Source organism: Octopus sinensis, linkage group LG19 (genome assembly GCF_006345805.1).
Source record: "Octopus sinensis linkage group LG19, ASM634580v1, whole genome shotgun sequence".
In the NCBI taxonomy this organism is placed as follows: domain Eukaryota; kingdom Metazoa; phylum Mollusca; class Cephalopoda; order Octopoda; family Octopodidae; genus Octopus; species Octopus sinensis.
In genome coordinates, this window is record NC_043015.1 from 30,597,261 (window position 1) to 30,662,513 (window position 65,253).

At 38.8% G+C, this 65,253-nt stretch overlaps 3 protein-coding genes and 2 long non-coding RNA genes across 9 annotated transcripts in view; 3 read left to right on the forward strand and 2 right to left on the reverse strand.

Moving 5' to 3' along the window:
- Nucleotides 1-20,455, forward strand: part of LOC115222255 (sodium leak channel non-selective protein-like) — a 114,726-nt gene extending 94,271 nt beyond the window's left edge. For all 3 annotated transcript variants that reach the window (XM_036511248.1, XM_036511246.1, XM_036511247.1), the window contains 14 exons: nt 1,353-1,446; nt 2,469-2,575; nt 2,676-2,750; nt 4,231-4,350; nt 5,446-5,514; nt 6,213-6,361; nt 8,083-8,176; nt 8,532-8,661; nt 9,888-10,003; nt 11,993-12,150; nt 13,658-13,808; nt 14,832-15,035; nt 16,214-16,316; nt 17,782-20,455. In XM_036511248.1, coding sequence (XP_036367141.1) covers nt 1,353-1,446; nt 2,469-2,575; nt 2,676-2,750; nt 4,231-4,350; nt 5,446-5,514; nt 6,213-6,361; nt 8,083-8,176; nt 8,532-8,661; nt 9,888-10,003; nt 11,993-12,150; nt 13,658-13,808; nt 14,832-15,035; nt 16,214-16,316; nt 17,782-17,945 — 1,734 coding nt within the window. In that variant the 3' untranslated portion in view covers nt 17,946-20,455. The remainder of the gene's footprint in view (nt 1-1,352; nt 1,447-2,468; nt 2,576-2,675; nt 2,751-4,230; nt 4,351-5,445; nt 5,515-6,212; nt 6,362-8,082; nt 8,177-8,531; nt 8,662-9,887; nt 10,004-11,992; nt 12,151-13,657; nt 13,809-14,831; nt 15,036-16,213; nt 16,317-17,781) is intronic.
- On the reverse strand, nt 218-16,067 carry LOC118767150. The gene is made up of 3 exons (XR_005003050.1): nt 15,852-16,067; nt 14,752-14,761; nt 218-229 (listed from the first exon to the last, which is right to left on the reverse strand). It is a non-coding gene; the product is annotated as an uncharacterized LOC118767150 (long non-coding RNA).
- Nucleotides 20,456-33,757: 13,302 nt separating the features above from the next.
- On the forward strand, nt 33,758-36,982 carry LOC118767149. Its single transcript, XR_005003049.1, has 2 exons — nt 33,758-34,465; nt 35,222-36,982. It is a non-coding gene; the product is annotated as an uncharacterized LOC118767149 (long non-coding RNA).
- A 6,572-nt stretch (nt 36,983-43,554) lies between these two features.
- On the reverse strand, nt 43,555-45,778 carry LOC115222276 (malignant T-cell-amplified sequence 1). Its single transcript, XM_029792445.2, has one exon. The coding sequence runs from the start codon at nt 45,679-45,681 to the stop codon at nt 45,133-45,135; it is 549 nt and encodes a 182-aa protein (XP_029648305.1). The 5' UTR covers nt 45,682-45,778; the 3' UTR covers nt 43,555-45,132.
- A 19,271-nt stretch (nt 45,779-65,049) lies between these two features.
- Nucleotides 65,050-65,253, forward strand: part of LOC115222174 (tyrosine-protein kinase HTK16) — a 94,543-nt gene continuing 94,339 nt past the window's right edge. For all 3 annotated transcript variants that reach the window (XR_005002971.1, XR_005002972.1, XM_029792320.2), the window contains exon 1: nt 65,050-65,253. This exon is cut by the window's right edge and continues 554 nt beyond it. The gene's annotated coding sequence lies outside the window, so the exon portion shown is untranslated.

The following is a 65,253-nucleotide window of genomic DNA, read 5'->3' on the forward strand; positions in this document are numbered from 1 at the left end:
TCGTTTATTGTTCAACTAGCAGTATCACCCGGCGTTGCTCGGGTTTGTAAGGGAAATAACTATAAAGCATTTTTAGAGAGTTATAGCCAAAAAATAGCAAAAAAAATGGGAAAAAAATGATGGTAAATTTTTTTTGAGAGTTAAAAGGTCGAGTTGCGTCCCCTAGACAGTCTGTGGTTTGTGTTTCTGATTCTCGACCCCATGTCAAAATTATCGATTTTTTTCAGAACTGGGGGAACTTTTCAAAATTTTCGCTGCGTTAGTTTTGAATTATAACATTGGGCTATGTGTGTGTCAAATTTCATCAGAATCGGTTGAAAGCCGTGGTCAGGGTGAGGGTACAACCTAACAGACACACAGACAAACTGCCGTTTATATAGAGAGAGATGATTTCCACAGAAATCATTTAGCAATAAGCAGAGTGATAACTTTAAATGTTTGTGTATGGGTATACATGAATGTTAATGATGATTATACATCCACTTCACTCACAGATAGGTTGGCGTTAGGAGGGCATCCAGCTATAGAAACACTGCCAGATCAGACTGTTGCCTGGTGCAGCCTCCTGGCTTCCCAAACCCCATTCGAACCGTCCAACCCATGCTTGCATGGAAAATGGACGTTAAATGATGATATAAGAGCTTATGCATCCATATATGCCATCTGTAGGCTGTGAATTAGCAGATAGAATGACTAGGACACCAGGGGGTGATATTGCTTAGTGATATTTGTTTGGGGTTTTCCACATTCTGAGTCAAATCCCATCCAGGTCAATTTTGCCTTTCATTTTTCCAGGGTTGATAAAGTACCGCTGTAGAGTAGTGGATTGCCAAAAATAGAGCTTTATACAGGGTTTCCTTCCAGTATCTGTACTAACTTTATGTATTCTCAGAGTAACACAGGCACCAAGGAGTGTCAGATGGATGTAAAAAAACATCTTTTGAGTGTCGTCGTTGCCAGAACCACCTGACTGGCCCTCATGCCGGTGGCATGTAAAAGCACCCACTATACTCTTGGAGTGGTTGGCGTTAAGAAGGGCATCCAGCTGTAGAAACTTTGCCAGGTCAGACTGGAGCCTGGTGTAGTCTTCTGGCTCACCAGTCCTCAGTCAAACCGTCCAACCCATGCGAGCACGGAAAGCAGACGTTAAACTATGATGATGATAATGATATATAATTAGTTTTTGCTTATTGTAGTTAGATTAACTCATACATGTTGATTGAAGTAGATTATATTTGCTGTATCACAGACATATCCCTCCTCCAATGCCAGCATGGAAAAATTGACGTTTTAACACCAGTGTTGTTTTACTGACATGTTATTTTCTCAAGCTGTTCTTGCTATTTATCTAGGGAACTGCACTGCTAACTGTGGATCAGAGGCGTTGGTTGGATTTGAAGGGCAGAATCAAGCTTGCTCACCCACTACATATTCCTCCGAGACCAGGTAAGTCGAGGTCTTTTTTATAATTTTTTGATTTAAAACATAGATGGCAAATGAAAATCGAAATCGATCAACATCAATGGAAATTGTAGTTGTGATACCAGTGCCAATGGCACGTAAGAGAACCGTCCGAACGTGGACATTGCCAGCACCGCCCCGACTGGCCTCCGTGCCGGTGGCACGTAAAATGCACTGTCCGATTGTGGCCGTTGCCAGCCTCGTCTGGCCCCCGTGCCGGTGGCACGTAAAAAGCACCATCCGATCGTGGCTGTTTGCCAGCCTCGTCTGGCACCTGTGCAGGTGGCACGTAAAAAGCACCCACTACACTCATGGAGTGGTTGGCGTGAGGAAAGGCATCCAGCCATAGAAACACTGCCAGATCAGACTGGGCCTGGTGCAGCCTTCTGGCTTCCCAGACCCCAGTTAAACCATCCAACCCATGCTAGCATGGAAAGCGGACGTTAAATGATGATGATGATGATGATGATGGCAGTAGTTGAGCTTCCTTCCCCAAAATTTCAGGCCTTGTACCCAAAGTAAAAAGGATTATTATTATTATTAAGGCAGAATCGTTAGCACACTGTGAAAGATGCTTAGCAGTATTTTGTCTGTCTTTATGTTCTGTGTTCAAATTCTGCCTAAGTCGACTTTATCTTTCATCCTTTTGGGACCAATAAAATAAGTACCAATTGAATATTGGGGTCAATGTAATTGGCTATCCCCTTCCTCCAAATTTCAGGACTTGTGCCTACAGTAGTTAGGATTATTATTATTATCATTATTATTATTGTTATTATTTGTGTGGGTATGTATGTCTGTATGTGGGCGTGCATGTTAATTTTTGTAAGATAAACAGTACTTTTAGGGTATATAATTTCTGTTTATCTTACATAAATTAGCGTGTTTGTGTTAATTTATGTGAGATAAACCCCACTACATACACACACACACACCAAAGAACTTAGATTTTGTTTTTCATTCTGAGACATTTCCTCATTCCTTTAACATTTCTCTTCTATTCTCAGATGGCAATGGTTTCCGTGCTTTAATGTACGATATCACCCAACACATATTTTTCAAAAGGGCTGTGGCAATTTTAGTTTTGGCTAATTGTAGTTTACTATCTGTTCCAGTGAGTACCTTTTATCTCAATTGCATCCTTTACATGTTCTTGTCGTTCAATTGAACTCCTTTTCATGAATTCATCTTTCAATCGTTTTTTTCCATTGCAGTGGTTGAAAAATGACCACAAAACATTTGTACTTGCAAGCATCTCGACTGTGTTCACACTTCTCTTTTTATGTGAGGTAAGTTGTCCACGTTTTGTCAGTTTAATCGTTTGTTTGGGGAAATTGAACAACAACAACTAGATGACAACAGTCATGCTAATCCTCGTCATCTTCGTTTTACTTTCACTTTCCATAACCGCATCCACCACAAAGTCCGGTCCGGTCCTTGTTGCAGCGTGATGGCTTGTGTGCTTCAGTGATCCTAAGAGCTGTGCAACAAAGTGCAAGTTCTTGGTGGGGTCTCCTGTACCAGACAGGTCGAAGGCCTTAATTGGTCCTCTGTCTGTTACAACGATGTGGGTTCCAGTCGATCCAATCAGTGGAACAGCCTACTTGTGCAATTAACATGCAAGTGGCAGAGCAATCCGCAGACACACATACCTATTTCTTTACTACCAACAAGGGGCTAAACACAGAGGGGACAAACAAGGACAGACAAACGGATTAAGTCGATTATATCGACCCCAGTGCGTAACTGGTACTTAATTTATCGACCCCGAAAGGATGAAAGGCAAAGTCGACCTCGGTGGAATTTGAACTCAGAATGTAGCGGTAGATAAAATACCGCTTAGCATTTCGCCCAGTGTGCTAACGTTTCTGCCAGCTCACTGCCTTCCACAGACACACATACCTTTAATGTAGATCACAGGAAAGATTCAGGGTGACATAGAATGTAACAAAGCTGGCCCTTTGAAATACTGGTACTACTCATTTTTACCTGACATGTGAATTTTGGTATAAGGCTGCTATTTTAGTCGGGGTGAAAGAGCGAGTTATATAGATTGACCACCACCCCCAGTGCTCAGCTGGTACTTACTTCATTGACTCTGAAAGAATGAAAACAAAATCCATCTCAGGAGAATTTGAATGCAAAGAGCCAGAAGAAATGCTGCTAATTATTTTATGACATTCTGCTGGTCAAGGTTAACGTTGGATGTTTCTGTCATTTTCCCTTTGATAAAGGTAGCTTTTGCACATTTATCGAGGCCAAATTGCATTCTGATGTCATCACTGAATTGTTTAACAATCGCTAGTAAGCCCTTGAGTTGTTGGTCATTTTTGCAAAGAGCTTTAAATCATCCATGTAAATGTGATGATTTATATTTTTATCAAACATTTTATACCCATACTGTGCATCATTGAGCAATTTTGAGAGAGGTATTAAGGCTAGACAAAAGCAGAGTAGTGATAGTAAATTATTATTATTAATAATAATAATAAGGTGGTGGATTGGTAGAATTATTAGAATGTCAGGAAAATGCTATGTGGCATGTTTTGACTTCACCCTTTAACACTTTTTTTTTGTCGGGGTCAATAAAAGTAAAGTACCAGTCACGTACTGGAGTTGATTTAAATGACCGACCCTCTCTCCCAAGCTTTCTGGCTTTGTACCTATTTTAGAGACTATTATTATTAGGTTGATGGATTGGTATAATAGAGTGTATTTTGTGCCAGTGTTAGAAATTACTATGTTGTTTATTGTTGTTTCTCTTATTAGGTTATTATGAAGATGATTGCTCTAACCCCCAATGGCTACTGGACAAGTCATCGGAATCGGTTTGACATGTTGGTCACTTTCCTTGGAGTTATATGGATTGTCTTACACTTCACTGTTCGGGTAAGTCCATATTAGTGTTACAATTCTATCATCAATCTCTCCTCTTATGCTATTCCAACAGCTGTTGGCAATCACGACCCTCCATGCTAAAATCTGAAGATTCATGATGTTTCAGTGGGAAAGAGACAGTGTTGGTTTCCTATAGCTTTTTGGTGGTTTATTTACAGTTTACTCTGCCAGTGTCCTGTTTAATTCTACACAGGCCAGTGGGTTTCTATGACACCTGTCTTCCGAGTCCTGTATGCCTTAGCATCTTCTGCTATTTGTCCCTTTCCATGCTAGCATGGGTTGGACGGTTCAACAGGGGTCTGGCAAGCCAGAAGGCTGCACCAGACCCAGTCTGATCTGGCAATGTTTCTACAGCTGGATGCCCTTCCTAATGCCAACCACTCCGTGAGTGTAGTGGGTGCTTTTCACGTGCCACCAGCACAGGTGCCAAACGAGGCTGGCAAACTATTATTATTATCATTATTATGTAACATCTGTTCTCCATGCAGGCATTGCTTGGTCAGTTTGACAGGAGCTGGCCAGCTGTAGAGCTATATTTCTTTAAATTTTTTCTACTTCATTCTTATCTTGGCTACTGTCCCTTTGGAATTCTCTCAGCCCTGCTCTTTAGGGTACCTAGGTAACAGAAGCTATCAACTACATTTAAGGAACCCTCTGAATATTATCATGCCATGTCATATCCTATAATCTTATTTTATATGGTAAAACTAGAATTAAAAATTAACTTTTCATTTGTTTGACTTGAAACATTGTCAGTCAGATATTAAATCAACTGTATCCTGGTATTGTTGTTTTAACTTCAGGTCAACCCTCATTCAACAGAACCATAATCAAACACATTTCAACCATAACTGCCCAGTCATTTTCTCTACTTTATTATATTTAAGACTTCACTGTCATCCAATATGTTCTTACTTTCCTTTGTCAAAAACAGTAGTGTATGTTATAAGGGATAGTTGGTGCCAATCTTTCTCAGGTTGAGTAACCAGTTTCTGAAATATGCTCAACATATAGTGTTGAGAGAACCAACTCTCAATAAAATTACCATAAGATGTAATGTTTGATTATTTTTCTTGTATATTTCAGAATGTTGGCAGTAATACATATGGTTATGTCATCATTGTTTTACGGTTTTTCACAATCACAGGGAAACACGTAAGTTGTTCCATGCATGGAATGTTTCCTTATTTTTACTTTGTGATAAAGGACGTTTATATGGCCAGATACACTATATATATAAGTATGTTTACCTTAAAATATATATAAAAATTGCTGAGAGGTGGGGGCATGACTTTTTGATGAATCAAGTCTATTACCAGTCTTGGTTTAAATTCACACTCAGAATCACATCCGTTTTATCGTTCATGCTCTTACAAGAAAATCTGAAGTCTAAAGTTTCTTTTTAACTTTGAAAACAATCTCAAACCATAGTTTTATTGCTGTTGTTGTTAAAAACGTTTAACTGGTTTTACAAAATCTTAAATGTTAGTTTATATTTCGTTTTTGGATTTGGTTTGCAAGATTCTTTATATGAGTTTGTGTGTTGAAGCATATTCTGTTGTGTCTGGGGAAAGTCATTTTCTTTTGGTGCTTTTTATTTAACACACTCATCGGTAAAATTTCCATTTATTTCTTGTTTTTATTTTCCTAAAATTTTCAAGTCAAGACTATTGCAAAGGTTGCAAGACGCAACGAAAATTTTAGGAAAATAAAAATAAGAAAAAAGTGGAAATTTTACTGGTGAGTGCGTTAAATTGTAAGGCACAAAAAGAAAATGACTCTCCCCAGGCACAACAGATTATAGCTTATAGTTTCCTTAATGACTTAATCTAAATGTGATGATTTGCTTTCAGGCAACACTCACCATGCTAATGCAGACAGTTGTTATGTCCGTTTTAAAGAGCTTTTTCATCATCACTGGAATGTTTTTGTTAATGCTGTTCTATGCCTATGCTGGTGTCATCTTGTTTGGCAATGTTAAATATGGGTACAATTTGGGAAGGTAGGTACAACGGAACACATTTTTTTATTTTACTTTTTGGTTTATTATTGCTATTGTTGTTATTATTATATCCTAAAACCAAAGTGCCACATAAAAAGCATTGGTGTGGGTGCTGGTGGAGCATAAAAAGCACCCAGTACACTCTGTAAAGTGGTTGGCTTTCGGAAGGGCATCCAGCTGTAGAAACCATGCTAAAATGGACTATGGAACTTGGTGCAGCCCCTAGCCTTGCCAGTTCCTGCCGAGCCATCCAACCCATGCCAGCATGGAAAACGTGTTAAACGATGATGATGACAATGGTTATTATTAAGACAGTGATCCGACAGAATTGTTAAAACATTGGACAAAATGCCTAGGGGTACTTCTTCTGACTCATTGCGTTCTGTGTTCAAATTTTGCCAAGGTTGACTTTACCTTTAACCTTAACCTTAACCCTTTCAACTTTTCAGGGTCAATAAAATAAGTATCAGTTGAATGTTACAGTTGAACATTACAGATTAACCTGCTCCCATTAAAATTGCTGGCCTTGTGCCAAAATTTGAAACCACTCTTGTTGTCATTACTACTACTACTACTACTACTATTATTTAGGTGGTGACTGGCAGAATGTCTTGCAAACAACTTGCACATGCAAGTGCTACCAGTTAAAAGCTTCGTATACCGGAAGCTAGCAAGTGTATGGGGTCATCAGGAGAGAATGCGTGCCGTTTCAGGGCCTACCTCTCGACGGCATCAATGCGCACCGGCCCCACTCACTGATATGAGGCCCCGCTTGCAAGATCAGCTGGTTATGAAGAACTCAATATACTTCTAACCATCGCTCATCGTCTCTTTTTAACCAAATCCAGTGGCTAGCCTTCTCCACTGTAGATTGGATATCAGTCATGGTTGTATTGACATTTCCTTTGCCTTTATGTTCTGAGTTCAAATGTCACCAAGGTCAACTTTGTTATCATCCTTTCAGAGTTGATAAAATAAGTACCAGTTGAGCACTGGGGTTGATGCAATTGACTAGCCCTTCCCCCACCAAAATCTCAAGCCTTATGCCTATAGTAGAAAGGGTTATTATTAATGCAGTAAGTTGGCAAAATCTTTAGCATATCAGACAAAATGCTTAACATTTCTTCTAGGGAGTTCAAAATCCTCCGAGGTTGACTTTGGTACTTTATTAGCCTCAAAAGAATGAAAAGCAGTCAAGCACTGGAGTTGATATAATTGACTAGCCCCCTCCCTCAAAATTTCAGGCACAGTAAACATATAACATGTTAGTTTTTGTTGTTTGTTTTCTTTCAAGTTAACTGTTGGTTCTTAACAAAAGGCCTTGAACAAGTCATAGTCATGTGTCCAGGGGCCAGGCCATGCCAATGTGGATCTGAATGAACATAAAGATAACAACACTAACAATGCCTATGCATAACAATGAGTACATAAAACAACACCTGTCATGTGTGGCTTTAACCCTTTAGTATTTAAACCGACCAAATTCGGCCAAAATAGTTAATCTGTTTTATGTTCAAACTGACCAGATCCAGGCTCTCACACCTACCCTACAATGTTATTCTACATTAGGTAATTACACTATCAAGATCTTGAAGATATGAGATAATGCATGATTAATTCAAATCAATGGGAATCAATAGGCATTATGTTTGATAGAATAATCAGAACACTAAAGGGTTAAAGATTTCAATGTCAGCTTCTTTTCATTATTCTCTCTTCAGACATGCAAATTTCAAGACAGCTCCAAATGCCATTGCTTTGTTGTTCCGTATTGTTACTGGCGAAGACTGGAACAAGATTATGCATGATTGTATGGTAAGTCCACCTGTATTTTTTGTCTAATTAGAATTCAAGCATCCGAGTTTATATTTAGATAGATTAGATAAAACTTTATATTTAGTAGATTAGATAAAATCTACTAAAATGCAGTCTTGCATATCAAACACATTTTTACCTCTGATGTTGTTTTCCCTCTACACAAATGACATTCTATATAAGAAGTATGTGGACATGTGTAATACTGAATATTAAGAACTAGCACTATGACCCGGCAACGCCAGGTCATAGTGCTAGTTTATTTGTTGAATAATTTTTCTTTCAAATTTCAATGAAATATATTTCGCTATTAATTCATGTCAATTTTTTTTGGTTCCTTTTATTTCCTGAACAGATCAGCCCTCCATTTTGTTCCATTAAGCAGGATGGCTGGAAGACCGACTGTGGAAATTTCACTGCTTCCCTCATGTACTTTTGCTCTTTCTACATCATCATTACATACATTGTGTTAAATTTATTGGTTGGTAAGTAAAAAAAGAATATATTCAGAATTATATGTAACCTAGCTTTTTTTCTTACTTTTATATAGTTACTACACTAGTTTTTGCTCTCTCTCCCATTATTACTGCTAAAATCTCATTTCAAAGTAAGAGATGAACATGAAACTATGGCAAACCTGTAGCAGCTTTAGACTTTATAATATTTGAACTTCAAAGAGTTCAGGTGTGTTAATTCTGAAATATTAGTTACAGTTTTGTTCTAGATACTCAACAAACCAATATTATTATAACTTTATCCATATCACTCTCTAGATCAGTGCTTTTCAAACTTTTTGCTGGAGCGGAACCCCAAGGAAACATTCCACTGGCTCGAGGAACCCCTGTGCAATAATTTAATAGTCTTATGCACACATATCTGCACAGGAGAATTAAAAATTACTGCCGATTTTAGCAGTTTTGTAACTTCTTGTGGCAGCCCTGGTTGAAAACCACTGCTCTAGATCATCATCATCATGTAACATCCATGTTCCATGCTGGCATGGATCTGATGGGTCCATCATGTTCCAGTGTTAGCTTTGGCCTGGTTTCTATGGCCAAACGCTCTTCCTAATGTCAAGTACTTTACAGTATGTATTGGGTTCTTTTTTCATGCCACCAGTACTAGTGAAGTTGTCATGTAGTTGGCAAGACTATGATTGGCGGGATAACTTTGTGTTAGGAGATGAGGGGCAAAAGATGGGTAAATAAGGAGCTAGAGCAGAACAAATTTCTCACTGTAGAGGAGCTGTGTGACTACTGACATTGTAGAGGGGGGGGGGAATGATTTCAAGTGAAGCAAGAAATTAATGGGTCAGAGAGTAAAAGATGACTGACAGTGTTAAGCAGCAGAATGGTAATGATGAAACAGTGGAGAAGAGAAGGAGGAGAGAGGGATAGTATTAGATAAGTTGCAGGAGTGGGTGAGAGGCAAGCATCATGCATGAGGAGGAGCGTGAGAGATGTAGTGTAAAGGGAGACTAGTTGTTGATTCAGTATTCTGGGTTGAGCATATTAAAAACAATATATGAGAGAAAAAGAAACCAGTCATGTTTTAAAATATATTTCAGTTTTTACACTCATTTTCGTCTATCTTTAACAGGGCACATTTTCCATTTATCTATTTTAGATTTTTTTTTTTGAAAATTGCACACTATCCATCTATGTTTCCTGGGAAACATATTTATTTCAGTTTAACATTTCTTTTTTCACAGCTATTATTATGGAGAATTTTTCATTATTTTATTCGAATGAAGAAGATGCTTTACTCAGTTATAACGACATCCGACAGTTTCAGAACACCTGGAATTTAGTAGATATCAACCGAAAGGTAAGTCATTAGATTATTCTTTTACCTGCTGGTTTTTGGTCCTTTGAGCCTTTCGATACCAATCCAACAGAGACCACCCATACTAAGATGTTTGTATTCAAATTTAACCTTTTAGTATTCAGATTGCTCTACCAAATGTAATGCTTATGTATTCGCATTCATCATCATCATCATCATCGTTTAACGTCCGCTTTCCATGCTAGCATGGGTTGGACGATTTTGACTGAGGACTGGCGAACCAGATGGCTGCACCAGGCTCCAATCTTGATTTGGCGGAGTTTCTACAGCTGGATGCCCTTCCTAACGCCAACCATTCCGAGAGTGTAGTGGGTGCTTTTTACATGCCACCAGCATGGGTGCCAGTCAGGCGGTACTGGCAACGACCTCGCTCGAATCTTTTTACACATGTCACTAGCATAGGTGCCAGTAAGGCGACGTTGGTAACGATCATGCTTGAATGGTGCCCTTTTATGTGCCACTGGCATCGAAGCCAGTTGGCTGCTCTGGCAACGATTATGCTCGGATGGTGCTCTTGGCACCCTACTAGCACGGGCACAAGTGCCAGTAAGGCGACGCTGGTAACGATCACACAGCACATTGTTTTGAATTATTCCTTCATTATCTTGTAGCTTGGAGACTTTGATGATGTGACATTGCAGGGAAGGTGTGAGGGGCCAGATCTGGTCAGTTTGAACATAAAACAAATAAAATATTTGAGCCAGATACGACTGGTTTAAATGCTAAAGGGTTAAATCACAGTATAAGAAGAATAATTTGAGCCAGATACGACTGGTTTAAATGCTAAAGGGTTAAATCACAGTATAAGAAGAATAATATTATGAAATTTCAGTTCATCAATACTAACAGAACAATAACATAGGCGTAGGAGTGGCTGTGTGGTAAGTAGCTTTCTAACCAACCACATGGTTCCGGGTTCAGTCCCACTGCGTGGCATTTTGGGCAAGTGTCTTCTGCTATAGCCCCGGGCCGACCAATGCCTTGTGAGTGGATTTGGTAGACGGAAACTGAAAGAAGCCTGTCGTATATATGTATATATATATATATATATATACGTATGTGTGTGCATATGTTTGTGTGTCTGTGTTTGTCCCCCTAGCATTGCTTGACAACTGATGCTGGTGTGTTTACGTCCCCGTCACTTAGCAGTTCAGCAAAAAGAGACCGATAGAATAAGTACTGGGCTTACAAAGAATAAGTCCCGGGGTCGATTTGCTCGACGAAAGGCGGTGCTCCAGCATGGCCGCAGTCAAATGACTGAAACAAGTAAAAGAGTATATAAAAAGTTACTAACCTCTTCCTTATTCTTAATTATACAGGTACAACATTGATTTCTGGAACCTGTAGTCCCAAAGCTTTTCCAGGTTACTGATATTTCTGGACCAAGGGTGATCACCTCTAAATTAAGCAAATATTAAACTTCTTAAATAATTAAATGAAATACAGGTACTTGTTCATTAAAACAAGTGATACAAGTTTATTAATTCTGTACTGTGTAAGATACTGTGAAACAGGACTACCCAGTCAGGTAGTCTTGCAACTGTGGGAGTTTGAAATTCCTGCTCATAAAATAGTGCAGATTATTAGAGGTTCTGGACCATCAGTGCCTGGAAAGTTGGTGTTGTACCTGTATTGAAAAAAATATTGGTATCAAATTTTGGCACGAGGTCAGAAATTATGAGGGAGGGGTAAGTCAACTGATACTTATTTTATCAACCCCAAAAGAATGAAAGGCAAAGTCAACCAGCGTCAATGATGATGATGATTCTACTTCTTCTTCTCCTCTTCTGTCTTCTCCTCCTTCGTCTTCTCCTCCTCCTCCTCCTTCGTCTTCTCCTCCTCCTCCGTCTTATAATAATAACAACAACAACAACATTTAAATGTTGATAAATTTCCCAAAGTAATGAACCCATATATTTTTCTCTCTTTGATGTCTGTATATTTATTCCATCTGATATCTTTGCACTTCAGGGTGTCATACCTGCCAGAAGAGTGAAGTTCTTGTTACGTCTTTTACGAGGTCGACTTGAGGTAGATTTAGAAAAAGACCGTCTACTGTTTAAACATATGTGCTACGAGATTGAAAAACTTTACAATGGAGGCGATGTTACATTCCACGATGTACTCAGGTATGTTAGATGCTAAGGCTGTTGATTTTTTTTTAATGAATCTTCATTATTCCACAATGTGAATTTTGAGAATTTTTTTTATTCCACCCTTCAATTGGAAATTTTAGTCAACAGATCAAATAATGTTGGTGGCCCCTGAGATGTAAGTTTGTGCTATGAGATGTAAGTCTGTGTTCATGTATATGTATGCATGTGTGCACACACAAATGTATACACACACACACTCATTGCAAACCTGCCTACCCAACCAGCCACCCTCAATTCTCTGCGTCTAATCTTTATCCACCTTCTACCTCGAGGATATTCCTTGATACTTCATTTTTACCATCTTTTCTCTTTTTCATGATGGGGTAACCATGTATCTCCTGAACCTAGGCGGATCAGCAATAGAAAACATAAACAAACAGAATGTCTAGAAATAGTCCCCAAGCGAAAGCAGTATCTAAACTTCTGAGGAAATTAAAATCTCTAAAAAGTGGGAGGTGATGATGGGGGGGGGTTAAAATTAAATACATAAGTTGCACTTTCTACAGAAGTCAAATCTCAAAAGGGAAGAGGATGTGGCGAGAATCATGACAGCCCCTGTGTGAGAATGGACTGGCCAAACTCATATAAGTAGCAGCATGTTTGACTGAGAGCGAGAGATGAGAAATTGCAGGGAGTCAAAAGGTGTCGTTTGTGAGTTTGTGGAGAAGCAGGAAATTGTGAGAAGTTATTATAGTTCATTGAAAGTCGTTTTGGCTACAGTTGTTGGCAGAATATTTGGGAACACAGCAAGGGGAGACAGTTGGGGCCTTATCCCATTCCATTATTAGTGCACAACACTAAGGTGACATACTGACATACAGGCGCAGGAGTGGCTGTGTGGTAAGTAGCTTGCTAACCAACCACATGGTTCCGGGTTCAGTCCCACTGCGTGGCACCTTGGGCAAGTGTCTTCTACTATAGCTTCAAGTCAACCAAAGCCTTGTGAGTGGATTTGGTAGACGAAAACTGAAAGAAGCCTGTCGTATATATGTATATATATATATATATATATATGTGCGTGTCTGTTTTTGTCCCCCTAGCATTGCTTGACAACCGATGCTGGTATGTTTATATCCCCGTCACTTAGCAGTTCGGCAAAAGAGACCGATAGAATAAGTCTCAGGGTCGAGTTGCTTGATTAAAGGTGGTGCTCCAGCATGGCCGCAGTCAAATGAGTAAAAGAGTAAATTACGTTATGAAAAGGGTTTACGTATAAATTTATGTATACTGCATTTCAAATCTAATCTGGAGTGAATATATATAAACACACACACACATCACACATACAAAGTCCTTAACCACACTTTCACTATACAATAGCCATTTCGTGATGTGATTATATCATCATCTGTAGTTGCTGCCTTCATATTACTATTTGGTACAAACCCTGTTGATTAACCCCTACTTATCTTTAACCCCAGACAAGAGACCTAATATATCTGTTGGTACAATTCTGTGTGTTTTTGTGTATTTTGAACAGCATGTTGTCATATCGTTCAATGGACATCCGGAAAAGTCTACAGCTTGAAGAATTACTTAACCGAGAAGAACTGGAATATACCATAGAAGAAGAAGTTGCTAAGTTAACCATCCGTAATTGGTTAGATAAATGTTTAAAAAGAATACGAGCAGTAAGTTAATGCATTCGGTTTTTTTATTTTTTACATGTTTGTGTTTATTGAAAGTTTGGAATGTGTTTGTACTGGGGTTTTAAATACTTACCAGAATTTCTACCTGTTTACTCAGGTGTTTTGTACCTGTTTACATAATGTTGTCATGTTTGAAATGAATCTGCAAGGTATTTTCTTACGTTTCCTCAAAATTTTGAAATCATCATCATTGTTTAACATCTGTTTTTCCATGCTAGCATGGGTTGGACGGTTTGGCAGGAGCTGTGACCTGTCTCTAATTGTCTGTTTTGGAATGATTTCTACAGCCAGATGCCCTTCCTAGTGCCAACCACTTTGCAGTGTGTGCTGGGTGCTTTTTTATGTAAAACTGGCACAGATGCATTTATGTAGTACCAACACAAGTGCATTTTACACGGCACCAACACAAGTGCATTTTCATGCAGCATTAGCATGAGTACATTTTATGTAGCACCAGTATTTGTGCATATTATGTAGAACCAGCACAAGTACATTTTGCATGGTACCGGCATTCCATCTGCCATATTCACTTACATTGGTTAACACAGGGCTCTAGTAGAAGACATCTATCTGCTCAAGGTGCCATGCAGTGGGACTGAACTCAAACCCCAAACCATTTGTTTGCAAAAGAAATTTCTTATCCACACAGCCATGCCTATTCCTATCACAGTGTGTGTGTGTGTCCACACGCACACATGCATGTGTTTATGTATGTATGTGTGTTTGTAACCACATATGAATGACACCTTGCTATTAAAGCCGATGAGTGTCCACTCATGTTGGCTTTAATGGTGGTCATTCATATTTTGAATTATAGTTGAAAATCGTTGATCTCTGTTGTCAGGGAAAAACTCTGATGCAAAAGGCAAAATTTCTTTGTAAAAGTACGATATCTCTGCTGCTTTCTTTTAATCAATGAATATACACAAATAGAACTATTTGTACAATTTTAATTTTAGTTTTTTTATTCACTTCTTTCATAAACTCTATTATTATCCATTCCAGAAAGAACATTCGAACATCATCCCCAAATTACGTGCTATGAACGACCCCCTCTTCCCTGTGGCTGAGTTGGTATCAAGTGCAGTGGAAAGCAGTGAAGAGAGCAAAGAAGAAAATGTCCCAGCAGTGACACGGTGTCGAAAGAAAGGTCAAGTTGAACTTCGTAATCCAATTTTGACAACCCAGGGATCTATAACTCAGAGTAAGGTAGGTAACTGTATCAGTTTCAGCCACAATTCCAATATACAGAACACTTTATAGAACTTGCATAATATGAGTTCTCTTGTTGTGCAAAAGTGTGTTATTACCAAAAATTCCTAAGGGTGTCTTCTGCATGAAAAAATATAAATAAGTGCAGGCTACCATATTTATCCAGAGTGGGGGTGGATAAATCTTAATTACATAAAAATGTAATTGTAATGAGAAGAATAAATAGTGTTAATGAAAATGACTTTTATGAGGTACAAGGGAGAGAACTCTTGAAATTTCAATTGATCAAAAATGAAATATAAAGATAAAATAGTGGGGGAGAGTGATGTTTTGTAGCTATGGTAACAAATGCAGTTATAGTTTTGTCTTATTAAAGTCTTTGGTGAAGCTTAGTTCACTCAAAACTGCCAATGTCGTTATTTTAATTAGTTTAATCCTTTGCCAATCCAAAGTATTTTCTACATAGAAAAATACAGAGATTACAAATCTGGGAAATACATATATTTTTTATGGTTTAATTTTCCTTAAAGAAACAATCGATGCCCTCCTACCCCTCGCTCACCCATCACCTACTCGCTTTCACTTTAGTCTGATGTTTCCCTCATCATTCTACTGAAATAGCAAACTTAAAAAATACCAGACCACCACCAGAAAACCTAACATGCTAGAAACAACAGGTAAACGACATTATTTCAGAACTTTCCCCGCTTTCCAAAATGCTAAAAGTGAAACATTGGAAGTGTGTAGCTTTTTGAAAGTGGTGAGGTGATGGGTAAAATTCTTGAAGATTCACACACACACACACACACACACAGAGTTTATAAGATAAAGCACAAAATCCATGCTACTTTGATGCAGCTTGAGAGATTGCAAAGTTGGTGGAGAAACAAAGAAAGAACTGAAGATGTCTGCAAATAGGGAAGGAGGCTTGTACCACTTGGAACAAGCAGAATATTTGTGGGTGAAATTTTGGTACAGGAAAGAGAGCAAGAAACATAGGCAAGTTCACCCTGCATCACACAAGTTTTGCAGACACACACACACTCTTTTATAGTTATAGATGTATATTTACTAATGAAGAATAAGTGTATATATATATTTATGTATATTATATAAGTGTACTGTTTTGTTGTTACAACTGCGAAATAAATAATTCTGTTCTTGTTATTGTTCAGGGCCCTCCTAGTCGAAAGCTTTTGGTTCCTGCCCTCAGTGATAGTGCAGTCATCCATTCAGAGAAGGAAAGAGGTGGTTCAAAAAAGAGGAGTATGGCAGCAGGTAACTAAACAAATTAACAATTCCTTTCATATATTAATTAATATTTCCCATGTTAAGGCAGTGACCTTGCAGAATCATTGCTTAGTGGCATTTCTTTCGACTTCATATTCTGAGTCCAAATGTTACTGGGGCTGACTTTGCCTTTCATCCTGTCAGGGTCGCTAAAATAAAGTACTAGTTGAACACTGGGGTTGATGTAATCAACTTACCCTCTCCCCTAAAATTTGCTGCCCTTGTGCCAAAATCTGATGCCAATATTTCACATACCCCTCTGTGCGTTGGTATGCTTCCATTTCAAACCTATGACACTACATTGTTTTACTGGGAACAGTACACTTGTTGCCTTCTCCCAGTAAGGTCTGACATCAATGGCTTTTAATACAAGGGTTAAGTAGCAGTTATGAAGTGTAATGATATTAATATAGGGAACTGTGTCCATGAAACTGTCCACCTGGACCACATTTCCTACTTCATGACTATTTACTACACACGCAGAAACAAACATGTATGCATGCAGGATATGTATGTATCTAAGACCTGTTTATCCAACATGTTCTTTCTTTTTAAAGGAAATAGGGTGTGATTTGAGAGATATTTGTCTTCTGTTTCCAGCAAGTCAAGTAACCATGCAGAGCAAGTGGTTCTTGGCCCTTTCTATACTCTTGAACTCCTTGGAAATGCTAGATTAATTTGATTACCTCCACCTTTTGAAAGTTATATTGTATTTAAAGACGAGGAAGTCAGTTTTCTAATAACTAATTTTATTTTTCTTTCAATTGCTGGCATAGCTCTCGGGGCTGTAGCTGCATACAAGCCACCACACCACAACAATACTGTTGTGGACAACATTAATGAAGGAAATATACTTTCCTCTCTTTGCCAAACACCCTAGAATGCCACCCTGCACCCCGTTTCATGTTGGGAATCCTCTGACAGAGACGGGCTCCCTTGTTGGCTCAATATATTTGTTGTAGGGCGGCAAGCTGGCAGAACCATTAGCACGCCGGGCGAAATACGTTGCCGTATTTCGTCTGCCATTACGTTCCGAGTTCAAATTCCGCTGAGGTCGACTTTGCCTTTCATCCTTCTGGGGTCGATAAATTAAGTACCAGTTACACACTGGGGTCGATGTAATCGACTTAATCCCTTTGTCTGTCCTTGTTTGTCTCCTCTGTGTTTAGCCCCTTGTGGGTAGTAAAGAAATAGGTATTTCGTTTGCTGTTACGTTCCGAGTTCAAATTCCGCCGAGGTCGACTTTGCCTTTCATCCTTCCGGGGTCGATAAATTGAGTACCAGTTACGCACTGGGGTCGATGTAATCGACTTAATCCCTTTGTCTGTCCTTGTTTGTCTCCTCTGTGTTTAGCCCCTTGTGGGTAGTAAAGAAATATATATTTGTTGTGTTGTTTAAAAATCCTTTAATGTGTTGTCACGTAGTCTTACTTTTATCTCTTTCTAATTTGCAGGTGTCAAAAGCCTTCCTAACGTAGCAGAGGGTGAAAGTATAACTATCAAAACTGCTCAGGAAAGAGTGCCTGAATACATTTTACGCGGTCGAAGTGTAGACTCCAGTGTTAGCGGTTGGTGGAAAGAACAGTGTAATGTCTCCAGTGATTCAGACCTAGACTAAAAAACACACGAATACACACATACGCATACACACGCACACATACACACAGAGGATTAATTGACAATATCTTTGTGCGGTTGGTTGTTTTTTTGTTTTTTTTTTTCGTTTCTTTTTTTTTTTTATTACCAAAGTATGGCTTGAACCGACGACCAGGAATTCACTCTGTCACTTGTGTGTTTCTGAATTGCATGAAAGGAAAGACTATTTATATGATTGGCAGGTGTGACAGGCAGCAGCAGATTACTGTTGAGTCTTTTTTTTTTCTTTTTTTGTTGGTTTTTTTTTCTTTTTTGCTGCTGTCTCTATTAGTAACTGGCTGTCCAGTGCACGACTTAAAGAACATCTATAGCACAGCCCAAAGCTGGTTACTAGAGGGACCTGAAAATTTTCAATTCAAAATGGAGTGAATCCTGGTTAAAATTTTTTTATTCCCTGACAAAAAAAAGACCAATATTTTTATAACTTTTTTAAGGAAACTTGTGCAAAAGAAACCAAAAAAAAAATATTAAATAGAAAGCAAGAGAGAGAGAAAGAGAGAGAGTGTGTGGTGTGTGTGAGAGAGAGAGAGAAAGAGGAAGAGAAAAAGAGAGGGAGGGAGGGAAAAATCTCAAGAAAAAGAACAACAAAGGACCCACCCCACTTTCTGTTCCACCCCCTCCTGCTTCTCCAGCCCCCACCGTCTTCCCCCCTTCCCCACCCCCTAACAGAATGCTTCCTTGATTATTTAATGTGTTTGGAGGTTGTTTCATTTTTTTCCTTTCCTTTTATGCCCTCCACCCCCACCCTGGTGTGCTTAGCTGTGATTAGGACTGTTCATACAATATTCATGCTGTTGTTGTTATTGTTGTTGTTACTGAATGAGGGCAGTGGATTGGCAGATTTAGCGGAGCATCTATGTTGCAGTATTCGTTCCTGCTCCTTTATGTTCCGAGTTCAAATCCCCACCAAGTCCAACCTTATTTTCCATCCTTTCAGGGTCAATAAATAAAGTACCAGTCAAGTACTGGGGGTAAGTTTAATTGACTATAGCCCCTTCCCCCCAAAATATCAGGCTTTGTGCCTCGTTAGCATGCTAGGCAAAATGCTTAGCAGCATCTCATCCATCTGAGTTCAAATTCCACAGAGGTTGACTTTGACTTTCATCCTTTTGGGATTCATGAAATAAGTTGCAATTAAGCACTGGGGACAATGTAATCAACTAACTCCCTCCCTTGTGCCTATAGAAGAATGGATTATTATTATTAATGAGTTAGCAGAAATGTTAACGAACTAAAATGAACTCTTTGTGGTACTTTTAATTGTTTAGCATTCAGATTACTCTTTAGCAAATACGTTTGTTTATTCATTTTGTTTTGAATTAATCATACATTAATTATCCCATAGCTTTGATATTTTGATGATGTGATTGATTATTTTTAGAAAGACATCAGGTAAATATGAGAGACCAGATCTGTCCGGTTTGGACATAAAACAGGTAGAATATTCCGGCCGGATATGGCCAGTTTTCATACTGAAGGGTTAAGTAAGTCCTTCTATATTCTGAATTGAATCCTGCCAAGGTTGAATTTACCTTTCTGTGTCCCTTGGGGAGGGGCAAAAAAATGGGTACCTGGTTCAACCTTACTTTTCATCCTTTCAGGGTCAATAAATAAGTATCGGTCAAGTACTGGGATCAGTTTAATCAACTAGCCCCTTCCCCCAAAATTTCAGGCTTTGGGCCTCATTAGCATGCCAGAGAGAATGCTTAGCAGCATTTCTCCAAAAATGACCCTCCCTCCCATCTTTATCTACAAAATGTGCAGCTTCGTGCCAATGTAAGAAGTCAGCAGCATCATTGTTAATATTATTATTACAACAACCATTATTGTTATTGTTGCTGTTATCATCATCATCATGATCATTATTATTATTATCATCATCATTGCCATGGCCAAGTGGTCATCAGAACCTCAGAATCCATCATCTAAATCTGTGTTACTTCTGTTCTTCACCCACAGAGTTCTTACACTGAGGGATAGCTGTGAACGTTTGACGCTTCACTCTGTAACCATTGAGATGTAACTGTAAATTGAACCACTCTTGTATACCACGTTACCATCAGGATGGTAGCAATGGTTTTTTACTTTCACCACTAGGTAACATTTCAGTTCTGTTCTTTGTACTTAATCAAGTGAACCCTTTTCAGTGGATCTTTCATGATCATACTGTGATATACTAGTGTACACTAAACACAAATAACTACCTACCTACACACGTGCATTCACACACACACACACACACTTAGCATAAGTTTCATAACAGTTTGTTCATACACAAACACACACACATGTATGTTTATTTATTTCCCATCTAACACTAACATAAGATGGCAACACATGTCCTTATGTGTTCTTCTTACTGTTGTTAACAACTCCTGTCTTTAGTAATTTATGTTAAATAATACACCAAAATATTTTCTGATACATACACCACGAAAAAAAACAAAAGACGAAGACAGGTGGTGTACAAAATAAACAGATGTATTAGTATAACGCTCAGGAATAGAAAAAGTCTTTTACGTTTCGAGCCTATGCTCTTCTACAGAAAGGGACACAGAAAAAAAACAAGGAGAGAGAAAAATGTGTGTAGTGGCTAACGATCTATCATGGCGACTGGATATATATATATATATGCACGCATACACACACACTCTCACTCCCATGTTTAAGTCTATATTCCTCTCTGAATATGCCCACACAAGAGAAACTCAGAATTACGATGGGGTGTATTACAATAGTAACGCACTCCATTTCTATTCTATAGTAAATCTTACATTATAAACTAGTAAATGTTGCATTTATAATAGGAGCAAATGATAGAAATCTTACATCTTTCTAGGTATTTTATTTGTTACAATTTTCCAAGTCAGCTCTGAATCAGCAGATTTATAATCAGAGTTGAGTTATTCCTACTGTGACCATCCCTTTTTTTTTGTTGTTGTTGTCCAAGAGAAAGATACATTATCCCAAGTATACTGCCATTTTTTTTTTTAGATGGTAGGGTGTGATTTGATTTGCGTGACTATATAAGTTCCCCTCGTTAGCTCATTCTTCCATTGGTAAGGAATCATGGGATCAGTTGAACTCAAACTTTTTTCATTCTATGGCTATACATAACATCATCATCATTATCATCATCCATCATTTTACGCGTCCACTTTCCATGCTGGCATGGGTTGGACAGTTTGACAGAATCCAACGGGTCGGCACCCACTCTCTTGCTCCGTTGTCTCAGTTCTGGCATGGTCTCTACGGCTGAAAGCCCTTCCAAATGCCAACTACTTTACAGATTCAATTGGGCCCTTTTGTGTGTGTGTATGTGTGCGTGCATGTCTGTGTGTGCATGCATGTGTGTGTGTGGCTCTGGCATTAATGAGGTCACCTGGTAACTCGCAATCTCCCATGACAGACCAGGAGAAAAGGTGCTGAGATGTTAAAGTATGATGGAAGGAACAGGTTTGTTTTTGTTTTGTCAACGGTTGCTAGTAGAGAAACTAACAGAGGCAGTGTCAAGGAAGGGAATAAGAGAAAAGGAAAGGGAAAGAATAATTATATATACACACATATATATATATACATATATATACACATACATATATATACACATATACACATACATACACATATATACACATACATATATATATATATATATATATATATATATATACATATATATATACATACATATATACACATTATATATATATATATATTTATTATCAGTCTCTATTTCATGTTGACTGCCATTTTTATGTCCTGCTAGTTTTCCGCTGTTCATTTACCATCTCAGTCACGCAGCTTATGGGGGAAGATATATATGTGTTATTTGATTAATCAGAAATATTGTTTTAACATTTTAAAAATAATGTAAATAACATGTTGTTCTCTGCAGTATTCAGTTTGATATCCTACCTTTGTTTTGATACGTCAGACCATTCTTGCCTGAAGAAAGCATTTATCATATATAAGTATATGTTTAGTGCATTTAACTACCAATATTTACCCAACACATATTTATATAATATATACATATAAACCTGCACTAAAACGTTACATACAGATGCATACCTTTATATGTATACATACACACACACACACACATATATATATATGTATAGGCACTGACATAGCAGTGTGATTAAGAAGTTTGCTTCTCAACCATGTGACATACATTGCGTTCATTCTGATGGCAGAGCATTTTGGGCAAGTGTCGTCCTCTTCTGTAACCGTAGGGTAATCAATGTTGTGTGAGGGAATTTGGTACACAGAAACTGAGGGAAATCCATCGTGTATATTTGTTTTAACGTCTGAGTTTGTTTCATGTGTGTGTCTGTGGGAATGTTCACAATCTACACTGAACCACAACTACAGACCATGTTTACATTGGTGCCCCAGCATGGCTACAGTCTAATGCTTGAAACAAGTAAAAGGTAAAAGATACATGAATGATTTAATGATAATTTAGTTGGTCAAAACCAACATTACACACACACATACATACACACACACATATATATGTATGATAATAACAGAATTTTTTAGAAATTTCTGTCGGCTTGCTTCGAGACGCATGCTTATAGTGATGAATTATATGGTTATTGATGATTTGTCTATTTTCGGCATATTTGGCATTAGAATTTTTTTTTCTTTTGCCCTTTTTTATAAGTTGTATATATATATATATTATATATATATATATATATATATATATATATATATATATATATATGCATACATACTTATATCTATCAGCATTGGTAAACAGAAACTATGGGAGTTTTTTTTATGCGTGTATGGATGTGAGCATGTACACAAATGTTGACATTCTGTGTCTTTACTTGTGTGTCACTGTCTAAGAGAAATAGTGATGTGGTGTTTATATTCTTTGTTACTCTGCACTTTTGAAGACAAGTGGAATAAAAAGAAAACACTCCCTAATTTGAAAAACAGGTAAGGGTTAGCAATGGGAAGAGTGTCTGCCCATAAAATGCTGCTTCAAATAAAGTTATAGGTTTTGGCTAAATCCTTCCCAAATGTTAATTATATTGAAAGTTAATTGGAACACAGACAGCTTGCAATCATTAGAAATATAAGAGAAGATTACATAGAACAGAGGTGATGAATCTTCTTAACTCAAAGCATCAGAATGATATCCACAGAACATGAAAACAAGATACACTAGGTTTTTTTTACTGTTATATCAGACATTTTAAAAAATCTACTTCTAAGTTAATATATATGTACAGAATAAGATTAATTAATGTAATTTGATGGTAGTATTTTGTTTAAATTGTGATGTAAAGGGAAAAAAATTTTGACTAAATTGCACACTAATTGTAAACAAATGTCATTACCATAAAAATAGGGTCATTCTTATACAACCTTCCATGAAAATATATCTGGTTGTTATGCTGTTAGCATTTATCTTGATTGAAAAAAAAAAAAAAAAGCAAGGGTTGGTGACAGGAAGAGTGTCCAGCTGTAGAAACCTCACTGAATTTCATTTGACCCAAAGACAGACACATGGGAAACTGAACATTAAAATAATGATGATGATGAAATCATTCCTGGATGCTATTATACATTGATTGGTGCATGCAGTTTGTGAAGCTGCACAGTTCTTGTATGCTGTGTGTGCATTGAGTGCAGAAGAGATATTGAAGATTAGGTATGTGCTTGTCATCATCATTCATCATTGTTCGACCATGGTCGAGACAATGGAATTTACCATGCTACACCAGACTTCATGGTCCATCATGGCATTACGGAGGTCCTGTTTCTGTAATAGTTGGTCAGTTGGAGAGTCTTGTGTTTGTTCATATGGTTGACACAGAGATGGTGGGGCCAGTGTAGTTTGTAGGCGTAAAGGATGGAATAACATGCACACACACACACACACACACACACACATAGAGGTTCTTACTGCTGTTAACAATCACAATTGCCACCATCATTATATATATGTATATATTGTTTGTTTTATGTGAAGATAAATGTAAAACCAATTTAATATTAAACTGAAGGATTACTCACTACTTTTTAGTAGAGTACATCTTTACTATTCAACTTTTACAAGAATATGGGTTCAGAGTTTCGTCTGGCTGGCCCTCATCGGACACTCTGATGAAAACTATCAGGGCAAAACTCAGAAGTTATTATTATCCCCCTTTTTTGTAAAAGTTTATATATATGCGTGTGTGTGTGTATATGTATACATGTATATGTACATATATATATATGTATACATGTATATATATATATGTACATATATATGTATATATATATGTGTGTGTGTGTATTTATATGTATTTATTTCATTTTTATTTCATCTAGTTTCAGCTCACGAGCTGTGGCCATGCTGGGGCATATATATATATGTATGTGTGTATATATATATGTGTGTATGTGTATATATATGTGTGTGTATATATATTTATGTATATATGTGTGTATATATATATATATATCACCGTGGCCAACCAGGTTATCAGATGTTACACATCGCTGGTCACAATGCGCTTCGCATTGTTTTAGCCTTCAAATAGCGCCACCCCGCTGGCTAAGCAAGCTGGCCAATATATATATATAGGGAGAGTAAGAGAGAGAGAGAGAGAAAGACAACAGATATTAAAGGAATGAACATATATCTATCACTTGTTTCAGTGATTTGACTGTGGCCATACTGGCACCGCCTTTAATAGAACAATAGTGCTTATTCTATCGGTCACTTTCCCAAACCACTAAGTCACAGGCATGTAAACACACCAACATCGGTTGTCAAACAATGGTGCAATGACAAACAGACACACACTCACATACATGTATATATGAAGGGCTTCTTTCTGTTTCCATCTACCAAGTCCAGTCATGGAGGCTTTGGTCGGCCCAATGCTATAATAGAAGACATGTGGTTAGAAAGCAAGCTTCTTACCACACAGCCACTCTAGAAAACTCATATTCTCTCTCATTCACACAATTTATTTCAGAAACATCTATTTGGTATTGTTTTGGTTTTTTTTGCTCTTCTTTGAAAACTCACCTACTACCACTACCACCACCACCACCACCACCACACTTATTTATTTTGTTATTTGATGTTTACAGAGTTTATAAACCTCTCAGCTCCTCTTCCTGACACACCTTCATTCTCCTGGTCTCTTGTTTAGCTGATGTGTTTATTCTCCTCCGCTTCCTCTCACTTCAATTCCCTTCCCTTCTTCTTTCAAGATAATGTATATTTATAGACTTCTCCCATTCTTTAACTCCAGCTCTTGTTTAATAATGTGTATTTATAGAACCCCCCTAGCCACCCCCACCCCCTGACACAAAGACATCTAACTACTCTTGCTTAACAGTTCACAAAACACCCTCACCAAAACAACAGCTGCCGGCATTTCTCTGTCTTCCCCTTGTCTCACTTGCACTCTTCTTCACATCACATCACCTCCATCATCTTTTACACATTATACACAATCGTACTATGTCTCCAACCTTGTTGTCATAGAAATACAATTTAGAAAGCAGATTCTTCCATTGAGTTCAAATCCCACGAAAGTCTAGTTTACTTTGTTCCTCCAAAGTCAATAAATCAAGGACTAATCAAATACTGCTGTTAATCTAATCCACCACATTTTTCCCCCTATAGCAAAATTTGAAATTATTTGGATGATGTAGTGATTAAATCAGTAACCTCCCACTAAGATGGGATGGGGGCATTTTAATTATATTTATTTTTCTTGTGGGCATGGGTTAGACAAGTCATCATGGGCCAGGTTACCGTGCACTTACAGCAACAGATAACTGGTCAACAGTTGTTTACATCCTGCAGTGCAGAATCAATGCATTTTATCATGCTTACTGACCACTGAGAGATTGCTCCGTCTGGAGAGAACTAAAGTTTCCTGTCAAACCTGAGTTCTTATTTGCTGTTTCTTCCCTCCTAGATAGCTGCCAATGTAGCTTTCTCTAGCCATATGCCAGTCATACATTACATTTTTGGCATGTTGTTTACAGTTAGATGCCCTTCCTTTCTTTTTATGTTAGAAATCATTATTATCATCATCATCGTCGCTGATAATTATTAACCCTTTCGTTACTGTATTTATTTTGAGATGCTCTGTGTTTCTTTCAATTACTTTAAATATAACAAAGAATTTAGTAAAATAACTTAGTTATATCATTACGCTAGTGTTAGGAACATAAATTGTGACTGAGGTTTGGTGGAAGATTTTAATTCAAAACTTATGAAAGCAAAGACATTTGTACTCAGAGCCAGAGCCGGTTTCAGCCGGTTTGGTATCGAAAGGGTTAAGGTGATGTGTCAGCAGAATTTCAACTGTATCAAAAAAATGTTGTGCATTATGTTTTCCAGCTCTCTATGTCCTGAGTTTACAGCTTGCCATGAAAAACTTAACCTTTTATTCCTCTGGGGTTGATAAAGTACTGAGACCAATGCAATCAGCTATTCCTTCCCCCAAAAAATTTCAGGCCTTGTACCTGTGTTAGAAATAATTATTATTAGTAATAGTATTATGGTTTTGTGTGCATGTGCGTAATCAGGGGAGCGCTGGACAAAATGCCCAGCTGAACGTAATTAAACCCCCTTTATGTTCCAAGTACTAATTTGACTGGATGCTGCTTAGCCTTTCATCCTTCTGGGCTGAACAAAAGTAAATACTAATCTAGCACTGAACCTCCCCAACCAAAAATATATTATTTTTCTTCCTATATTAGAAATCATTGTTATTATAAAGTACCAGTTAAGTACTGGGGTTGATCTAATTGACTATAACCTTCCCTAAAATTTCTGCCCTTGTACTAATGTTACAAGCAATTATTGTTGCTTCTGCTATTGTGGTGAACTGACAGACAAAACGCTTTGCAGTGTCCTTCCAGGATTGATAAAATAAAGTACCAACAGAGTCTGAATCAACTGTACCCCATCCCAAGCAAAAAAATTCCTGGCCCTTGTATCTATGTAAAAAAGAATTATTATTATTGTTTTTGTTGCTCACTGGAGTCACCTATTGATTTCATCTTTCCTCGGTCAATGAAGTAAACACTTGGTATATACTAGCGTTGATTCAATTGACCAGTACTCCCTAAAATTGAAGTTTTGTGCCAAAGTTAAATGATCATTGTTACTATTTGAAGTCTATCACAGTGGTGCCTTTTCTAAATATGAAGCATGTAGTTGTATTGTTGTTAATGTTTAGCCTCTGGCCAGCCCTGATTGAGCACACTTATAATTACCATGGCTTTCCAGCCATGACCATACTGTCTTTTTAGGGGTATCTTTTTTAAGAGATGTGATTTGGCTGCTGTTTCTAGCAGTTTGAGTGACTGGGTAGGGGCTTTGTAATTGGTTCAAAACATTAAATGATTCTTGTTGCTTGATTTACATTTGATTTAAAAGAATATAACACTTTGATTGAGATACAGTTCCCATCTTGGGTCAGCCATGTTCTCTGGCTTAACAGGCTCTTAGAGGTTCTGGCATTTGGCTGTTCCCGCCCTAACTGTTGCTCCAAATTTTCACACTCTCTCTCTGACTCCTTATATAAGTAATTAGGTCATCTTCATTTATTGACATACGTATCATTATTGTTAAAAAAAAAAACTTTACATATGTTGTTGCCCCAGAGTTCTCTACAAATAGTTTGTCTACCACCAAATCTAAAGTTGTCCTGGACACACTTTTGAAAATCTCTTTAATTCATTTCACAACTTTATGCTCAGGAGATCAATTTTCCTAGTAAGAACTTCTTTCTCTTTAGCTTCAATGTCTTGCAAGATTGAATTGGATTCAGTTCTTGTTAGCCATAAAAAAAGGAGAATTGGATATGAATGATACATCTTTCAGATTAGTATTCCATCCTTCCATCTTCTCTGCCCACTATTTCCAGAAGGATTATGGGGTAGAATCCTCAAACATTTCTTCCATAGGGTCCTATCAGAAGCAACCATCATTAGATTTCCTGGCTGGATTCCTCAGCACAACCAACTATGGCAATGGATATTATCCAACCTTCTCATCATTCTTGGTCTACCTCTAGGCCTCCTGCTCATTAGCTTGGCTTAAAGAATCCTTCCTTTTCAAGGTTGCTGTAGTTAAAACCAAGTCATTTCTCTTACAAGGAGTTTTCAATGCAAATGGAGAGGCCTTTACTAGACTTCTGTGCTTGATATGGACTCTCCATTATGAACATATTCTTCTAGCACAGGGATATTCCTAGATATATCTGGTATAGAGATACTTTGGGACAGAGTTCACTGGTAGGTTTTGTTATTGTCTCTGGCCTCTTTGATTCTTTGCTGGATGGTCATGTAAAGAGAGGAGTAGAGCTGACAACGGGTCACCACCTAAGACTGTCTGCAACAGTCGGGAGAATCCACAAAACTGGTTAAGTCCAGTGCAGCCTACAGGAATGATGAGATCAGAAACAAATATGCAGTCACTATTGCATCCATATTCAGAGACCTTCCTGAACAAACTGAAGATGTTGAAACAGTGGAGATTGTTTTGTTTGGCAGTTTCTTCTGTGACTGTAAAATGCTGTAGATGACAGCAGCTTGGTGTGGTGCCAAGTGGCAAGGGAACCCCTTGGTTTAAACCGGAAGGTAAAAATGCCATCTGAGCAAAGAAGGAGGCCTGGAAACAAGTCCCCCCCTTTTGCACAGATGGTACTCTGAGGCATGAAAAGTTGCAGAGATAATAAATAACATCCAAAGCTAAACCATAGGAGGACCCTAAGGGTCAAACTGGACTATCACTTTAGATTGACCAATAAAGTATTCTGACAGACCATTAATTGACTTCGTAACAAAAGACCCTCTTCCACACCTGCCATTAAGAACTCGGCCGGGGTTCCCTCTTCATAGAGAGGAACATCCTTAAGAAGTGGAGAGAATTCTTTACTGAACTCTTAAAGCTGATCGTGATAAAATCTGGTAAACAGAAGGTGCATCTTGGGATGAAGACTAACCTCACAGCCTTGGTTCCTTCAAATGTGCACATGGTATTTAGATTAAGCAAATTGGTCCTTCTTTCAGAAAGGATTGGGCGTTTTATAAACACATCCTTTACTTCCCATAATGACTTCAAGAATAGGTGACAAGACATATTTGTTGCTCTTGATCCGGTCCCTGAAATGACCATCATTTGTTCATTTACTTCCTTAGGTCTGTTGAAATTGCTGTTTTGAGTATTTCCTTAAAAGCCTTCCAGTATGGAATAAAAACATTGTTTTGTTGTGTTTGTTTAGGGTTTTCTTTCTATAATTTTTATCATTTAAAGTAGTCATGGGTAAACTGTGGCCTGCGGGACTTTCCGAATGGTGTGCCAACCAAAAGTCACATTGAATTTTTTTAACAGTGTGACCCACCAGATGACATATTGTGTGGCCTATTTCTTGAAAAAGATTGTCCAGGCCTAGTTGAACTGTTGTTCCACTACTATTTGACAATGACCTCCTCACTCGTACATCATATCCTGTTCCTTACAGAGGTAAACAAAGCTATTCGGGATGCAAAAATCAGTCGATGGAATCTTATTTGGTATCTTTTTCCCAGTCTTAATTTCTTTGTTGAGTAACTTAAGCCGCTCTGCAAGATTGTCGTGTCTGGTAGTTCTTGCCCCTTAACTGTTGCTCAGTTTTCCTCTTCATTTTATTTAGCAAAACAAAAGGTTTCCCTTTCCGACTCCTTCTACAAACAGTTGTGTCATCTCCATTTATTGACATACTACCATCAGTGTTTACTATTCACTTTACAATGTTTCTCTGTTTTTATTGTGTAATTGCTGTGCGACAGGAGTGGCTGCTAAGTGACTGCTGTACATCTCTTTTTCACACACGAATATGTCTGTGTGTCCATAGGTACTCAATACAGAGTGTAGATTCTGTGCTGGCATCTGTACTTTGGGCCCAAAGTTATTTCTTTTTGGAACTGCTTCTTGAATGGTGCATGGGCGTAACTGTGTCTGACCATATATGTTTACACACCTTCTACTTACACACACACACACACAAACAAACTATTATTTTGTTTTTAGAATCGTTGAATGTCATTATCATTATCGTTTAACGTCCGCTTTCCATACTAGCATGGGTTGGACGATTTTGACTGAGGGCTGGCAAACCAGATGGCTGCACCAGGCTCCAATCTTGATTTCGTAGAGTTACTACAGCGGGATGCCCTTCCTAACGCCAACCACTCCGAGACAGACAGGAACGTAATATTTTGAAAGCAGAAGGATCAAGTATTATTGCCCTTATAAGACAGGAAAAAGTTGTCAATAGTGACACCTTTTTTTCTGTTTTATAAGGGTAATAATATCCAATCCTTCTGCTGTTTTCATGGCTATAGTGCATTCAAGATATTACCATTTTGTCTGTATAACATATATATATATAACATCATCGTCATTTGCATCCGTTCTCTCTTTACTGCTACAATACACTGATGCTCATTTGTGTCATTTCACTTGGTTTCTACAGTTGGGTGATTTGCCTATCACCAACCACTTTACTGAGTGTAGTGGGTGCTTTATCTCATGATAAAGAGATCTCACAACCCTAAACATTCTCTTCTCATTTGCCAAACACTCACTGTACAAGTAACAGTCATTCTAAAACAGGCCCCACTATAACATTCAAGAAAAATGTATGCTCTTCTGGTGGTTGGAAAAAAAGTATAGGTGTAGTATATAAGGGCAGGGTGGAATTTTGGATCCCATGCATCACCACAATTTTCTTAGGGCCTTCACATTGAGAATCCCTGCTCTAGAAAGAACATGATTTATCACTTTTTATTGTAAGCACCAGTACAAAAGTGGGATGCCCCTGCACATAGGAAAATGTTGAGCATACCCAAGTGAACTTAGACAACCAAGGAGAAGACATAAAGCTAGAAGTGGGTGAGGGAACCAAGTGTCCAAGTGAAGAGAGTACTCAATAACTTAGTGCATGTACATTTTTCAAGTAACTAATTTGAGACAATTAGAAGAGAGGCTGATTATGTAAGGAGGGTCAGGCTGATCGGGTCAAACAATGGAGCCATATAATAATGTAAATAGATTATTTGGGGTGGAATCAGTAAGTGATTGGCAGCAGCAGAGGTGGACAAAGGTAAAAGGGATTTAAGGGATAAGATAAAAAGTGGGTGATGGGTGGCAAAAGAAAGGATCCTGAGGTGGGAGGGAAGGAGTAAAAGGTAAAGTTACTTTCTTGAGTCATACTGACTCATAAGGGCCAGTTTCATAGCATGTATATTCCCCATTTAGATGGGACACCAGTCCATCACAGGGTCACTTATTTTTGCCATCTGACTGAACTGGACCAATGTGAAATAAAGTGTTTTGCTCAAGAACACAACACATTGCCCAGTCTAGGAATTGAAACCACAATCTTACAATCATGAGTCCCACACCCTGACCACTAAGCCATGCACCTCCACAGGGAAGGAATAATGGCTGGTAATACACAAGGGTGAAGTTAGAGAGTATTATAAAGGGAAGAGGGTGGTCCTATAGTTTTTTATGGGTTTAGTGAAGGGGTGAGAATGGGTGGTGGAAATGGAGAGAGAGAGCTATAAATGGGAGAGAAACTGGTTTTAAAATGAGCTGGGAGTAGGCAATTGAGTGGTGAGAGGTTTCAAAGGATATGACACCGGAAGAAGAGAAGGGCAACAAGATTTGTGTTTAGCAGAGTACAAAATGTCTCAGCCTTCAAACACTTCATCTCAAAGTGTGTTTGTTTTGTCGTGAGTTATTTGATCTTCTGCAGCACTGTATAATATCACCAGTTGGAGCAGTCCTTTGTCATCTCTTCAGTGTGCCTATACATGTGTGTGTGTGTGTTTATGCATCTATGTGTGTGTGCATGCATTTTAATAAATATCTCCGTGATGATGGTATCCACCTACATTCAGCTTGTAAGTCTGCTAAATGACCTATATTAATATCATCAACCCACACACTGATACACACACACACACACACACATATATATATATATATATATCCCATGCTGATTTGTCAGTGTGTATAGTCACCTGTAATTCTCTGAACTAAATAACATGTTTCTTATATATATATATATATATATATATATATGTATGCCTGTCAAAGTAAGCAACAGGATAATACCGGACTGATCTGGTGCTTCAACTTAAGTACCTAGTTCAACCGAATCTTACCTACATTTTCTATATATATATATATATATAGGCGCAGGAGTGGCTGTGTGGTAAGTAGCTTGCTAACCAACCACATGGTTCCGGGTTCAGTCCCGCTGCGTGGCATCTTGGGCAAGTGTCTTCTGCTATAGCCCCGGGCCAACCAATGCCTTGTGAGTGGATTTGGTAGACGGAAACTGAAAGAAGCCTGTCGTATATATATATATGTGTGTCTGTGTTTGTCCCTCCAACATCGCTTGACAACCGATGCTGGTGTGTTTACGTCCCCGTCACTTAGCAGTTCGGCAAAAGAGACCGATAGAATAAGTACTGGGCTTACAAGAATAAGTCCCGGGGTCGATTTGCTCGACTAAAGGCGGTGCTCCAGCACGGCCGCAGTCAAATGACTGAAACAAGTAAAAAGAGTAAAGAGAAAAAGAGTAATATATATATATGTGTGTGTGTGTGTGTATAAACACACACCTAGCATTGCTGTTGCACCATATTTTGCGTGGAATATATTTATTTATAAATTACTTCACACATTTGATTATGCGACCTGCAACCTGTATTTTATATGGGAAACAAATTATATTCATACTAAAGGACCGTCCCCTTTTAGTTTCTAACAACCCAATGGACTTTAAAGTTCGCCACCATATATTTATAAATGAATTTAATTGTTAATCTGTTTAAATATTCAGTCCCACTGCATGGTCTCTTGGACAAGTACCTCAGCCTGTGTCATATGATATTCCATGAAGGTGGTCACCACTTTAATAAGTAAACTAATTAGAGTTTATTAAATTATCATCTTTTTTTTCCCCAGTTTCCTTAAATCATACATACACACTACCACACAATATATAACAACATATACTACATACATACAACACACATTAGCCATTTACTCACGTTATACATTGAACCCCAAGCATTTAATTATCATTTCCATAACGAACTGGAAATTATTTACTTGTTATCTTTAATAATAATTTCATATATGAAGCGGTGATCTTGCAGAATTGCCCACACGTCAGAGACATAATACTTAGTGTCATTTCTTATGACTCTTTACATTTCAAGTTCAAATTCTGCCACAGTCAACTTTGCCTTTCAGGGTTGATTAAATAAAGTACCAGTCATGTACTGAGGCTGATGTCATTGACTTTCCTCTCTCATCAAAATTTCTGGCCCTGTGCCAGGATTTGAAACAATTATTTCATGTATAGAAATAATGTTTAATAGGATTGTGTATAGGCGTAGGAGTGGATGTGTGGTAAGTAGCTTGCTTACGAACCACATGGTTCCAGGTTCAGTCCCACTGCGTGGCACCTTGGGCAAGTGTTTTCTACTATAGCCTCAGGCCGACCAAAGCCTTGTGAGTAGATCTGGTAGACAGAAACTGAAAGAAGCCCATAATATATATGTATATATATATATGTGTTTGTCCCCCCCCCCCCAACATCGCCTGACAACCGATGCTGGTGTGCTTACGTCCCCGTAACCTAGAGGTTCGGCAAAAGAGACCGATAGAATAAGTCCCGGGGTCGAGTTGCTCGATTAAAGGCAGTGCTCCAGCATGGCCACAGTCAAATGACTGAAAGAAGTAAAAGAGTAGAGGGAGGCGGGGGAATAAACTGCATAAAAATACAAATATATCTATCTATATGTTTATTTACATAGATAAAACACAGCGGTTGGGGGGGGGGTATTCCTATAGACATATATCATCATTATAATAATTTTGTGTTTATTTCTTTTTCTTGTTTTTCCATGCTGGCATGGGTTGGACGGGTCATTCATGGTCTGCTTCGTCTTACATGCTCACATACAGAGCACTGCATAAAACCCACTGTCTTCGATGTTATGTATGTCTTAAGTGCATCCTTTCATGACCCTCCCTTCTCGCCACCAGAGAGGTTGTCCCATGCAAAGAGGAAATCAAGAGTCTCTCTCTCTGTACTCTGCATCAGTTCTTATTCGCATGGGTGGCTTGCAAGTGTGGTCTGCAGAGTACATGCCTTTGCCTTGCCTACAATAGTATGGTTCATAATGTGGCAAGCAGAACCTCTCTGGCTAAGTTCATCTATCAGATGTTGACACACCTTCATTAGAGCTTTAGATTGCTCCAGCATGTGTATTCTCCAGCTCCTGTTATCATTTGATAAAGGGATAGATATAATTATAATTTTGTTATACAAGGTGCAGTTTTATTAGAAATGCTTTAATTGTTATCTGTAATGTATGTGTGCATAGACTTGTGCTAGCTTTAGCCATGCTGAGACACTACCATTCTTATATGTGTGTGCATATATATATACACATATATATGTAGGTGCAGGAGTGGCTGTGTGGTAAGTAGCTTGTTTACCAACCACATGGTTCTGGGTTCAGTCCCACTGTGTGGCACCTTGGGCAAGTGTCTTCTACTATAGCCTCGGGCTGACCAAAGCCTTGTGAGTGGATTTGGTAGACGGAAACTGAAAAGAAGCCCGTCGTATATATGTATGTGTGCGTGTATGCTTGTATGTCTGTGTTTGTCCCCCTAGCATTGCTTGACAACCGATGCTGGTGTGTTTATGTCCCCGTTACTTAGCGGTTCGGCAAAAGTGACCGATAGAATAAGTACTGGGCTTACAAAAGAATAAGTCCCGGGGTCGAGTTGCTCGATTAAAGGCAGTGCTCCAGCATGGCCGCAGTCAAATGACTGAAATAAGTAAAAGAATATAGTTGGGGGTGGTCATATTTTGCCAATTAAACACATGCACTATACATTCAGTCTTCATTTCAGCTTTATTATATTATATCAGTTCTGAGGTCGACTTTGCCTTTCATCCTTTCGGGGTCGATAAATTAAGTACCAGTTGCATACTGGGGTCGATCTAATTGACTGCCCCACCTTCCCGAAAATTTCAGGCCTTGTGCCTAGAGTAGAAAAGATTATATTATATCAGTTTCTTTGTCAAAGTTCTTTCATCACACACTCTGTGACCTCTTCAGCAACTCTCTATCCCATGCGTCTCATCTTGTTCTGCTTATTCCATTTTTTGTGTGGAGACATATATATATATATATATATACAGACACATTTTTACACCTTATCTCATAGTTGTAATAGTTTTTGGCAGTTAACTTTATTAACACCTACTGCCTGCTCTGAGTATGTATAGCATGTGCCTGATTCAGACATTCACACACACACAGCCGTTTTAGACAAACTATAATTCCAGCTTCTAATTTCATCCTTCTAATCATTGCACCCCTTTTTTTTTTTACTTTAAACCTTGCTTAAAACCATCCTAAAATGGTAATGCATTGATTCCAAACATGGACAAATATATATGGACAAAGGGAAAAAGGTGAGAAAGATAAGTGTGGTTTAATAGTCCATGCTGGAGCAGACTTGTTAAATATCTAGGTTTAAAGGGTTGTATGTACCATGGTGTCTGTGTCTGGTTTGACAATCACAGTTTAATTAGGTAGATTGTTAATTAAAGAATTAGGGATTCAAATCTTGTAATCTGTGGTGCAGTGTCTGTGGGCCCAGTTCAGCTGGTTGTAAATATGTTGGCAGAGAGTGGGTGCTACTCCCTATCATGAGGACATACATAGTGCACACACATATATTTATACTAAACACTCACCAACATACACAACACACATCTACTGATAACACAGTGGGAGCACTAAAAATTGACGAGTATTTCTCTTTAGTTTGCAACTCTAAATTTGCTTCTCTGGTTTGGGCAGGGATGCAGTCTTCGGTGATTTGTCTATTATAAACTCACTACCACTGTTATAACCCCACCACTGAAAACTCCCCGGCCTTGTGGAGCAATGTGTTAATTATACATATTGCCCCTGTTCCCGTGTAAGGCTTTGCTGGTGACCCAAATGGAGTTAGACAGCAACTCTACCCCAGGGAAAGTACACGACGGTGTTTTTAAGTTTTATAGTTTAAGCTGCGGAATACGAGTGAATAATGGGCAACTGACAGAGAAATGTTTACAAAGCTGGGCTACAAACTTCCTAATGACAGTTCAAATCTTGTTAGGGTCGACTTTTATCTTTTGCCCTTTTATGAACAAGATCAGGGGATGGAAATATGTCTCATAAAACACTTTATTTTATATATATAAAATCATCCACCAGGAGAGAGAGGTACCTTATGTCAAGTTTAATCTTTGTGTCATTAATGAAGATCTTGCTGTATAGTACCTTTACTACTCCATGGCTTTTTTTTTTTTTGGAGGGGTTGTTTTTTTAACTGAGTCATCACACCATCATCATCATCATCATAACCATTTCAGTCTTCACTCAGTGACTTGCTTCTCCTCACCCCACCCCCACCTTATTTATACTCAGTCAGCTTGCCTTCCTATATAAATTATGGTTGATTTTTTTTGTAGTTTTTTTTTCTTATACAAAAAAAAAAAAAGGAAAAATTGTTTTTAAAAACGACTGGCAAAATTTTTTTTAACGCTTTTTTTTTTCTGTGTGTGTATAAAACTCCTAGAAATATAAAACCCTTCCATCCTAAACCCCTGACCTCTTCCCCCACCCACCCCCACCCCTTCCCGACTCAAGTTTGTTCTTTAATAACTTCATTGAGATGCAGGTTACTCAAACAGTCAAGGACATCTTCAGAGTCAATCTGAAACTCATATCAAGACTGTTCCATCTATTTGTAATATTATTATTAATATTATTATTATTATTATAATAAAAATTAGGATTATCAATTTATCTACCATACAAGGAAATCCAAATGTATTTGAACATGGAAATATTACATCTTCCAAGGGTTTATGATTAAAATGAGAAAAGAAGAAAAAAAAAAATCAGCATTAATTGTTAATAAATCTGTGTAGAAAAAAAAAAAACCAACTTATTTTGTGTTAATTTGTTTGGCTTGGTTTGATAGGTTTGCAACACCACACATCTTTGACTGTCTTGTTTGTGAGGCTGAACAACCTCAGACCTATTGTCCATTTGTCCAATGTTCATTTTTCCCCATTCTAGCATGGATTTGGCTGGAGTATTATTTAAAGCGTGGAGGCACATGGCCTAGTGGTTAGAGCAGCGGACTTGTGGTCGAGGGATTGCAGGTTCAAATCTCAGACTGGGCGATGTGTGTGTTTATGAGCGAAACACCTAAGCTCATGCGACTCCAGCAGAAGGTAATGGCAAACTTCTGCTGACTCTTTCCTCCTGCATCTTGCAGCTCACCTGTGACGGACCGGCATCCCATCCATGTGGGGAAACCAGCCCTTATGAGCAAGGAATGGCATGAGAAGGAACAAACAACAATTATTTGAAGCAAGATTTTACATCTGGATTCTCTTCTAGATGCCAACTTGGCCTCTACCTGGGATGTAGCCAGCCCACTTATGCATACCTTTCCTTCTTGGGACACAAAACTCTGCTTGCGAAGACCTGTTGAGGAAATCGAAATCGCTCAAAAATCAATGGAATTTGTAGTTGTGGTTACCATTGCCGGTGGCACGTAAAAGAACCATCCGAACATGGCCATTGCCAGTGCCGCTCCAACTGGCCTCCATGCCGGTGGCACATAAAAAACACCAACCGATCATGGCCGTTGCCAGCCTCGCCTGGCACCTGTGATGGTGGCACGTAAAAAGCACCCACTAGTCTCGGAGTGGTTAGCATTAGGAAGGGCATCCAGCTGTAGAAACACTGCCAGATCAGACTGGAGCCTGGTGCAGCCTCCTGGCTTCCCAGACCCCGGGTTGAACCGTCCAATCCATGCTAGCATGGAAAACGGACGTTAAACGATGATGATGCCAACATTTATCTGTTTTTCAAAGGTCATCAAAAGCACAGAGAGATTGGTCATAATGTTAGCAAAGAATGTCAACATTAACACCACTCAACTGTTGACAAGGTGGAACATCAATATCCATGTTTATTTGCATAAGCACGCAGGTGTGCATACATATGTTTATACAAACGAAGGGGCCCTGAAAAGTTCTTGGCTTTAAGGGTATCATGAAAGGCCTGGTTGGAGGCCCAACCTCCTAAGTTCTTTTACAGGGCTTAGAAAAACTGAAGAACCACTGCAATCATCATCATCATCTTTTAACATCAGCTTTCCATGCTAGCATGGGTTGGACGATTTTGACTGAGGGCTGGCGAACCAGATGGCTGCACCAGGCTTCAATCTTGATCTGACAGAGTTTCTACAGCTGGATGCCCTTCCTAACGCCAACCACTCCAAGAGTGTAGTGGGTGCTTTTACGTGCCACCGGCATGGGGCCAGTCAGGTGGCACTGGCAACGACCTCGCTCAAATCTTTTACAGCGAGGTCATTGCAATAAGTGTGTGAATCTGAGAGAGGAATATGTAGAATAAAATCATAATAGGGAAAGTTCCAAATTTGGTGTAAAATAAACAAAAATCACAACCTATTTGTGTTCTTAGACACACACATATAATTTTGTGTGTAATCCAGTTGCCTTTGGAACCTCCCCTGCAGAGCACAAAAATAACCACAATATCACTATTATACATAGGGAATACATGATATAAATTTATAATTTCTCATACATATACAAACCTATGACAATCTTCCTGCAGTTTCCATCTACCAAATTTGCTCACACAGCACTGGTCAGACAAGGGACATGGTAAAAGACATTCCCCTAAGGTACCATATTCAAAACCTCATGGCTGTCAAGCAAACTTAGTGACCACACAGCCATGCCTGCATCAATATCATCCACTTAACGGTTCTTACCTATTTACACTGCATCTAGAGCAGTGTAGCAACCTACCCAGGTACATACATACACATATTTCATACTTGGGTACTTTCCAATTCACTCAGCCACTCAACCGTAAATTAACATTGCACAACAAATGGAATGGAACAGAGACCTCAAAGACATCCTCCAAGAAGGTCGTGCCAGTTTTGTTCCCTTCAATAATAAAGTCACAACTACTGTTACACATTCATATCTATGTGTATACGTAGGTATACGCGTGTAGAATATATCCCCACTTTTGGCACTATTTTATTAGTAAACAGTACGAACTGTGTCTAAAGTATATAAGTATTACTACGCTGAATGTCGACAGTCCGTGCAACAAGTGAAGTAAATAAAACACGTATAACAATGTCTTCATTTGAGTTGTCAACACCCATCAAGAATGAAACTACACATAACTACTATGCCTACTAAGTAAATGATATTAAACTCTTTCTTGTAATCCTTTAGTATTTAAACAGGCTTATATCAGGCCCCAAATATTCTACATATTTTATGTTCAAACTGACCAAATTCAGCTTCTCGTGCTTACCATAAAATAGTCTAAAAATCTATCATTGAAATCTAGAAGCAGTGAGATAATGCATGATTAATTCAAACTAATTTGAATAAATAAGCATTATGCTTCGTAGGATATGATTGATAAAGAGTTAAACATGAACAGTATACAACAAAACCCTTCAAGGTGTTGCCCCAGAATGGCTGTGGTCCAATATTGAAATAAGTAAAAGATAAGACTGCTCAATCAAGGTTGACCTAGGGCTAAACAACAGGTTTACTTCGTTAACCGTTTCTGTACAAAACTACCTGAAATTATGATGAGGATCTCTCCAGTAAAGTGATGATGCTTATTTACAACCACTCAAATACTAAATATGATGGTGCCACGTAAAAAGCACCCAGTACACTCTGTGGAGTGGTTGGCATTAGGAACAGCATTCAGCCATAGAAACCATGCCAAAAGGCACAGAAGCCTGGTGTAGGCTCCTGTCAAACCATCCAACCCATGTCAGCACGGAAGGTAGACATTAAACTATGATGATGATGATGTAGGTACTACTCACAATACCAGAGGGCGCACACTCTCCTACCCTGATGTAATCTCCAGGGATACAGGCATCCAGCAACAGGACCTCCGTAATGCCATAATGGACCGTGAAGTCTGGCGTAGCATGGTAAATTCCATTGTCTCGACCACGGTCGAACAATGATGATGATGTAGGTAGGAATTCTGTGTACTTAATGTAAAACTATGAGTGCACAAGAGACATAGCAAGCTCACAGTCAAGCTAATAAAAAAGAAGCAGTAGTGTAGCTGTGGGGAGGAAACAGTCTGCCCCCGAGTGATGCTTTTATGAGAGTGGTACTTTGGGGTCTACTGTTATACAGCCAATATAGGCTTGTGGACTACCACAAACTCAATGCCTGCCCCAAACTCTAGCTATACTATTAAAAAGAAGAAAGACCTTATAGACCAGATGCCCAGAAATAGTTAACAGTAAGAGCACCAATGGCATAAGCTGCTTCCAGAAGTCTCCTTTGAACTGATAGCTTTTGTTACCTAGGTAACCTGATTAGCAGTGAAGGTGGGCATTTTTAAATGATACTAAACAGAGTATGAACAGGGTGGAAAAAATTGAAGCAGGTATTACTACTAGCATCGAAGGAATTCTTTTTCTGAGTGATGGGCGATATTTCATACTTGAGAAGACCCCTGAAGCCAAGTGAAATCGTAGTCGTGGCCAAAGCCAGTGTCGCCTAACTGGCATCCATGCCAGTGACATGTAAAAAGTGCCCTTGAAACGTTGGGCAATATGCCGTTCTTGAAAAGACCTGTCAAGCCAAGCACCCTTTGAATGTTGGGCCTCACAGAGATTTAGTGACAGGTGACCCAAGCCCTTTGGTGATATACCATACTTGAGAAGCTCTGTCAAGCCAAGAGAGATAATAGTGTTACATAACTGGCACCCATGCTGGTAGAACATAGAAAGCACCCACTACACTCTTGGAGTGGTTGGCGTTAGGAAGGGCACCCAGCCGTAGAAACATTGCCAAATCAGACTGGAATCTAGTGCAGCTCCCCAGTTTACTAGTTTTCAGTTAAGCTGTCAAACCCATGCCAGCATGGAAAACAGATATTAAATGATGATGATTCTTGTGTGAAGTATACTGATGGGCAGCAAAACAGACAGAGAAGACTGAAGGTAGGCATGTTTAGCTGAATGTTATTGTGCATAAACAAAGAAATATGACCATTGGCCACGACCATGATTTCACTTGGCTTTAGGAGTCTTCTCAAGCATGACATATCGCCCTTCACTCAGAAAAAGAATTCCTTTGATGCTAGTAGTAATACCTGCTTCAATTTTGAAATATGACAAAATTGAGTGTAAGAGAAATCAGATGTAAAGTGTAAAAAAGAAAAAAATTGCCCTGGTATCGACATATGTGTATGGAGGATGACAAAAGATTAAAAACAAAGATGACAATCAAAGTGAAAGGAATCTGTGGAAGGGAAAGAAGTGGCAAAACAGATCTCGGGATACTCAAACACAAAGGAGATGACAAGGAAGCGGCAAGATGCTGTACTGAAGAAAACCCGTCCAACAATAGGAAGATAAATGTAAAATGAGCTTTCATAGATGTTTTACATCAAGGAGAAAACTGATAAACTGGTGCTTTTGAACAGAAATACTTGTCACTTTGATCATCATATTTACAGTGAACCAGTGATTGGAAACCTATTTCTTTACTACCCACAACGGGCTAAACAAGGACACAGACACGGACTAAGTCGATTACATCGACCCCAGTGCGTAACTGGTACTTATTTAATCAACCCCAAAAGGATGAAAGGCAAAGTCGACCTCGACGGAATTTGAACTCATAACGTAGCGGCAGGTGAAATACCGCTAAGCATTTCGCCCGGCATGCTAACGATTCTACCAGCTCGCCACCTTAACTAAGAATGCTGTTGTTTACAAGATATGATATAAAGTAAATAAATCTAGCAGGGCGTTGACTGTGCAATAACCAACTTACCTATTCTACCAAGAGGCCCATCACGGACACTTGGCTACTTCTTTCACAAGCTTATGTATAATGAGCTACTTTCACTTCATCTTCACACATGGACTACAATACCTGCCAATATTTTTACAGTTGCTGTCTACAGGATATGGGCTGGTCAATTGTTTTAAGTTACCTGTGAGTTGGACAGTTCTGTAAATTTACATATTATCATAGGTTAGTACTACCATTTCAACAGCTGGACATGTACATATCTTAACATTAGTCAGTATATGAGGGTGGGCTGAAAAGTTCATAGGATGACTATGAAGGAATTGCAATTGAGAGGCAGTTGGATGGAACTTACACTCACCTCCTTATGAGAGCTCAAAATCTCTCGTGGAAGCGCATCCAACCAAAATGCAAATATATGGGAAACTACCACCTGTATCATCTCTTGTGAAAGGTAGAAGAGTCCAGTTTGCTGGACATTGTTGTAGAGCCGAAAACAAGGTAATTTCTACTCTTCTCCTCTGGAAGCCATCTGCTCGCGATACCAGAGGGCGCACACTCTCCTACCCTGATGTAATCTCCAGGGATACAGGCATCCAGCAACAGGACCTCCGTAATGCTATGATGGACCGTGAAGTCTGGTGTAACATAGTAAATTCCATTGTCTTGACCACGGTCGAACAATGATGAATGATGATGATGAAGCAATGATGTTAGAGCTGTGAAATCTTGCATGCATTAATGGAATGGGTGTGTGGACTGCAGGGGGGGGGGGCAATGTTGAAAAGAATACAGCATTTGGTTACAATTCATGAGAGTATCTTGGTCAGCCTATGAACTTTTCAGCTGACCCTTGTGGTCAGGAATGAAGCTAGCAATGACAGAAAGGGAGCAGAATGACAAAGTCAGTCATGTTCTGAGTTCAAATCTATCTAGAGGTATTTTTCCATAATCAATCAGTATTAATCACATACAGGATTGATCTATTCTGCAATACACACCCACACACACTCATTTCTCTACACATCTGTGACTTTGTAGCATTGGTACAAGTACAGCTAGCAGTCACGCATGAGTAAATATAATTTGGTATAGTATGCACGGTCTTTCACTAATTGTTTTAGGTACCCAATCTCCTACCCTGATGTAATCTCCAGGGATACAGGCATCCAGCAACAGGACCTCCGTAATGCTATGATGGACCATGAAGTCTGGCGTAACATGGTAAATTCCATTGTCTTGACCACGGTCGAACAATGATGATGATGATTAGGTACCCAGGTAGACATGAGAAGACAGACACTTTCTTGGATCCCTCACCCATTACCCAGCAGCTGGGGTAGGGAGAGAAAGAGAGAGAGCAGCACTCGCCACTCAGCTGACGAGACTGAAGCAATGTAAAATTAAGCGCCTTGTTCAAGGATGCAATTCCTGGTCTAGGAATTGAACCCATGACGTTATGGTCACGAGCTGAAACAGCCTAACCACTAGGCCACAGTCAACTGTAGCAATACGTTGTCATTAAAAACAAAAGTTTATGAAAAATAAACAACAAAGACAAACATGAGGCAAGAATATAGTTTTTGTTTGCAGTCAAAAGATGCTGTTTTATTAAGCAGTCAGCTTTAAACTGTGGGGTGTTTTCTGGAAATCCACAGAATTACAGACAACTTGGCTTAATATCATCAGTATAGTATCACTTCACCAGTTTCTACCTCAGATCCACTTTGAAGAATCTTGGCGGTAGAGACATCACAACGCCAGTGTAGATGCCATAGCAGAAAACAGAATGTGTGTGGGCAAGGAATAGAGCTTGATGATAATAATAATAATAATACAGTGTTTTTAATTAGGCATGAAGCCTTTGACAGATAGAGGAAAAAGAGGAAGAATTTCGGAATAGCTGTACCTTGAAGTCCCTATAAGTGGTGGCAATGAAAAAGGGTTGGGGTGTTTTTTGTTTTGTTTTCCCGTATTCCTGTTTCGTAAAGCAGAAATTACGATTCTGTAAAAAAAAAAAAAAATTCCTCTCAAAATTTTCTTTTTTTTTTTTTCCTTTTTTTTCTTAAATTATAAATTCCACCCCTCCCACACACGTTTCTGTACTCTTCTCATTCCCTGCCGAGATTATGGGACTTCGAGGGTCAGCTGTTCCGAAACTACATCGAAAGAGAGTAACGTTCTGGATCCTGGAGTATTCGATTTACACAATCAATATAGCTACCGAAATTCGACACCCACCACAAAATTTCAAAACTTTTTTGACAATAAAAACATACGACAGTATTTTTTTTCAAATCTTTTGAAATTACTAAGTTTTTTTTTCTTTTTTTTTTACTTCAACCAAGTAATAATTAAACAAGAGTCATTAATGACCATTTTGGTTTTTATAGGTGTTCTTTTTTTCTTTTTTTGGTGGTAGGGTGGCCAGTTTCCTAAATGGTACTTTTGTCAGCAAAAATATTATTATGAAGAACCTCTAAATTTTTTTACTAACTGAAAAATTATAGCTTCTTACTGTCACACACTTGCGTGCACATATATATATATATATATATATATATATATATATATCCACACACACACACACACAAAAGTTTAATTTTTCGTGGTGAGTGGCAAATTAGAACAATGAACAAGTTTAAACTGCCAAAAACAGCTGTAATTTCTGTTAAAAACAAATATAAAGGTGGGTAGGAGTGGAGAACATTTTTTTTGTTTTCAGGACCATTCCAGCAGAAATTTCAGAAATACAAACAGAATCCAAACTCTAGACAACTAAATTCAAAAAAAGTCAACAAGAATACACATGAATCATTTATAAAATATAGAGATTTGACGAACAATTCTTGTGGACTGTCAAGGTTAGACAAAGATTCCCATTAAAAATCTCTGTCTAGACGTGACTGGGTGGTTTGTTAAAGAGGGAACATTTTAGGCTGCATGTAGTTGTCTAAATTTGGAGACTATCCAAAGTAAATTCAAATTAAAATAGAGAAATCCAGAATAGACAGACATTCTGTTAGCGACTAAGGCAATTGGAGGGGGGGAGAGGAAGGAAATTACCAAGAGATCCAACTTTGGAATAAAGGTCTCCGTGGCATTACAAAAAAAAAAAGGGAGGAAAGTTTTCAAAATCTGTCTCTGATGCATCTCGTCTTATTTAACCGGTTTCATATTCCATAATCCATCATTTAGATAATGTAAATTCTCAAGACCAATACCTTTGTTTTTCTGAAGAATCTCCTCGGTCGACATTTTAGTGAGTCCGATGGCCAGGGCATTCTGCTTGCCCTCGGCCATAACCACCACGATCGAACTGTTACCAACTTTGGTCATCTTGGCACCCGGCGAGGTTAACCCAGGACACATGATGTTGGCACCGCTCAGCACGAAGCGAATGGCACCCTTGTCCACCTGCATGGGGGGTAGAATAAACGGGTATTTGTGGATGAGCTTCAGCGTCGGAATGTAGGGTCCTTCGCGCTGTTTGAAGAAGAGGATTTCACCGTTTTGTGCTGCCAACAACTCAATATGTTCGTGACACTTGACAACTTTCAGGGCATCTTTTTTGGGAAGAATTTGGTTGAGCACAGATTCAATGTAAGGATATTGTTCCTGGACACTCTGCCGGATCGTCCTCTGCACGGACGATTTGGCATTGTTCACGCTGGACACCATTTCCTTGTCGGAGAACTTTTTAAACATCTTTTTTTTTCTCTAATAATCCAAAAACTGTTTCACTTCGAGTCGGCACGCTGCTGGTCCACTTCCGGAAGCGGATGTCGCTTTCCTCCCGTATACAGGTCCGCAGCAAATACCAAACAACAACGTACATGTGCGTGTGTAGTATTATATATATATATATATATGTGTGTGTAGTAATATATATATATATATATATATATATACACACACATACAAAATAAGCAACAAGGTTATCCTTGTTGCTTATTTTGATTATAATCACCCCATTTGATTTATATGGATAATACCATACCAAATTCTGGTGCCTTTAACTTAAGTACCATATTCATCTAAATCTATATATATATATATAATATATATATATATATATATATATATATATATATATATATGTGTGTGTGTGTGTGTGTGTGCGCGCTACTACACACATAAACACACATACAGTCTCGCAGCAACCGGCATTTATCGTCGAATTTTAAAAGATGTCCCCGATATTTTAAAAATATCGCCAATATTTTTAAAATGTCTTAAATTATTTTGTTTTTACACATAAACCTTAAGACTTGAGGTTTATTAAGTGCAAGGAAGTTGCTTAGCAACGTGATGTTGATTGGGTTCAACCGACATTTAACACCCGATCTTTGACTGAAAGTTTGGCCTAAACTGAACGATTCGGTCTTTCGGGGTCTAATTTCTTCCCTGGACTGAATACATATGAATGAGAGTCCGTGTATTCATCTGAACACACTTTTTGCGATGAGCAAACAAGACAGCCTCTACGTGATCACGCAAACTGCTAAAAATAGCAGCAGAATCTCTCATATCACACCCTCCTATCTTAAAATTGGAATAACATATTAGATATTGTAGTCCTGTATGTACGCACGACAGTATTTGACTTTAAGTACCATTAGTACGAGACAAAGGGGTTTTTTTCTACAGTGACTAGTTTTGGAAGTTTTTACTGTCTTGTTTCAAAATTTAACTCAGATTAACTTGTATGTGTTAAATTGATAGAAAAGGCGGCGAGCTGGCAGAATCGTTGGCACGCCGGGCGAAATGCTTAGCGGTATTTCGTCCGCCGCTGCGTTCTGAGTTCAAATTCCGCCGAGGTCGACTCTGCCTTTCATCCTTTCGAGGTCGATAAATTAAGTACCAGTTACGCACTGGGGTCGATGTAATCTACTTAATACCTATGTCTGTCCTTGTTTTTCCCCTCTATGTTCAGCCCCTTGTGGGTAATAAAGAAATAGGTATTTCGTCCGCCGCTGCATTCTGAGTGCAAATTCCGCCGAGGTCGACTTCGCCTTTCATCCTTTCGGGGTCGATAAATTAAGGACCAGTTACGCATTGTTATCTATGTAATCAACTTAATCCGTTCGTCAGTCCTTGTTTGTCCCCTCTGTTTTTTAGCCCCTTGTGGGTAGTAAAAAATAGGCATTTTTAATTTGACAATTTCTTCGTCTTGTTTTGTTAGGACATTTCTTTAAGCAAATATACGCAAGTAAATAATTTATTAGTTACAAAACTTCCAAAAAATGCAATCTCCCCGCCCCCCAAAAAATTACTATAGGGCGCAGGTATGGCTGTGTGGTAAGAAGCTTGCTTCCCAACCACATGGTTCCAGGTTGAATCCCACTGCATGACACCTTGGGCAAGTGTCTTCTACTATAGCCTTGTGAGTGGATTTGGTAGATGGAAACTGAAAGAAACCCATCGTATATGTGTCTGTGTCTTTCCTCCACCACCACTTGACAACCAATGTTAGTGTATCGATAGAGTAAGTACCAGCTTAAAACGAAAAAAAAAAAGGACTGAAATCGATTTATTCTTCAAGGCAGTGCCCCAGCGTGACCGCAGTCTATTGACTGGAACAGGTAAAAGATAAAAGAAAGAATAAAAATATTTTTTTCGAAAAAATGAGATTAGTAAAAAAAAAAGTATGCACATACCTTCAATTATACACTGTGCCAAGGAATACGGGTGTTCTCCTCTAAAAACTTTTGAGCCAACCCAAAATACATGCAGCAAGACTGAGGTGTGCTGGGAAAGAAAGGTAGGCACCACAAGAACTTTAGTGAGACGGGATGCCAGCGACAAAAGAATTCCGTTGTCAAAATCTGCCTTCCCTACGAACGTCTTGAATGTCAGTGGTTGAAAATGTCATTTATTGACAAATTATTCATCGACGAACCCTTTCGTTACTAACCCGGCCAAAACCGGTTCTGGCTCTGTAGTACAAATGTCTTCTTTTCATAAGTTTTGCATCAAAATATACCACCAAACCTTAGTTGCAATTTATATTACTAACACTAGCTTAATGATAGCTAAGTTATTTTACTAAATTCTTTGTTATATTTAAAATAATTGAAAGCAACACAGAGCATCTCAAAATAAATACGGTTACCAGTATCTTATTCTGCTCAGCTACGAATACACTAACCTACCAACTCTGGTGCAGCATTTAGAATGTACAGTGGACATAAGCGACTTGCCACATGAGGCATGTTACCTCTAAGCCCAAATATAAAGAGTAAGCCCCCATACGACGTCTTTCCCCACCCCCATCGTCCTGAGACGATCTTCAATTGAAATTTCGTTTGTGATATTCCGTCTGTCTTTACGTTCTGCATTCAAATTCCGCCAAGGTCGACTTTGCTTTTCAGCCTTTCGGGATTGATAAAATAAATACAGGTTAAGCATTGTAATCGATTTACCCACTCCCTCGAAATTGCTGCTCTTATGCCAAAATATGAAACCAATTTCTTAGATTATCTTTTACTTGTTTCCCTCATTTGACAGTGGCCATGCTAGGGCAGCACTTTGAAAGATTTAGTCGAACAAATCAACCCCAGTACTTTCATATATACAAACATTATATATATATATATATATATATATATATATATATATATATATATATATCATCATCATCGTTTAACGTCCGCTTATTTATATATATAACACCAAGTAAGGGGTTGTGGGTCCAACCCACTAAGGGATAATACTTATCCAATATACTGTTGGTATAATACCCAAATTATTAAAACACAAGTGTTTTTAATTGCAATGCAATTGGCGTTAGGAAGAGTATCCAGCTGTAGAAACACTGCCAGATAAGACTGGAGCCTGGTGCAGCCTTCTGGCTTCCCAGATCCCCGGTCGAACCGTCCAACCCATGCTAGCATGGAGAACGGACGTTAAACGATGATGATTGTATGTTTGTATGTATTATTTAAAAGCAGAAATATAACAAGTTTTTATTATATTTTAGTTAACAAAACTGTCCGAAGAACGGGAACATGAAACTCTGAGTAACAGCTTTTGTTATATTTCTGCTGCTTTTAAATAAAGCATTACTCTACTTCTGGTATTAGGGTACTCTTTTTCCCACCTTGTTTCACATTTATGTGCTTACTCTGGTATATATATATATATATATATATATATATATCATATCATCATCATCGTTTAACGTCCATTTACCATGCTAGCATGGTTTGGACAGTTCAACTGGGGTCTGGAAAGCCAGGAGGCTGCACCAGGCTGAGTCTGATCTGGCAGTGTTTCTACAGCTGGATGCCCTTCCTAACGCCAACCACTCCATGAGTGTAGTGGGTGCTTTTTATGTGCCACCTGCACGGAGGCCAGTCGGGGCGGTGCTGGCAACGGCCACGTTCAGATGGTTCTCTTACGTGCCACCGGCACTGGTATCACAGCTACAATTTCCATTGATGTTGATCGATTTCGATTTTGATTTTCACACACACACACACACATATATATATATATATATATATATATATATACACATGAGGAATTACCTTGGATGTTTATTCCACTTGCATTTATTGGTATCTGTTTGTTGGATATAGATAACCAAATTCATTTAACTCTCGGTGCTTTATAGATATCTACTTGGAATTTTTAATCTCTTTTACTTCTAATTATATCACCTGGATCGGCCAGGTGATGTCTGGTGCCAAGTCGGCCTTAACTGGCCACAGCATTTGCTCCATTCCCCTCGTGCTCTCACCGTTCTCTTCCATGTTGTTCCAAACATCTTTCTTAAATCATCTTGCCACCTGACTGGAGGTCTTCCAGGTGGTCTCTTTCGTTCGTACAGGTACCACTCAACAACTGCATGTGCGGCGAGCTGGCAGAAGCGTTAGCATGCTGGGCGAAATGCGGAGCAGTATTTTGTCTACCACTACGTTCTGAGTTCAAATTCCGCCGAGGTCAACTTTGCCTTTCATCCTTTCGGGGTCGATTAAATAAGTACCAGTTATGCACTGAGGTCGATATAATCGACTTAATCCGTTTGTCTCTCCTTGTTTGTCCTGTATTTCGTCTGCCGTTACGTTCTGAGTTCAAATTTCACCGAGGTCGACTTTACCTTTCATCCTTTTGGGGTCGTTAAATAAGTACCAGTTATGTACTGGGGTTGATATAATCGACTTAATCCCTTTGTCTGTCCTTGTTTGTCCCCTCTATGTTTAGCCCCTTGTAGGTAGTAAAGAAATAGGGATCATTGATTGTCTGTGGACCTTGCAACATAACAGACCCATCGTAGTGTGGTGGTATTCTGTGACAATGTCCTTCACTCCAGTTCTATCCCTGATCTTCTCATTCCAGATGTGATCTCTTAGCGAGATTCCCAACATTGACCTTTCCATGGCTCTCTGTGCCGTTGGCAGATGTTGTTCTTCTCTCTTCATCAAGGCCCAAGTCTCACATGCATATAGTGTTGAGAGAACAACATGTAAATGTTGTGAAGGATGAACAGCTGAGGGAAGCCATATATGTGTGTGCATATATATATATATATGACAAGCTTCCAGGCAGTTTCCATCTATGAAATTCACTCACAAGGCATTGGTTGGTCCACATCTATAGAAGGAGATACTTGCCCAAGGACTGAACCTGAAACCACATGGTTGCAAAGTAACCTCCTTAACTATTCAACTATGAAATTTTCATAGATTTTTGTGATCAAGGATTTCTAACATTTTTCTTTTTTTTAATATGATAACCATGTTTAGGATTCTATTATATAATATTGTCAGTGTAACATCATATGTAATGTTAAAATGGTGATGAAAAACGTTTTTAGGCGCACTGGAAGAGGAAATACAAAAAACAAAAAAGGCTGGTCAAAAGACATTTTGACCACGTTCAAGTAGATTTCAGGCCTGAAACACATGAGGACAGTTGGACAAGAGCAGAGGAAAGTGCTGCAGGACGCCTTATGTATTTCAAACATGGGAAGACCTAAGACTAAGACTAATAATAGCTTGGTCTGATCAATCTTAACTAAGGGTTAAACAGCAACAACAGTGGAGATGCAATGGCCCAATGGTTAGGGCAGCGGACTCATGGTCGGAGGATTGCGGTTTCGATTCCCAGACTGGGCATTTTTTTTTTTACTTATTTCAGTCATGTGACTGTGGCCATGGTGGAGCACCGCCTTTAGTCGAGCAAATCGACCCCAGGACTTTTTTTTTGTAAGCCTAGTACTTATTTTATCGGTCTCTTTATTGCCGAACCGCTAAGTTACGGGGACATAAACACACCAGCATCGGTTGTCAAGCGATGTTGGGGGAACAAAGACACACAAACACGCACATACATATATATATATATACATATATACGACGGGCTTCTTTCAGTTTCCGTCTACCAAATCCACTCACAAGGCTTTGGGTGGCCCGAGGCTATAGTAGAAGACACTTGCCCAAGGTGCCACACAGTGGGACTGAACCCGGAACCATGTGGTTCGTAAGCAAGCTACTTACCACACAGCCACTCCTACGCCTATTTGTGTGTGTTTATTGAGCGAAAACACCTAAAGCTCCACGAGGCTCCGGCAGGGGGTGGTGGCGACCCCTGTTGTACTCTTTCGCTCCAACTTTCTCTCACTCTTTCTTCCTGTTTCTTGTCCCCGACTTCCTACGCAACCGCTGAGCCTGGATGCGCATTCATCCATCCATTGATGCTCTCAGTGTCAGGGGTTGACCCGCTTTCTCTTCTGCGGGTCTTACGAATAGCAAAGGACCACGTTTCGGACTTCTCTCATCTTGCGAGCTCTGGGACGAAGACCGTTCGCCCAACAGCAACAGCAGCAATAACATTTTAACAGATATATACATATATATATTTGTATATATATATATATTTGTATATATAATTATATCTTAGAAGTGATCATTCACACTGTCATTACTCCGAGTTTGCTGTTATGTGCACTTGTTCAAATGAACACTCAGCTTTGAATGAATGTGAGTGTGGTTGTGTGGTTGTGTGAGTGGGAGTTACAATTAAAATTATTTAGTTTTATTCATTGTTAAAATGTTTATATTGATGGAGAACATCAGGAAAAAATATTATTATTATTGAGTGAGAGAGCAGTGCATGCCATCAGAGTGATGGGAAAGGAAATAGAGACTTACGTGGTTTGAGTTTGGTAGTATTCAACCAGGTGTTGTAGTAGATCGACTCCTTTCTTTGTGCGGATTTCATTGACTTTTATTAGATACTGCAAACAAACAGAAGAAGAAATTAGACAACTTTAAACATTCATCTGCTAAAATAAGTCTTTAAGATTTAAGTTTGCAAATGAGAGACTAACAGAAAGTATGGGAAGCTAGCAATGCCAAAATCACAAAGTATGGAAAGCTAGCGGTGCCAAAATCACAAAATATGGAAAGCCAGCTGTGCCAAAATCACAAAGTATGGAAGGCCAGCGGTGCCAAAATCACAAAGCATGGAACGTCAGCGTTGCCAAAATCACAAAGCATGGAAGGCCAGCGGTGCCAAAATCACAAAGCATGGAAAGCCAGCGGTGCCAAAATCACAAAGCATGGAAAGCCAGCGGTGCCAAAATCACAAAGCATGGAAAGCCAGCGGTGCCAAAATCACAAAGCATGGAAAGCCAGTGGTGCCAAAATCACAAAGCATGGAAAGCCAGCAGTGCCAAAATCACAAAGCATGGAAAGCCAGCGGTTCCAAAATCACAAAGCATGGAAAGTTAGCAGTGCCAAAATCACAAAGCATGGAAAGCCATCAGTGCCAAAATCACAAAGCATGGAGAGCTAGCAGTGCCAAAATCACAAAGCATGGAGAGCTAGCAGTGCCAAAATCACAAAGCATGGAAACCTAGCAGTGCCAAAATCACAAAGCAAGGAAAGCTAGCAATGCCAAAATCACATAGTATGGAAAGCTAGCAATGCCAAAATCACATAGTATGGAAAGCTAGCAATGCCAAAATCACAAAGTATGGAAAGCTAGCAATGCCAAAGATCACACAAATACAACTTTAACTCTTGAACATTCAGATTTCTTTGTCAAATGTAAGCCTTATTTATTCACATTGTTTTGAATTAATCATGCACTATCTCATAGCTTCACAATTTCTATGATGTGGTTGTTTATTTTTAGAATGACCTTGTAGGGTAGGTGTGAGACATTGGATCTGCTCAGTTTTAACATAAAACCAGGAGAATATCTAGACCAGAAATGGCTGGATTAAATGCTAGAGTTAAGCCCACTTTCACTATCAAAGCAGGGATTAGCCTAGGGGTCCCATGACTAAATGTTTTTGGGGACTATCTATCTTTTATCCTTTTCTTGTTTCAGTCATTGGACTGTGGTCATCCTGGGGCTCTCTCTTTAAGGCTTTATTACATATACATTAGCAATAAGTGGATATCAGTTGAAATGCCAGTAGTGATGGTCATTATAATAGAGGACAGCTGATCTGTTGATGTCGGTGTTGGATGGTCAAGAAATATAATGACCAGCTGAATGGTAAAAATACAATTTTCATTCTGATATTTTGTTCATTATATTGTCTATTTTGCAGTGGTAGTAAAGGTCAGACGAATAAATATTACTAAAGCATTGCTTTACAGTCTGATGCCCGTCCTGTCATTAAAGATACTTACTTCACATGCTTGTAACTGAAACATTTTTCTTTCTTTTTCCATCTCTTCTGCAATCTGCAACAAAGAAAAAAAAAGGAATTCTTCTGATTTTCATTTATGCATTACACTTTACCATTTCTCACTCTCTTTCTCCGTAATTGTGTGTGCAATTACAAACACACACACAAAACATGTATGTATGTATGAATGGATGAATGGATGGATGAATGGATGAATGAGTGAAAGAATGAATAAAATGACAATTGCCTTAGTGTTTAGCATGTCTGCACAATTTATGGTGTGTCTGGATTATGATTCCAGTAGGCACTGAAAAACATTTTTGTCCAACCCATGCAAGCATGGAAGATGATTATATGCATACATGTGTATGTGTGTATATATATATATATATTATATATATTATATATATATTATATATATACACACACACACACACACATATATATATATATATTATATATATATATATATATATATATATATACATATACATACATACACACATATATACGTAACAAAGACCATCCGATCGTGGCCGTTGCCAGCGCCTCGCCTGGCCTCCGTGCCGGTGGCACATAAAAAGCACTCACTACACTCACAGAGTGGTTGGCGTTAGGAAGGGCATCCAGCTGTAGAAACACCGCCAGATCTGACTGGCCTGGTGCAGCCTTCGGGCTTCCCAGACCCCAGTTGAACCGTCCAACACATGCTAGCATGGAAAGCGGACGTTAAATCATGATGATGATGATGATGATATATATATATATATATATGTATGTATATATATATATGTATATATATATGTATGTATATATATATGTATGTATATATGTATATATATATATATCTTTATATATAAAAGTCAAGTTGTGTGTCTGTCTCCTACGATTTAGATTCCTAACTACTCCCACATTTTGCGGTGCAGTTTAACCAAAACCGGGTATCTTATAGTCATGATTCATATCGAGCCCTTCTGGGTATTAGCGCGCGTTAACAATGAGTCTACGATTTAAAAAAAAATTTACCATCATTTTTTTCCATTTTAATGCATTTTTTTCGCTATTATATAAGGGAAGTAACTCTCTAAAACTGTCTACGATGAGTCAACGATTTAAAAAAAAATTTACCATCATTTTTTTCCATTTTTAACGCATTTTTTTGCTATTTTTGGCTATAACTCTGTAAAATGCTTATATAGTTATTTCCCTTACAAACCCGAGCAATGCCAGGCAATACTCCTAGTATGTATATATTAAATTAGAGATAAAATTAATCCTAAATCTAATTTTTCCCTGTAAGTTTGGATTTACTCCCTAATATTATTATTATATATATGTATGTATATATATATATATGGCCAAAGCCAGTGCCGCCTCGACTGGCTTCCGTGCAGGTGGCATGTAAAATGCACCAATCTGACCGCGGCCGATGCCAGCCTCGCCTGGCACCAGTGCAGGTGGCACGTAAAAAGCACCCACTACACTCACGGAGTGGTTGGCGTTAGGAAAGGCATCCAGCTGTAGAAACATTGCCAGATAAGACCGGAGCCTGGTGCAGCCTTCTGGCTTCCCAGATCCCCGGTTGAACCGTCCAACCCATGCTAGCATGGAGAACGGACGTTAAACGATGATGATGATGATGATGATAATGATGATGATATAAAATAGTTGTCCAAGGAAGTTTCATGAATTAGGAAAAGGAGCATACTCAATATAAGATAATAGAAGTGGCATATTATTTATGAAATATTATAAATTAAACTCCATGTCTAGTCAAGAGTTACCAGACAGTTCTTTTAAAGTCAAAATAAACCTCCCTTACAAGAAAAGAATAGACATTTCATCAGACATGACCAGTCAAAAATGTAAAAGGCTTAAATGAAAGCATCCAGTCAGCCAGTCACAAAATGCTTGGCTGCAGTCAAAACTGAAACAGGGAAAGCTGCTCGTGCAGAGATAATACCACATGCCTAAATGGATAATGTAACAGAGGTTGTTGTGTATAAAGTGGAGGTAGTGTTGCAGGACATCAGATGGACATTTTAGATATGGCAAAATGGTTTTACAGAAAGCACTTTTAAAGTAAGACCAAACACTCACAGGTCATTTTGGTTTTTTTTTTTTTCAGATCCAAGAAAGAAATAAGGTCAGAACATTAGTAAAGAACAAGGTTGTTAAAGGAAAAAAAATCTGTGTTATATAAAGTCAAACTAGGGATTATTGGGAAAATGCAGACCATATTTTGGCAGCAGCAGGAGGTGCAGACTCTGTCTGGTGGAGAAAAGAATTATCTAGAATTTGGTTCAACCGGGGACCAAAAAATTAACCTGAACTAAAAAATTAAATTTTTTCAGCCTGAGTACATTTTGACTAATTTACCAAATTAAATCTAGCAGTAACGATGACTATTTACCTCCTTTTTGAGATTTTTTCATCTCTATTTTACACACTTTTTCTTTCTTTCTTCTATCCAACCTCGCTGTAACTTTATATACCTTTCCACCTTCCCTTACACCCCTCCCCCTTCCCCCTCCCTTTGTCTCTACCTCTGTCTCTCTGTTTTCCTTCCCATCTCTCTCTCTCTCTCTCTCTCTCTTCCTCTCTTCCTCTCATTCTTTTCCCACATTGCTCATTATTATAAAGAATATTCCCCCTCGCCCTACCCATCACATTTATACATACATATACTCCTTTGTAAACTGGCTGCTTATCCCACACCAACACTCATCTTCCTCCTCGTTTCTTTCCCCCCCCTTCTCTCTCTCTCTCACACGCACACACACATTATCTACCCTCACCACATGTCCTGCTGCATACACACACACACACCAGTGACATAGAAGACGTTGCAGCCCGACTCCACAGCCTGAAAGTTTTCACTGCACAGGCGAATCGAAGGGGCATAACTCTGCAAGGACTAGACGTGGCATTGCAAATGAACTAAAGATTTTTTTCGGAATTTTTAAATTCATTCTTCTGTTCCACTTTTCACCGCAACAAAAGACACCGAAACTTGACGAGATATTTTCCTTTGAACTTTCAGTGCAAAAGAATCCAATCTACACATTTCTTGACTTGACGTGTCTGATATTTAATTATTGCTTCTTTGTAGGAGAACTTACTTTTTTTAACGAAATAGTCCAATAACTTTTCAGTGTATATAAGAACTAATTTACTATGTATGTATGTGTGTGTGTGTGTACAGGATGTAGGTAGGTATATACACAGACATACACACATATATGCATATACCAGTATATGGTATATGCATATACCAAGTACCAGGTTTTAAAAAATAAGTATTGGGGTCGATACGTTCAACTAAAAATTCTTCAAGGCGATGCCCCAGCATGGCTGTGGTCTAATGACTGAAATAAGTAAAAGAATAAAAAACAAAAGGAAAGAATATACCAATGCACAAGGGAGATAGACAGGGATTGTTTTGTTTGTGTGATGAGGGAGTTAATCTCTAATCACAGGCAGTCATCATTATTGTTAGCATCATCATCATCATTTAATGTTCTTTCTCCATATTGGCATGTGATGGACAGTTCAACATGAACAGAGGAACCAGAGAGCTGCACCAAGCTCCAGTGTCTGCTTTGGCCGGATGCCTTTCTAATATCAAACTATCATAAAGTATACTGGGTGCTTATTTTTTAGAGGTACCAGCACTGGTGAGGTTACCTAGTTACCTTCAATCCCAGACCCCTCAACTGGGTGGTGTATAGTACTGAGGGATAAGAAAGTATGACAGAGGGACAGGAGAAGATGTCTTGCTGAAGAGGTGAATACATGCCTTATTTTATTTCTTTACTGCCCACAAGGGGCTTCACAGAGGGGACAAACAAGGACAGACAAACAGATTGAGTTGATTATATGGACCCCAGTGTATAACTGATACTCATTTAATCGACCCTGAAAGGATGAAAGGCAAAGTTGACCTCAGCGGAATTTGAACTCAGTACGTAACGGCAGACGGAATACTGCTAAGCATTTTGCCTGGCGTGCTAACGTTTCTGCCAGCTCGCCGCCTTGAATACATGCCTTGCCCACCTGGAGAGAAAGAGAGAAATGTAAGGTCAAGATACAATGTGAAATGAAAGGCAGGAAAGGGATAGAAAAGATGGATGGGTAGGTAAGTGCAGTAAAGCGAAAATAGTGTGGGAAGTAAAAGTGAAGATTAAACTTGTGAATATTCTTTCGTTTTTCATGTCAGCTTGTGATGTGCTGGAAACATCTTCAGTTATGTTATTTCTATTCATTAAATGTTTCCAGACTTTCAGTAATCAAACTCTCTTACCCAGGCAACACATTCAAGATTGATCAAGTTCCAATTTTTGTCCACTTTGCCCTATGCCAAGTATCACTACTCCATTCAGTGCTCACATCTCCTTATCCACAGTCACTTTGAAGCACACCCTGTTGCCTCTGTAACCAACTATGTAGCTGGGTTCCATATGGTTACCACTCACAACTCCTATGATGCCCAGCTCGTTGCAGGCTCTGTAGAGGGACTGGCCTTTAAACCCTCTGCATTCCCACTCAACAGGATCACCCACCAGCCCTTTAATCTCTTTCTCTCATTTGCCATCTTCACCTGATGCTCCCAGGGAATGAAGAATTCTAACAGGACCACCTACCTAGATGCTTGAGTGTGAATGCGCTATATCTAGCCTTGGCATTTCCCAAACCAATGCTGAGAAAATGAGTATGATTAAATTTTGAATTCTTCAATATGTTTCAAATGGGAGAGAGATGTCTGCAAAAAATATGTGAAATAAATGTCTGCAAAAAAGAAAAACAAGGTTGTATTATGGAGTACAAGACATACATAATGTATATTCAAAGTAAAACTGTTTTGAACTTGTCATGTTGCCAGTAAAAACAACAGTTAAATAACAAGAAGTGTTTCCATTATTTTATGCAACCACTGCACATTGTGTGTGTGTGTGTGTGTGTGTGGTGTGTGTGTGTGTGTGCGCGTGTGTGTGTATGTGCGTGTGTGTGTGTGTGAGAGTGTGTGTGTGTGTGTGTGTGTATGCATGCGTGTGTGTGTTATATATGAAGAATAGAGATCTCAACTCATTTAAATAACTTAATAGACAAATAACAAGATCTCAAATCCTTTAAATACACAACTTAAGGACAGTGAGAAGTTCCATCTTAAAAAGGCACAATGAGATTTTGAAAATAAACTCAGACTCTCTCATGAAAAAGAAAGAGAAAAGAAACCAGAACAATCAAAAAGTTTAAAGTGAACCCTAAGGCCTTCTCCAACTTTGCAAAAGAATCTACCTGAGTATTCTACAAGCCAGGGCAACTGTTTGAAGAAAATGGTTCACTGACTGCAAACTCCAAAAGGATAAGTACAATACTAAATAGACAAATCCAAACTAAGGGTTTTCATTTTTTTACTGGGAGATGTGCAAATAAATGAGTCGAATGAATTCTTTTACAGCCTAGATACAAAGCGGCAACCATTGATTTTGACAACATAAAAAGATGAGAATATACTATTGGCCATTGTTGAGATGAACTTGAACTCAGCAGTGGTCTCTATGGTTTTCCAGTTATTCTCTTAAAGACATACAAGAAAGCTCTTACAAAACCACCTTTTCCAAGGTATTCCTTCCAAAAGAAGGTAGAATAAGCCCTACCCATAAAGGGAAAAATAGAGTGGATGCTACAAAATGCTTGTCTCTCTGTCCTCACAAGTTAACAAGGTCAAGGAATGCATTGACAGAAGGAAGCTGATCACATATCTCAAAGAAAATGACAAACACACAGCATGGCTTCCATCCAGGAAGAAGCTAATTTACACAGCTTCTACAGCATTATGATTGGGTACTGAAACAACTCAACCTTTGATATGTAGATATGATATCTCTTGATTTCTCCAAGGCCTTTGATAAAGTTGTCACAAAATGACATGACATGTCACAAACTGCATGACCTGGGTATAGTAGGAAAACCAAGGAAAGGTTGTATAACATTTTAAAAAGGTAGAAATCAGACAGTTGCAATGAATGGTGCTTTCTCTCTCTCTGGGGAGGCTTCAATTCTAAATCTAGTCCTTCAGAGAACTGTACTGAGACCATCAGTGTTTGTGGTGGCTCTCTCTTAGACATACTCTTTGGCAATCACTCTCTCACCAGCTATATTGACAATACAAAAGAATCATATGTAGTCAAGGACACTAATGATAACTCAAATACACAGTTAAATGCTGAAAAATTTCAAGTGCTTTGCTCTCAACCCACAAATACATTACAACCAGAATAGACAGGATCAAGGGGTATTGCAATGTTGGAGTCACAGGAATTGTGTGACCTGCTGTGATATACATACACACACACACACACACACACACATATATATATACATACATACATACAAGACAGGAAGCTTCACACTAGGGAGAGAGAGCACTGTGGTTCACGCAGTGTCTATTGTAATGATACAAAACTAAATGTACTTAGTTTCACATTGTTAAATATGCTGTCGCAGATAAAAAGGTGGTCAGCTAGATGGCTGGGACTGATGGCAGTTGAACAGACAGCCAACCACTCTACATCGTGTGATTGTAGGGCTTGCATGGCACAATTATGCTGATCCTGGTGTGCCGGTGAAAAGTAGCATTTCTTTTTGACTCTGCGTCTGTTAGGCTTAAAAACGTGTTTATATTCTTGAATGTGATAAAGTGTAGAATTAGATTATTACCACTGATCCAAGTGCCTTACGTGTTTTACATACATACAGGCATACATCCATACATGCATATATATATATATATTTATACATAAACTTCGTAGTCATAAAGCAAGACAGATGAGTGACAACCTGGCCACTGGTGGTGGTGTAACACACCATACTAATCATATCCGTCAGGCATGTGGAAGAGAGTGTAATTCGGCAGGAGGACTTAAACAGCATGCAAAGGTACATGAAGCCCAGTTACAACTACAGCCGACTATTACCAGTAAAGGTTTTAGCTGCCAATTCTGTACAAGACATTGTAGATCTTTAGCTGGGCTAAAAAGTCACATTCGATCACAGCACCAGTAACAGTTAAGCTTCGTGCAATGACCATACTCAATAACGAGGGGGCAGCCATCATATATATATATATATATACAGTGGAACACAGGTTTTGAATATAATTAATTCCTGAAGACCATCTGTCACCTGAAATGTTCATAAACCAAAACTATTTTTCCCATGGGAAATTTAAGTGAAGGCATGGCGGATTTGAGCAGAGGTGTGCACTGAGCAAAAGCTAAGCAGTAACTGACACTTTCCTGCCATTGTTACCAGTTTCTGTGTTTGCTACTTGATACACCATTTGTAACCTGAGACATTTTATGTTAAAAAAAAATTGTTTGTAAACTGGTTTGTTCATGAATAGAGACATTCATAACCTGAGGTTTCGCTCACTGTATACACACACACACACACACACACACATACACACACACACACACACATACACACACACACACACATACATAAGTTTAAAAAAACATATAATAAATGCACAAACAAAAAGGAAACAGACACAGAAGTTTGCCACATCCTCACCCATTATTGACCAGAGGGTCAAATGCAATTTCGTGCCTTCAGTGATAATATTGATTCCTCTCTGGTGTTGCCAACAGTAAGAAGCCACTGGGAAATGGTGAGCCAATGAGCAAGGGACCAAACATGACAGAAAATGAACAAGCAAAGGCGGTGAGCTGGTAGAATCGTTAGCACGCCGGGCAAAATGCTTAGCAGTATTTTGTCTGTCGCTACGCTCTGAGTTCAAATTCTGCCGAGGTCGACTTTGCCTTTCATCCTTTCGGGGTCGATAAATTAAGTACCAGTTACGCACTGGGGTCGATGTAATCAACTTAATTCCTTTGTCTATCCTTGTTTGTCCTCTCTGTGTTTGGCCCCTTGTGGATAGTAAAGAAATAAAAAATAAGAAAATGAACAAGCAAACAAGAAATTAACAAATATGCAACACAGAAAGTGAACATACAAATATGAAATAAATGTAATTCCAGATGAGACAATTAGGGGACGGACAAGGGACAAAGAGGAAAACAAACAAGAAATGTGGACATTCAAAGAAAGTGAAATGATCTGAAATAAATAAACAGAATATGGTCTTAGGGCCAGACAGGAGACAAAAATATGGTTAATACCAGGAGAATATCCCAAAGGATTAACAGAGAGACAGCAAAACGAGAGATGAGAGAAAATATGACCAGTTGCTTCAGCAGTCAGCCTGAAATGGAAGACAACAATGACTGGACACATTTCTTGTTTAGTATGTCTTCAGGGTCTTTGGCTGCCTATGATATTTTTAAAGAATAAGTCCTGGGGTCAATTTGCTCGACTAAAGGCAGTGCTCCAGCATGGCCACAGCCAAATAACTAAAACAAGTAAAAGAGTAAAAGAGTATCTGTCAAAACAGAATATTGGAACAATTTTTGGTAATGTTCTATATTTAAGAGATGAGGAATTATGTACATTATTTACATTCGACGGATATTTGTCTTCATCTTGTTTGTTGTTAACAGAATGTTTCAGCTGATAATACTGTAAATGAAATAATGAAAATTAATGTAAAATAATGTAAATAATTTTTGGTATTGTTTATTCACCACTACATATGTTTCATTTGCTAATAGGAGCTACAAAATTCTACCTGTAGTGGAAATGATGTAAGATATTTCCTATTAGAAATTCTTCAAAGAGAATCAAATAATATTATGTGATTCTTTGTCTGAAGAATTTCTAATAGGAGATACCTAAGTAAATGATATGTAACTGAGTAAGTATACATGCTACACAGCAGCCTTCTAAAATTCTGAATACAACCAGTGACACTCTTCTTCCCACCAGAGGAGACCCCCTTCAGTCATGAATGATCATTGGATTGCACCTAGAAAGTTACCCTCCAAGGTACAAGTCTGGGCAAGGTTATTTATGGAAGACCAACAGTTGCCCATGCATACAAGCCTTCCCTCCTTTCCATACCACTGATGTTATCCAAGGGAAAGGCAAAGGGGCCGATACAGCTTGGCACCTGTGATGTCACAACTCATTTGTACAACTGAGAGAACTGGAGCAACGTAAAATAAAGTGTCTTGCTCAAGAACACAACATGCAGCCCGGTCCGGGAATCGAACTCACAACCTCACAATCGTTAGCTCGACGCTCTAACCACTGAGCCATGCACCTTCACTATGTACAGCTTCCCACCACACCAGTGGCTACAGAGTGTGATTGTTATGGCTAAAGAGCCTGAGTCACACAAGGCTGAATCAACAAGATAACAAACAAACAAGTCAAATTGTCAGTAGTTCATATTATGTCATTGGCACTGTATCCATCCCTGGCCCAAACTGTTGTATCTGATTGACCCAGGCTACATAGCTGTCCATAGATGCCACAGATCGAATGCTTGACCATTCATTGTAAGCAGTGGTAACTAGAGAAGAATTAAGGTGTGGTTGTATTTAACTCTTTGTCAGTCCTGATCAAGAAAATCTACAATCAAAAAGGTGTTCCAGCTATAAGCATTAAATCTTATATTTAGACAGTATCTAATGTGTCTGTTCATTTTTTAAGACAAATGTAATTTGAGGAGTATTTGTCTGTTATTTCTAGCATGTTGTGTGACCATTAAGAAGCTGTGGCTTGTTTATATATAATGTCAGTTTAATACCTTTTATTTATTTTTTTTACTTGCTTCAGTCATTGGACTGTGGACATGCTGGGACCCTGCTTTGAAGGATATAGTTGAACAAATTGACCCCAGTACTTATTTAAAAGTCTGGCCCTGTTTTTTTTTTTGTGAAACAGCTAAGTTATGGGATATAAACAAACCAACACCAGTTGTCAAGCAATGGTGGGTGACAATAGTAAACACAAATACACACATACACACACACACACATGATGGGCTTCTGTACAGTTTTCATCTATCAAATTCACTCACAAGGCATTGATTGCCCAGGACTATAGGGAAAGATGTTTGCCCAAGGTGCCACATACAGGGACTGAACCAGAAACCATATGGTTGCAAAGCGAGTTTCTTAACCACACAGCCAAACATAAACATACGGTTTTACATGTGATGGTAAGATTACATATTGTGATGATGGTATAGTAACCTAATGTGTTACCATGGCAACATTATGTGATGGTATATAATCATCATCGTCATCATTGTCGTCGTCGTCATCATCATCATCATCATCATCATCATCATCATCATCTTCATCATCATCATCGCCATTTAATATCTGCCCTCAATGCTGACATGGGTTGGACGGTTTGACAGGAGCTGGTCAGCTGAAGTTCTGCCCAGGCCCCATGTCTGTTTTGGTATGGTTTCACTAGCCGGGTACCCTTCTTAATGCCAACCACTTTAGAAGGTGTACTGGGTGCTTTTACATAGAACCAGTACCCACGAACCCACAAGATTAGGAACACTCAGCAGAAGAGGGACACAGGGGACAGGCCTGGATGCAAGGAAATCGTGATTTTAGTTAGCTTGATGTGTAGGCACAGGTGTAGAAAAAAGTTTATTTTCCAACCACATGGTGCCAGGTTCAGTTCTACAGCATGGCATCTTGGGCAAGTCTTCCACTTTAGCCTCAGGCCAACCAAAGCCTTGTAAATGGATTTGGTAGACGGAATCTGAAAGAAGCCCATCATATATATATATGCGTGTGTGTGTGTGTGTGTGCATTTGCTTCTGTTTGTCCCCCACCATTGATTGATAGCGGTGTTGGTGTGTTTACATCCTTGTGACTTAGCAGTTCGTCAAAAAGGACTGATAGAATAGGTACCCGGCTTAAAACAATTAGTACTGGGATCAATTTATTTGACTAAAATTTCTTCTAGGCTGTGCCCCAGAATGGCCACAGTCTAATGACTGAAACAAGTAAAAGATAACATAATGTAATGGTATGTCTACAGATACTGACAGCACGGTTATGTAACCATACCATTGCGTTATATAACCATACCATTCTGTACTGCAACTATACCATCGCATACTGCAGCCACAACTATATTATGTAATCATTCATGTGATGGTGGTACTACATAGAATGGTGGTGTGGTTACTTAATAAGATCGTGTTAACTGAAATACATTGCCTGAATGAACAGTTAAACCCCGGGACGTGTCTTGCAGGTGCAGAGATTAAGTGGTGGCTGGTATCTCCTTCCATCAGAGAATCAATTGGAACGGTGAGGAATGGTGAGAACTGGTTAGAAAAGATGGCCAATAATCATCAGTATGTAAAAACCTCAGTAGCTAAAAACCCCAGAACTGCAAGCACCGGATATTTATTTTTATTTCTAAGCTAGGATTAAGTTTCGTCTTGTATAGCTCTACCCCCGACAAGAAGGAAGGAGAGAGAGAGAGAGAGAGAGAGACTTCATTGAAATTCCTCTCGTTTGTATTTCAACATGTTTTTCTGCTGTTAAAGTCTGTGATAAACAAGAGTACAACTGAGTCTATGTGTAAACTAAGTAAGTGGACCCTTGTCGTCCCCTCTTACTTTTAGTCAGGCAGGCATCCGGCCTTGGGCCTATAAGTTTAACTGAGGCTTTTTCAGCAAGGGA

What these genes read in the sequence shown, in the direction of transcription:
- LOC115222276 (XM_029792445.2), bottom strand. Translation starts at nt 45,681, where the DNA reads ATGTTTAAAAAGTTCTCCGACAAGGAAATGGTGTCCAGCGTGAACAAT.